Source organism: Perca flavescens, chromosome 21 (genome assembly GCF_004354835.1).
Source record: "Perca flavescens isolate YP-PL-M2 chromosome 21, PFLA_1.0, whole genome shotgun sequence".
NCBI lineage: Eukaryota > Metazoa > Chordata > Actinopteri > Perciformes > Percidae > Perca > Perca flavescens.
Genome location: NC_041351.1, coordinates 17,042,271 through 17,103,218, shown reverse-complemented (window position 1 = coordinate 17,103,218; position 60,948 = coordinate 17,042,271). Strand labels below are relative to the sequence as shown.

The following is a 60,948-nucleotide window of genomic DNA, read 5'->3' as shown; positions in this document are numbered from 1 at the left end:
GTGTTTCTTCATGTCACGCTCACATCGTACCCACATTGGCTTCTAAGACACAAATAACCCTAACTGCCGATAAATGTTGTGTTATTTACTCTAAAACTAGGCATAAGACTACATTGTGAAAGGTGAAAGAAAGAAAACTGCCCAAAATATCCTGATTCATGTCCTTTTCAGCCATGCTGTTAGCTGAGAAATATTTCAATTATTGGATGGATTGCCATGAAATTTACAAAACATTTATGCTTTTGGTGACTCACAGATTTGTTTCCCCTCTAGCACTATCTGAAATGTGACATTTAGTTTTTCAGTGAAATGTTATACAGTTCAGGACTTTTCATGTTATCATCATATCATTATCATTGTCAAAATTGGAATTTGCCCAATACTTTGGTTTATGACCAAATACAATGCAAAACTAAAGACATTCCCATCAGTCTACATTATGTTTACTGATAATTAGCAAATGTTAGCACGTAACGCTAAATTAAGATGGTGAACATGTTACAGTACATGCATGTTAGCATTGTCATTGTGAGTAAGTTAGCACGCTGACGTTATCAATGAAGCAAAGCACCGCTGTGCCTATGTGCTACCTCACAGAGCTGCTAGCATGGATGTAAAGGAACACAATTAACCATCAAAAGTTAATAAGATTCAATAATAAAACGTAAATATAGATATGTGTATAAATCAGAGATTATGTTAAACAGTTATTTGTAAGGCCAAAAATTAGACCTTTGATCCATAAGACACTGAGCTGGGAGATCTAAACCATTCTGCTAATTAAAAAGTGGTTGAATATCAAAATATTTGCCAAGAGAAGAGGGACATTGTTAACAACCAATTGCTTTTTAAATGTAAATTGTTTATTAAAAAATGTACATAAGTACATAAATATAATTGTATAATCTATCCTGTGGATTATCTTTGTGTATTGAGTCGTACGAGTATTTCTGGTATACAGCTGGTACTAGGCAGACATAATTAATCAAATAGCCGACGCTGAAGTTATGAAGCCATTCCAGTCCTCATTAAAGTGCTGATGATATGCTCATTTTCAGGTTCAAAATTATATTTAGAGGTTATAGCAGAATAGGTTTACATGGTTTAATTTAAAAAAAACACCATATTTTTGTCGTACTGCACATTGCTGCAGCTCCTCTTTTCACCCTGTGTGTTGAGCTCTCTGTTTTAGCTACAGAGTGAGGCATCGCACTATTCCATCTTTGTTGGGAGTCGCACACGCGCAGTAGCTAAATAAGGACTACTAGCCAGTCAGAAGCAGAGTAAGAGGGCGTGCCACGCTAGCAGCTATGCGAGCATTATAACGTGTGTTACAAAGTGACGCACGTTCATCATGGAAGTAAAGGCTGGACTAAAATAGAGCTGTTTGGAGCTGTTTGTGAACAAACAGTGTTTTTTGTTGGAGATGGTAGGTGCCTTTGGGGTGGACTTTGGGCTTTTTCAATTTGTAAACCTATAACATGCACAAAGATATATAACACACTTTAAATAATGTGGTCATGAGTATTATGTCAGCAGCAGAATGATAGAGCTGTAGACTTTTTTAACAAATCTATGCCCTTGTAAAAACCAAAAGTGTAATATAACTACTGTGTAATGTCCATTTTATTGCTATACACCAGATTCCTTCATGCAAATAGAGAAAATGAACAGAATGTCATCTTAATTGGCAAATAAGAGAGATGAGGCTCCACTCTATAATTAAAGATACTGAGTGTATTTTACATAAAAATATATCTACACCCTTGTCAATTTCTTTTTTTCATCCCTTCTGCTACCTCAATAATAATGTCATAATAAATATGTGAATATATATATATTACTATACAGTGAACAGCTACAATGATATTCAGCACAAACATACTGTACAGCTTTAACTAAATTGCATACACCTTTTTCTTATAACACATACAGCCTATACTATTATTAATATGTTACATGTGCGACTTTTCTCAGTAGAAGCTGCTCTTTCCTTGTTCAGATGTCCACCACACAGCCCGGAGCGTCAGCTCTTATAGCATCAGATATGACCTTTGCTCCTGATTCTCCAATACCATTTCCCTGCAAACTGCACATAACACATGTCACCTTTTAATGCACAAACACACACATGCACATACAGAAAAGTGTACAGTATATATGTAATATAGGAGACAGGTGTAGAAAAGAAAACTCACTTGATGTATGTCAATTGGTGGTTTCCCTTCAAGGCCGTTGCAATAAATATGGCTCCATCCATACCCAGAGAGTTCTCCTGCAGACTGATGATGCACGAAGAGACAAAAAAGGTTTTTCTTTAATCAAATGTCCAGTGATTTAAGTATAAAGTTTTTATTTTTCAAATCCAAAGTGCTGGATTTGAAAGGATCAAACAGGAAGTCCAGCACATGTGAATCCTATAGGAGCTGCCTTGCAGCAAACTGGACCAACAGTTACTGTTAGTTAACAAACATGAATAATAAAGCTTGATCGTTGGTTGGGTAGATTAGTAAAACACAATGTTAGCTCACTGCTGTCAGCCTTGTAGGAGGCGCTGCCTTATGATCAGTGATAAAGTCCTTTGGCCAGATATACTTTATCTAAGAAGCTGAATCTTAATCAAGAGACAAGGCATTTGAAGTAGGAGACTTCAAATTCACTGTATTAATTGAATTTCAGAAAATTCTGGCTTTTAAAACATGAGTGTGACAATCCTGCTCTGCATTTCTCTTCATGTCAACTGTGTCTTCATTGTATAAACTACATAAAGAAGGTCAAATACTGTAGACTGTATGACACAGGCAATGGCAGTTCTTATGCTGTCTAAACTGGGCAAATACTGACATATAGGTTCACATGGATCACGACAAACTCCAGTCAGGACTTACTTCAACGACTTGAGGCTTCTGTTGCTTTTCAATGCGTTAGCCAGAGCCTTTGCTCCTTCCATCCCCACGGTGTTCCCACGTAGACTGAAACAGTGGAAGAAATGGGATATAATCAAGTACAGAACACAACAATTGTACATACATGGCAGTGTGTTAGCAGCATCAAAACGCACATGTTTTGCATCGTTTGGGCCGACTGTCCAGACGAATCCTGTAAACGCACTGCCTGAAAACGCACTTTTTTGAAACCTGGTCTCAGGGTGAAAAAATTTGTAAACGGCTCTCGTTTGGCTTTGTATGGATGGTGAATACGAATACGACCCCGTATCGATGATGTCATTGCCACACCCCTCGACCTCTTACCGCACTAGTGCTATTGCACGCCGGTCACACACGACTGTAGTAAAGCTAAGCGAGCATATCCCATCTCCATGAGAGAATCTTGACCTGATTGCTAAGGTTTTTCCCACCTGAATGTCATCAGATGATTCTCACCTCTGGCTGGTTAGACCCTTTGTCTTGAGAACAAAGGCATGCTGCAGGCTGATTGAAAGAAGACATCCTGACCAGAGGGGGAGGACCAAGCCAAGGTATAAAGAGAGAGAGCAGCTTTCCATCGCGTGTGCATTAAAAGTGTGACAATACTGTAAGATATTTACCGAGCGCCGGCCGCGGCTAAGGCCCTATTGAAACTGAAGGAATTATTGTTTCTTTCTTTCTTTCTATTATTATTATTTTCCCGTCAAATGAATTGGCTTTTTGAGGGGCTTAACATATACAAAAACTCACCAAATTTGGCGGTCGCATCAAGTCTAGTGAAAATTTACGTATTTTAAGGGTTTCGGGAATAGGCGCACAAAAATGGCTCGCTAGCACCCCCTAGAAAGTTACGAAAATTGAGCCCCTGCAGTGCGTTTAACGTAGACTCACGAAACTTGGTACACATATGTAACATGTCAAGATGTACAAAAGACCTCATGAGAGCCATACCCTAAACCCAACAGGAAGTCCGCCATTTTGATTTCAAAGTTCGAAATTAGTGCGATTTTGGCCATTTCCACATGTCGTACTTTAACAAACTCCTCCTAGAGATTTCATCAACTTTAAACTCGGTCTGTGCCATCTTAAGAAGTTAAAGATGAAAAGTTGTTTAAAAGAAAACCTTTTTGTCATAGGGCGTGGCCATGGCGGGGCAGCAATTTTGTGCGTTTCGCCGCCGAAACAGGAAGTGGGTGTAACTCGAGTGTACGTTATCCGATTACCTCGAAACTTTTCAGGATTCATAAGAGTCCAACCCTGAGGAAAAATAAAGGCCGATATTTACAGCCTACAGGAAGTAGGCCTAAAAGTCAAGGTGCTATACTTTAACGAACTCCTCCTACAGATTTCATCCGATGGACTTCAAACTTGGTCGGTACTATCCCAACACCTTAACGATGAAAAGTTATTAAAAGAAAAACTTTTCGTCAGAAGGTGTGGGTGTGGCGTGGCGGCCATTTTGAGTGCGATGAACAAAGAAGTTGTTGTAACTTGAGTGTAAGTTGTCGTATCTGCCCGAAATTTCTCACGATGGACAAGGGTCCAGGCCTGAGGACACCTACAGGCCAAAATTGACTTTTGGTCATAGCGCCCCCCCATGGCCACAGGAAATGGGCCTTATATGACAAACATCATCCGATTTACATGAAACTTAGAATGTGTGGTCTGCATGTGATACTGAGCCGCCTCCTATTATATGACCACGCCCACTTAATTGGGCCACGCCCCCTTTCATAACATTTGAACCGTTTAAGGTATACCCTTGTGTGGGTATCATTGAACTCAGCAGAGACTTCCTTCTTCATTGGTGATGGTTTGGCCCGCCCCTATGTTTAAGCCACGCCCCCTTTCATACATGCTGACCCATTTAAAGTAGAGTCTTGTGTGAGGTATCATTCATCTCAGCAGAGGCTTCATTTTTAATTGGTGATGGTTGGACACGCCCCCTATGCTTTAGCCACGCCCCCATTCACAGCTAATGAACCATATGACGTAGAGTCTTGTGTGAGGTATCGTTGAACTCGGCGGGGAGTTCCCTTTTCATTGGTGACGGTTTGTGGCGTCTGAGTGCCGCGCAAATGCACGGTCGCAAGGAGCGGCGTCCGCCGGTAACCCCGACGCTCGCAGAGGCGCGAGGGCCCGTCCATCGCTGCTCGCAGCTTTAATTTTGTCTTGTTCCTCATTGTGGGATAACAAAATTGCCATGACACAATCAAACACTGACTGAGAATGAACTGGTTCCAACCAGATCAATGCCATGGCAGAAGTTTTGTAGAGCAACTGAGTGACTTTTTTTTTGCCTCGCATTTGTTCTATTCTACTATCCACCAAACAAATTTGGTGGATAGTTTTCGTGCGAATGTGACAGTGTTTGCAGAATAGGGAAGCCAATGGGATGTCTGCCTTAAGCGAACCCTTGTGGAGCTTCAATCGGGTGCTGGCATTGTCAAATTCACATCTATGACAGAGACAAATCACAAGCTATCACATCTATAATGCAGAGAAATGAGAGGGTAAATGTTTTACAGACAGAAATAGAAGGAAGCAAGAAGAAAGGAGCTTCAAAAGGAGTTGCTTGGTCCCATTCAAGCCAAATGATGGCAGTACCTGAGATACAAAAACTGACAAAGTGGAAATCAGAAATACTACTGAGGAGCAAGATTGAGCTGAGCTGGCTTTAAATTGCTACTTTGTTTTACACTATGTGGCTGAGAATGTAAAAAAGGAACAGTTTAAAAGAAAAGAGAGCTTGGACTCACTCTAATGTTTGCAGGGTTTGGTTGGTCATTAGAGCCTCTGCCATTGCAATGGCACCACTGGTGCCCGATGACACTCCCTGGAGACTAAAGAGAAAGCACACAAAAAATAGTGAACACATGGGGAAATAATAGAAAACAACTTATTGTCCCACACGTAGAAAGATTTTGGTCAATCACAACTTTTAGGTGAATGTATGTGTATTATGTGTATGTGTTTAAAAACTGACTTCTGTCATTCATTTAAACTTAAAGGAACACGCCGACTTATTGGGAATTTAGCGTATTCACCGTAACCCCCAGAGTTAGACAAGTTGATACATATCCTTCTCATCTCCGTGCGTGCTGTAATGCTGTCTGACGGCTCCAGCGGCATCAGGCCATCACAGAACATGCAGGTAATGGTTCCAGTAATCCTACTGCTCCGAATAAGTGACAAAATAATGCCAACATGTTCCTATTTACATGTTGTGATTTATAGAGTCACAACGTGTACAAAAAACAGAGAGAATATAGTTCCCGGTTTGTTTACTGTTAGAAGATGGCTGTGTCTCATGTTACGTTGGTTTTTGTACACGCTGTGACTATACAAATCACAGCATGTAAATAGGAACATGTTGGCGTTATTTTGTCGGAGCAGTAGGCTAGTTGGAACCAGTTACCTGCAGGATCTGTGCTGGGCTAAGCTAATGCTGGAACCGTCAGGCAGCGTTACAGCACGCACAGAGATGAGAAGGGTATGTATCAACTTGTCTTACTCTGGGGGTTACGGTGAATAAGCTAAATTCCCAATAAGTCGGCGTGTTCCTTTAAAGACCAAAATTATGATCAATCATTATACACAATTATAATGCCAACCATAATGTACGCAGAGACACGTTGGTTTTCAAGGCTTCGGCAAGAAAAATGACGCCTTCATTCCCAATAGCATTCTCCTGTAGACTGCAGCAAAAGATGGACACACAAACACAGACACAGTGACAACTGTAATGAATGAAAATCCACATAAGTGTTTAGCAGCTGATAAGATCACGATCAGGAAATTAAATCCTGTCTCTAATGGTAGAACATTTGGCCTTACTCCAAGAGCTGCATTGTGGCATTGGAGAGGAGTGCATGGGCCAGAGCTTTAGTGGCAGAGGACTTGATGAAATTCCACTGGAGACTGTAAAAGAGAAAGGACAGCACATTAGGGCCAACTTTGAGGCATATACTGCATATGTTATTTATTATTTGTCACATATGACAGTAAAACATGAATTATACCACCTTTAACAAAACAAAGGTAAATTCTAATCAATCTAAACAGTTCTTATACATGCAATAAATAGCAATCCCCTAATGTTTTATATTCTGATTTCTTTTAAATGTTTCTGAAACAGTTTAAAATCTCATTATACGTTACGAGTGTATAACTTGTTTGCATTGAAAAGTTTTGGGAATCTTGAAGGAATGTTATCCCAATGCTACAGCAGTGGCTTATTTATTCTATTCTATTTTTGTACCATTATTGTGGAGCGAGCAAAGCTGCCGATGCCTGAACTACTCGCAGGCTCAGGTGTGTCTATTTGTATTTAAAAGCCTCACTTACTGCAGAGAGGTGAGGCCTCGATTAAACTTGATTGCACCTGCTATAGCTTGAACCCCTTCATCGTGCAACAGGTTGGCTGTGAGACTAGATATGAACACACACAAAGAAACACAAATGTATACACAGTAGTTAAAGTTTAAACAGTTAGGTTTGACAGTGATGTGTGAAAATACTTTGTAATTCAAAGTCTGTCAGTGCTTCCGCAACATGTCTGCTTTCAAGCAGATCAAAAATGTGGCTTTGAAGTTTGAAAAATCCACTTAATTTTTACTGTGTAAAGGCAAACAGAATTTAAAAAAACAACTGGGGTCAATTAATGCTAAATTAATTGATGTTCAGTTGTGAATATCGCCATACTTATTCAAATAACCACTGTGTATACAGTAATCTCATGGGATTTGCAATTTGCCATCATACAATAGCCCTAAGTGACATACTACAGTATGGGGGAGTGACATTTTCTGAACAGTCGGATATTTCTATGCCTATGTGGGGATATTAAACTACACACATGGCAATTAATGAGGTGACTCACTCAAGGTCCTGCAGAGAGTTGTTCTCATGGAGGGCATGAGCCATGTTCTTTGCTCCCTCCACCCCTATGGAGTTCTCCCTTAAACTTACAGATGAAAAGATAGATAAAGGGGAAAAAAAAGGATAAGAAATGACAGTTTTCCCAACAATCTCATATGCTTATTCACTTTTATTTGAGCGCTAGATGAAAAAATTGATACCACTCTAACATCGCTGCAGTAAATATGAAGCTACACCTAGCAGCTGCTTAGCTTAGCATTGCATAAAGACAGGAAACCGGGGGAAACAGGGAACCTGGCTATGCCCAACAATAATAAAATCCCCCTACTTGCACCTCTTAAGCGCTAAAGCTAAGCTAACATGCTGCTGTTCCAGAGGTATGAAAACCTGACAATCTGATGTCTCTAATAACACAAATAACTTTAACATAAGAATGGTAATTACATTTTTTTTAAATATTTTTTTCTCATTATTTTTAGCTGTATTTAATGAAGACCATTTCCCATAAGCCTTAGACCATGGCAGGTTAAAGGTCACAAGCTCAACAAAAGAGGGGATAAGCTGTTGGAACAAAGGCTAGCTAGGACGTCACATCAAACCTCTATTTACCGGACAGATATGAGAGTGGTATCAATCCTCAAAACGAATAATGTAGTTCCCAAATTGTCAAACTACTACTTAAAAAGGAGATGGCTGTGAACATCAGGGCTGTAGTCAAGTCCAGTCTTTGTCGAGTCCAAGACCAGGACTAGCCGAGACCGACTTCCAAAAAAGTTGGAGTCCAAGTCAAGACAGAGTCCAAATGAGAGACAGTTAATACCGAGACAGAAAAATAAATCCTCTTCAAGGCCACTCACTTGCCTGTTCATAATTTATGCGATGTGAGAGACTGTATATCTTATACTTTAAGATGATCATTTTGCTTTATTATTTGTAATAATCAAAAAGCAAATGCAGAGTAACACACGATAGGATCAAATTAGGCCATATTATTTACTTAAAATATAAAATGGAAATGTTCCCATTCTTGACCTTATTACTTGTCCTGAAGAATTCATAGTACAAAGTGCTCGCTGACATTGTGTCTGTGGCCAAAATGAAAATGATTGATACTTGATGATTGAGGTATATGATGCAGCCAGTTACCAGTATACCAGGTGACCAATCTCAATGCCTGTTCTAGATTGATTTTGAATTAAACTAATACATGGACTCAGCCTACTAATCAGAATCAGAATCAGAAATACTTTAATAATCCCAGGGGGAAATTATTTTTGTTACCACAAGCCTACTACAGCTCTAGTGAACATAGATCAGTCTAAGAAGGTCTAATAAGGTTGACTCAGGTCAAGAAAACATGACATGGTACTTTTTTTTATGAAAGGATCAGAGTTGCCTTAGCCAAAGTTTAATTCTTACTTCAAGGAGACGAGGCCACGGTTCAGCCTGAGTGCTTTGGTTAAGGCTGTCATCCCCCTGTTGCTGATTGAGTTACTCTGAAGTCTGCCAAAAGAAAGGTTAAACACAAATGTAATGTAAATTACTCGCAAGACAAACATTGTTGCAAACTAAGTGAACCAAGGTGTAACAACCCACGATGTTAAAATGCATTAGCAGTAGACTTTTGAAGATACTGACTGAAGAGAGAGGAGAGTGTGGTTGACTGTCAAAGCCTCTGCCAGAGCGATTGCCCCTTTGTCCCCAAGCTGGTTGCTACAAAGACTGTAGGCAAAAACAAAAATAGACTGAACATTTTAAAAACACATCAAATCATGACTCATGACGATTAGTATGTGACCCAATTACAAGCTCTGTAATACAAGGGTATTATTTATGCTATCTTAACATGAAAACCAATTAAGCAGCAAGTTAGTCAAATACACATAAATATAAATCTACAAAAAAGTGTAAAGAACACAGAAAAAAAAAATAGATTGGAGTCTTTAATCCACTGGGATAAATGTAAAAACACAACGCTGTATCATATTTACAAGATGGGTATGGTGAATGAATATATCAGTGTAAGATTACATCAGCTTTGTGAGAGTCCGGTTCGTCTTCAGCGCCTCTGCAATCCTTTTGGCACCTCCCGCTCCAATCTTATTCTTCCGTATGCTGAATCAGTACATGAAATAAAAAATATACTCCATGAGCATACACACACACACACACACACACACACACACACACACACACACACACACGCTTTGTTTCACTATCTTTGTGGGGAACGTGTTGACATAATGCATTCCCTAGCTCCTTACCCTAAACTTAACCATCACAACTGAATGCCTAACCTTAACCCTTACCCTTACCCTTACCCTTACCCTAACCATAACCATAACCATAACCTAATTCTAACCCTAATCCTAAAACCAAGTCTTAACCCTCAAACAGCCCTTTAACCTTGTGGGGTCCACAAGGCTGTGCAGACCCCACAAGTATACTGTATTCCCCGGTTTTTGGACCCCATGAATATAGTAAAACAAGCCCACACACACACACACACACACACACACACACACACACACACACACACACACACACACACACACACACACACACACACACACACACACACACACACACACACACACACAAACACGAACACACGAAACAAATGAAGGGCACTCACTTCAGAGACACCAGTTTGCGGTTGCAGTGCAGTACTTCTGCAAGGGCCTGTGCACCTTCCTCCTCAATTGCGTTGTTCTGGAAGCTGAAGAGTAGTGGAAATTGAGCAATTACACTAACACCAACGTGTTCCACGTTCACTTTTTAGGATAATTTTGTGTATGAACTAAAATCTATAGCAATTATATACTCACTTGATTGATACCAGGACTTGGTTCATTTTCAGAGCCTCTGCCAGGAACTTTGCACCTTTAGAGCCAATGTTGTTGTTCCGGAGACTAAATAAGAAATAGTTGGTTAGATGATATACAGAAACATAATAGAAACATCAGGTAGTAATGCATATGCCTGTGAAATATGAGGACAAAGACTTGCAGCAACGTGGGGATTTGGAGATAAGCACAAAATTGTGACTTTTATTTTTTTTTAAGCTGCAGTACATGAAACAGAATTGTTATCTAATGGAATGTTCAATGTGCATTAGAAGCACACCAGTTTCCCCTTCAAAAGGTTATGGCCAGTCAAAAGCAACACACAAATCTCACTTGAGAGACGTTAGCGTCCGGTTCACCAAGAGGGCTCGACTCAGGGCTTTGGATCCTTTGTTGCTGATGGCATTCTCTGCCAAACTGAGTGGGTGAATAAAAGTGGTCACAACATGGTACAAAATATTACTGATAATCACAATCATCATCATCACTGCACCAATCCTCTTCTCTCTCTTACACCCTTGAAATCAACAAGACTAACACTAGTAATTAAAAAGTGTCCCCATTTATGTGAGCAATCGGGCAAATTCAAGCTACAGCGGTTCAGAACTATAAGATCACTTCAAAATGTTCTTCATATGATGTTTGCTGAAAAGTAAATGTGATCCCACCTTATCTTCTGGATATGGCAGTCTTTGGCACTCAGGAGGCTTCCCAGCAACTCCATGACATCATCTTTGAAGTGATTATTCTCTAACCTGTGGAGTAGATAAGTTATAAGTCAGATTTCACTCTTCAATCTTTCTCCTGAGTGTTAGTTTATTGGGAGATGGTGCTGTGGTGAGCTAACCTGAGATAGCTGCAGTACAGCAGCTGTGGGAGCAGACATTTCACTGTTGTGTAGTTGAGAGAGCCTGTTAGGTTGGTCTGTTCACTGCACTCTGGAGACACATGAAGGAGGTAGCCCAGCACAACACAGTGAGCCCGTGTTAATTTCCCTGCTAGGCTACCAAGCTGTAAATCTTCCTCAACACTCCGCAATAGCTCCGTGTGTTGCAGCTCCTGTAAACAATAAGCCAGGTTAACTGCACGCAGGGACACCACTGCACCTCCGCTGACCAAGAGGCCTTGTAAAAACCCTGCTGCCCAAGCCTTTTGATTGCCATCATCTTTTCCGAGGGCCAGAAGCCCAGCAAGAGGTTTCTGTGCCATTGGACACAGCAGGCCTGTCAGGAAGCGCACAAACACGTCCAAGTGACCATCTTCAGCTTGTTGTGAGTGCTGAAAGGCGCTTCTAAAGTGGTTCTGGAAACCGATCTTGGGCCAAGACATGGTGCTCTCTGAGAATAAGTCAAAGATGGCCCGCTTTGAGGAGATATGGTAAAAAGTAGCTGCAAGAAACTCTAGCAGAGACAAATGAGTGAACCGATATGTTGTGTATATGGCAGACTCCTCCCGAACAAGAACTCCAGCACCAAGACTGCACTGAGTTAACAGTAGATCTATCCCATAGGCCCTGAGGTCTTGCTCGCTGAAGGTGTACTTGTGTTTAAGGAGCCCATAAAACGCCAGTCGTCCAAGGTTCCCCAGCAGTTTACGATTGCTCCCATGGAGCTGTTCCATTTTCACAGGCTCCCTGCCTCTTGGTTCACCTACTTCTGCCTTCATGGAACAAAAGTGAGCGTATAGCTCAGTACAAGTCCTTGGAAGGCTCTCTTGTGTTTCACTCTGCATGATGTACATCAGAGTATCAGCTACTATCCAGCAAATGCATGGTATGTAGCACATCACCATTAAGATCTTATGGGACTCCAAGTGCGCCCATATTTTACTGGCAAAATCTCTCTCAGAGAAGTGGTGGTTTAGGAAGAGCTGGATGTCCTTCGGGCTGAATCCTGGGATCTCAGTCACCCTGTCAACCAATCCTCCAGGGATGAGTGAGGCCACTCCTGGCCTGGAGGTCACCCACACTGATACGTAAGGGAGCAGATTCCCGCGGATGATGTTAGTAACTAGGTCATCAATGGCCACTTCTTTCTTTGGGTCGCTGCAAGGAGTTGCATCAGAGAAATTTAAATTGCAACGGAATTCATCCAAACCATCAAGTATGAGCAGTGTGCGGCAGGAGCTGCTCAGGACCAGACTGGGGTCTGTTAAATGAGGAAAAGCCATTTTCACCAGCCTCTCAGCTGAGACTTTCTCCAGTGAGTTCAGCTCGCAAAAAGTGAAAGGCAGGACAAAGCTCACATCTGTGCAGATGGCCCCTTGGCTCCACTGTCTGATGAAGTGTCGGACCCAGGTTGTCTTGCCGATACCAGCCACCCCGAGTGTGAGGGAGACCCTGGGAGGTAAACTGACCCGGGTCAAGGGCTCCAAGAGTTTGGTCAGCCCCAGCTGTCTGAGATGATTTCTTTTCCTTCCTCGAGTCGCCCCCACCTGCATTAAGTCATGTTCCTTTTGCTGGATGTCGGAAAGTCCATCGACCAGAAGTAACGTTCTTGAGAAGATGTTTAGTTTGGGGCAGCTGACTGAATCTCTGTCTCTGTACTGCTCATATCGCCGTAACAGCACCTCTTTGTGCTCCTTCCCCATGGAATCTGCAGAAAAGCACAAGGGTTCAATGTATCTAGCGTTTTGAATCCCAAGAGTGGTGCAAAGTGCTTTCCAAATAGTTACATTTACACACACATTCATACACTGAACATCTCATCAGGAGCAGTTTGGGGCTCAATGTCTTGGTCAATGACATGCTGTTAAGGAGATTCAGAAATCAAACAACCACTCCGGCTATTACCGGATGATCTTCAACCTTTAAAAGAATGACCAACACAGAGAGCAGATCCCATTTCAAGCTCCTTACCGTGGTTGATGATGAGCTGGGCCACCGGAGAATCTGAGCTCTCAATGAAGCCCTGGAGAGCATCAGAACCTTGAGTGTCCTTGTTAGTGACAATAGTTGTGAGCATGTTAACCTGGTCCTGCAGACGGCCCGCTTCTTTGATCTTGGTCTCATCAGCTGAACTCAGCACATCCACCTTTCTCAGGTGGGTTAACATCCCCTCCAGGAAGGAGGCCGTAATGAAGCGTTGCAGCTGGTCTTGATGCTTTTGGATCCAGCCAAGGTCTAAACCAAAAACAGAACGCAAATACAACTCTTAAAAAATGATTACTGAGATTATCAAGTGATAATTAACTAAAACAATTTCTTAACGGGGATTTTTCCATTCATATATTTTGTCTTTTTTTAACATGTTCTTTTCTAGTTCTTCTTTTAGTTGCACAATACCTGTGATTCTAAATAATCTGTTCTTTCTCATTTCCTTCCCTAATCTTTCCTATGAATTTCATATGTAAGGTCAGCGCCATCTTGTTTGTTTGCACATGCATACATGCATACATGCTCACATTCACATATCCTCATACACATTCTTACATTATGCATGTCAACGTATGTACGGGCATGCATATGTATGTATATGCTTGAGAGTATGCATGTATGTTCGAGTGCTTAGTACCGGGATGTATGTGCAAGTCAAGTCTTTGATTTTGGCCCAGTGGCTTCTCATAGTGACCACGAGCAGCCCTAATCTTGTCGCTTTTTCATATGTCAATGTCAATAATTTGCCTAATCTTCACGGGTCTTTAGACCACGTTGGAAACACAGATAATAATGGGCTTCCTTAAAAGTTGTTCCAAGAACTAAAATGTTCCTGAAACTTCGAACGTTGAAGAAAGCAGCTATGATTTTATTTTTTTACTTACAGCACAGACATACATATTAAGGTAAAGAGGTATCTGATTGGACCAGAAATTAGAAATAAATAAGTAAATAGATAAAATTAAATAAATAAAGTAAAAACATAGGAGAAAAAAAAATTAATTAAAGAAGGGGGGTGTCAGGTGTGATTGCTCTCCTCTTTTAAAACATTTTTAACAAGACGGGTCAGAAAGTGGCTATGATGAACCTGTTAAGAAAACGCTTACCTTCTGTTCCTGCCTGTGAAGAGACAGAGCAGGATGTAGACTGAAGATCCACATAGCAGTCGTCCTGCCACATGATGCGTTTGCTTCGGTCCATGATAGAATCATAATGTGCCTTCCTCTCCATGAGAAAGTTGGATAATTTCGGCCTTCAGACGTTCCTGTTTGGGTCTACACAATAAAAAACAGTTACTTATGTGCAACTACCATAAACTGGGCATGATGTGCTGTGATGAAGGAAGATGAAGAAATGAGAGGCCTCATTATCTTCCAAAGACTTCTTAGTCTAATTAATGCTGAATTAAAAATGTGAATTTATATTGTGTATTAAGTCATGTAATACTGATTCAGTTTGCCTGTAGCAACAAAACTTGACTATGAAATAGTAGTGTACAGACCAAATTTTGTTCTAAAGCTTCTATTTTGCTCAAAGTTCTATATTGAATTTCAGTGAGACACATTTGATAAACAGATGGCTTTTTTTTTTTTTAGCTTTCTGCATATGCACTGAGGATCTATATTCATTTACAAGATGCAATAGTCTTAACCAAAGCGCTTAGCATTGTGGTTATGGCCATCAAGACAATTGTCATCCCTTTGAAAGCCTTGTTTCTCATTAGCTAAATGTAATGCAGCCATTTCAGAAATGTAACATCAGGTCAGAGAACCATATTGTAATATTATATTATATACAAATAATATTTGTAGCACAACAGATGTTAAGAAAAATATATAAATCTCCCTGAATAAAGCATTATTGATGCCAGTAACATGAATTATGCTGGTAATTACATGATGTCACCAAACTCCATGAACCAATAAGACAAATAAAGGTGTCACACTTTAACAGGTGTAATAGGAGAGCTAAGGGGACGTCAATAAAGCACAATCTGTCCACACACCCACACACACAAACACACACTTCTGAGAAGAGGTCTAATCAGGTCAAGTAAGTGTGGGGGCAACTATGATTATTGATTGCATGCCTTGGTTAATACGACATCTGAAACAGATTGTGCACTAATTTTCTTCTTTAGCTTTGAAGAGAAAAACAAACAAATCCTACTTTTTCTTTTTTTCTTTTTCTTTTGCAAAGCCTACATTGTATTGCATCTTTTTAGGCCTATATTAAATGTGTTACATAAATAAGGTTTGTTATTAGTATGATTTCATATCACAAACTGCAGTGAAAGTTCTGCAAACATACTTTAAATTATGTTTAAGGTTTCACTGAGACAGAACGAGAAAAGGCAAATGCCTTCCTGTGTGGTTTGTTGCTGATCACGTCTGCTCACAAAGGAAACGGATTCAAAAACCCAGATGTACTCAAGATGGTGTTCCAGCTTCCGCTGTTGAGTATAGTCTTAATAGGTAAAACCACTTAATAACATACTGCCGTTATTGTAGAAATATGTTGGGGACAGTGTTGCGGCAGTGTTTAAATTGGCGAGCGCCCAGTAGCTAACACAACTCTGCAAAATTACAATATATAATTATCATCAGTAACAAGCATTAGAAGCAGTATCTAAAAACATTAGAAGCAGTATCATTTGCATGATGCAAGTACACTGTGCAAGAAAAAAAGCCAGACTGATCAGTTTGTAAATTATTAATTAACATGTTAATTATGAAGTTCCAGTATGGCACAGTATGGTAAAGTCAGGAGTCAGTTTAACAAACCTTCTGTAACTATGAAGGGTAAAAGTATAAAGTTAAGTATACAAAAAGCTCAAATATCTCACCTTGGACTTGTTGAAGCGGTCTGTAGGCATCAAGGGATGAAAAACACTGCCCACACAGATGTTTTATGCAGTAAAGCCATAATTCCCACAAAAGCAGGTGGAATCAAAGTTTGAATTTGAAGGATCTCGAAGGAGTAAAACCTAGTCGAGGAGTAGCGAGCAAATTAAACTTGTCACAAATGCACAGCAGTTGAAGTCATCACTGTTGCTTGAGATACCGTTTCCTGCTGCAGCTCCTTCCTGTCTGTCTGTCTGTCTATCGAATCTGCCTTCCTGTGTTGTGGTTAACAGGTTGAACAGTGAAAAGAAAAAGAAAAAGGAATCTGCTTTGTAGGCCTACGAGTGCATGCAAGGCCTGAGAGTTTCAGCATGCTTTAATGTCTTCTATTTAGACAGTTACTCAACCGTGCAGTTAGTGCTGAACCACGAAAGAGAGCTAAAGAGAGATAAAATACATGATTACTGGTGTAAGTTACGGCTCGCCAGCACAAAAAGCTTCAAGTTCCAAATGAATCAGTAAGTGCTGCTGCAGACTGGTGATAAATAATGTTTCTGGTTAGAAAATTATAAGAGGAAAGATCTCTACATGATGTTGACAGAGAGTACACATCTCAAACATAATATGTAGGTAGTGCATAGCACAAAGTCAATCACAATAGTGCTGAGTGAATGGACCTCTTCTAATCAAACATAACCACATTCAAACAAATACAAAAGTAGACTGGAGGTACATTTGAGAGCAGTAGGAGCTGATTGGCTGATCATAATTAGATATCTGAGAACTGGAGGATGAAAATGGAGTATGTCAAACATTGAGAAGTGACAGAGAGGGACATGCAACAGGTAAAAAACACAAAACAACTGTGAGACTGCAAAAATTGCACATCTGCGGAAGTATTTTATTTCAAACCTGCTACATGCGCATTACATTTAAAAAGGAAAATGGGAGAACAAACTGGAAAGCAAACGACGGGAAGAAAGCTTTTGAGTGGAGATGCAGATAATAATACTTCTTTCCGATGTTTTCCATGACATGTTCTTCGGTGTGTAAATTCTCTGCTGCATCATGTACAAAGACTTTTTAGTGCCCAGTAAAAACATTTGTAAGTTTTCTTTTTTCTCTAGAAGTTGTGTTAGATTTGAACATTGCTGAGAATTGTTTGTCACTTCTTGTAATTGTTGTCAGTGCACACGAGAGAGAGAGAGAGAGAGAGAGAGAGAGAGAGAGAGAGAGAGAGAGAGAGAATGTATGTGATTCGCATGTTAAACAAGTGGTCTAAGCAGAAGTGTTACATCACATTGTGTTTCAGCATTGTCTAGCTTTTTCAGAGCGTACATATCTCACATTTTATTCAAGAGTCAGTACATTTGCATATCAATATATTATTTGGAGTGTGATATTAAAATGCAACTGCCTCCTGCTTTTTATTTAAAACTTCTTTCTACATGTACCATTTTATACAAAAGTCAAAACCCCCACAAATTCTTCTTCACTTACATGATTTTTCTAGATTTACATTGTTTTTTTTTTTTTTTTTTTTTACAAAATATTTGAGTTTATATGAAAGTAGCGGTGTTGCTGTAAAATAATTTGAATTCTGATTTCACAGGATTCATTTTGCTTGACAAATGTGTATTAATTTATGTCAACACTCAGAAATCAGAACTGAGGAAAATGGTACTGAGGAGGGAAATCTCACAAAAGGCAATTAAAGCAAACTATCTGAAATGTTGTGCACCACACCAGATGAGTCAGGCAACATTACAAGGTAAGCGACACATCAACAATATAACAAATGGAGCATATCCAGGCTTATACGTTTATTTCATGGCACTTTGTTTTGGCAATTTTTGATTATTTTCAAATTAATCTTTAGATTTTCAACTTAAATCAAACTTAACCAATCAAAATATTTCAATTTTTTTTCTCTGAGCCCAGCTAGTATCTGTATTCTACAATAATTTATCACTTCAGATTGGTGAAAACTGCCCCCCCTGAGAATAACTAACAACATATCCATAGTATTTACACTTAAGCTGCAGCAGAGATGGCTGTTCTTTCCCTCTAATAAATGAGGAATCTCGCTGATCAAATAACATACAAGTAAAAAGGCACAGTAGAGGTTTCTGAGCCACTAAAAACACACAGGTAAAATATAAAATAGTTCTAATTTTCTTAAGCAATCTCTCATTCCTAAAAACAAATACTCTTCATTCAAAAAATTACTCTCTTACTTCCCTTTTTCTTATTTTTGATCGAAGAAAATGTAAACAGTTTGCTTTAAGCATCAAAAGTGGTTACAGACACTCATCCCAAGTTAGCTAAAGACATTCACATTTAAAAGACAATCAAGCCCTTTGAAAGTCTAAAATGGACCTTAACAGCATGTAGCAAGAAAACAAAGCAGGAAGTCGACCGTTTGGATACTAAATGTGAGCTTGATGAATACTATCTTGGTTATAAAGTCTGTTGTTAAAACAACGCACCAGCTGCGAAGTGATGAAGGTCATTACATTGATAAAGCTTCCTGCATAGCATGGCTGTTACATTTTTTAATTTAAAAGGCTCTTTCCACAGTAACATAAACAAGTCAACAAAAATGACCATTTAGGACTCAAGTATTACAAAAAAATTCCTCCCTTTTATCTTCCTTTTGCTTTAAAAGTTGTAACCAGCACAGGGCAAAGGTTGTACACGTTCTTTTAGAAAAATACATTAATATCTTGCATTTTAAAATTCAGGGGTTGCCTGATTTAAGTGTCACCGGTGCCATGAAATATCACATGTCACACACTGGATGCAACCACGCTGCTAACAGACAACTACGAGTCATTTCGTCAGTGATCTTCCAAAGACACACAAAAGGACACTTGTGGTGGCACTCGGTTCAAAACAACCGCACAATCATTTACGTACAAGTCAAATTGATTACCCCCCTGCCTCTCGCTCTTTCTACTGAAGTTGTCCAATGCACATGAGCACCTCCAGGTGCCTGGATTATAGATCTGACAGGCCCTCTGCATGTTCACTCAGTTCCATGGTGTAATAGTCCAGAGGGCGCCTGAGAATAGAGAAAACAGCACACACACACACGCACACGCACACGCGCACGCGCACACACACACACACACACACACACACACACACACACACACACACACACACACACACACACACACACACACACACACACACACACACACACACACACACACACACACACACACACACGCACACACACACACACACACACACACACACATTAATGCTTTGAGAGCTACACATTGCAATTACACTACAGTTTCCAGTCACTCGCAGTACTCCAGGAGTAATTTAGAGTGTTATGGTTGCCTTTGATTGCCCCAATGCTGCCCTTATCTACAACTACTTCAGTCTGTGATTTGCTGCATTTCCCACAATAACTTTCAACAACTTCCTGAGCACAGTCGTGAACTTTCTGTTTTTATTAGAGAGTTACACTCACAGCTGAAGAGGTACAATAGGTCTTAGCATTACGTTTTTCTAGCCAAGAAAAAAAAGGAGAGTGGGAGTAAAATGTTATGGCCGGTGGAGAAATCTGTATCTCAAGCACAGGCTTAATCCTTCTATCACTGTTCTTAGTGTAAAATGTTAAGACAAGAAAGAAGGTCTTGCTCTTTAATTTTGAGCTGCAGCTGGTGTCTGACACCAAAACCTGACATTTCACACTTTTGGAAAATGTTGTGCTATTCACAAGACTGATGGGCCATGAATATGAATTTGTAGGATTTCTTTTGAAATTCATAATAATACAATGTGTTTTCCTTAAATATCAAGCTACAGCACTGAGTAGGTTAGCTTAGCATAAAGCCTGGAAACAGGTAGCCTGGCTCTGGACAAATATACCCCTAATTTACAGGTTATAAAGTGCTATAGGTGTTGTTTTAAAATTTTGGACAGGCCAACTGTTTCCTGCTTTCAGTACTTATGCTAAGCTAATCGCCCTAGCTGTAGTTTCATATTTACTGGACAGACATGAGAGTGGTATCAATCTTCAAGAAACAAAAGAAACACATCTTATGTGCGAGACTCCCAACAATGAAGCTAAATTATTGACTCCCAATTACACACACTTATTATACACAATATCATATTCACAAACACTCAGTCACTGTGTAATCCAAAGAAGAATCACCATTTAAAAAAATAACCAGATGTTAGTAATCTGGCTTTTAGATGATTTCCAGCAAACTAGCAAAGAATACAGAAGTTAAATGCTGTTGGCGTAATGCAAAAGAGGTACTTTGAAATATCTGATCAGTATGCACATTCAGCAGACCAGAGAGAGATGAGTGCTCACCTCTTCCTGTAGAAGTATGTGAACAGAGCAGCTCCTAGTCCCAGCAGCAGGAACCCTGCTACTATCAGCCCTATCTGTAAGCCCAGGGCAGATGCTAGGAGAGAGTTAAATAAAACCTCAGGTACACTTTCTGAACAAGTAAATACATTTAAACACAATATGGCAATTTAAACATCCTGACAAAATGTTAAAGTAAAAAAAAAAAAATGCTTTAAATGCCTGTAATATATTCACCTACTGCCTTTTGTGTTCTTCTTAATTAAATACAGTATGTGTTAACATCTCAGGATAAGTGGTCTATTCCAGATTTCCTATTGAAAACTATGCTTGTTATTTCGAACATTTAAAGTCACAGGAGAACTCCTTAAGCAGCTACTGTTGTTAGCAATACAACATAGGCACAACTGGTGTATCTGTTTACAGTGCAGCCAAACAAACTAGCACTGTTTGAATGACTTAGTTTGTCAGCAATCGGCCTTTTTCCATCATGCATGAGCATGATCTGATTTCCTGCTGAACAAGTGGTTTTCCTCACAAGAGCAGAGCACAGTAAAGTTGGTTGCCTAAAGCGTGATTTATACTTCCGCGTAAAATCCACGCCGTGGCTACCTACGTAGGTACGTGGAGACACAAACCTACGGCAGACCCTACGCTGTAGCCTGACATGTACCTCTCGAAAAATGTAACAACATGTTGGGGCTTGGTAGCGCTGCATTTCCCCCGACTGCATTTCCATCTCCATAAACAACATGAAATCAAGGAGAGGGTTAACTTGTCCTGCTACAGATTTCCCACCGTGGTCAGAAAGCTAAAAATAGACTAGAATACAGGAAATTACACCTGCTTCCTATGCCCATGACATTAATAGCCGGGACACACTTAACTGATTATCGGCCATTAGACAGTCTGGCGAGGTCAGTGACGCGAATCTGTTCGGTGTGTCCCGTGCCGTCGTCAGTCTGGGGGGCTGTCTGCGTTCATTTTGGCCGACTTGACATGTTCAGTCGCCGGCAGGGCAGTTGGGACTCACCCGGAAATGGGGAGCGGAATGAGGTGACAAGAGTCTCTCAGAATCTGACGAAAATCTTTTAAACGGACCTTTGCTGAGCTGAAATGAAGAAAGATTCAGCAACTGCATGGCCTATTTCTCGCTTAAAATGTTTCAGAAACATGTTTCAGTGAACTATTTTAGTACAATATGAGATCGTATTTTGAACGGCCGCCATGACAGTCTGGCTTTGAATTTCCAGAGAAAACAAACCCATGTGACGTGTTCGTCCAATCAGCTGCCGGTTTTCATTTCCTGGGCAACAATACAGATTAGCGCCGCCTGCTGTTATAGAGATGTATTACGTCTCGTCTCGTCTCTTTGGTGTGTTCTTTCACACTTTTACGTCTCATTACATTTGAGATGATTTGTTTCAAATTCCTTACGGCCTTTATAATCCCCAACAAAAAATAGAAACTACTGCCCTTCTAAATGTAACTGCAAAACAAAACAGCATTAAACTTTGCTGTAGATGCTGGTGTGTGAGAATCAGGATAGGCGCGAGTTCAAAGCATCAATGCATTCCTACAAAATAAAGCTTTCTAATAATTTTCTTCATTTCTTTCTATATTGTGCCTTTATTGCTATGTGACCAATGTGTTCTTTGTCTAACTGTAGTTGGCTCATAAATCAATCAAGAAACTGCTGTTTGCTGCCGTCCTCACTATGGCTTCCAATCGTAAATTCCCCCCTTTCATGAAGGCCTCACTTCCTTTTTTAATAGGGGTTCAGTATCCTGTGGGCATCTACCGTATACACATACATATATATATATATATATATATATATATATATATATATATATATATATATATATATATATATATATATATATATATATATATATATATATATATATATATATACACACACACACACACACACTAAATTGGCTTTAACAATCTAATGTAAGATTCTGTACACGCTGTAGTTCTTGTATGAAAAGTTCTATATAAAAATAGTGGTTATTATTATTATTTTAATAATATACCTACTGCAGCTTTCTTTGTTGTACAACATATTGTCCTATATGGTTCCAGAGTAGAGACTGTGACTTTAATGAGCTCCTAATAATCATAATGACAATAATGTACAACTCAGCCTCCATGTCTGATCTAGCAGATCTTATCACAATTCTATCCATTGGGAGAGGACTCTCCATGCTTGGTTTTATTCAGCGAGTTTTAAGACCCCAGAGACCATGCTAAGAATGTTTAACGAGCTGGATTTTTATAGCAGGCTATTAATCAGTTAATTTAGCTGATTAGAATCGGTTTTCTTTTGAAGTGAAAATGACTCGGCGAGCTGTTGTTATGTGGGTGCTAACCTGTGCTTGTGTAACGGCCCGTGGTGGGAGCAGAGCAGACGTCTCCCTGAGCAGAGGAAGGATTCATGTGCGATGTCTGGATGATGAGGGCCTTCTGATGATCCGACAGTGCCTGGATCTTCCCCCACACTCGCAGCCACCCAGACACGCAGGAAAAGTTGGTTCCTTGAGCGTGAACAGACACACAAATGTTTCATTATCTACATGGTGTTCACACAGTGTTCAGGATGTGCGTTAGCTTGGCAAATATAGTCATTCTGTAATCAGGAAACAAGAGATGTGAGTTACATCTGAAGAGCACAACCCATGCCAGTTACTTAGTGTATATGAGGGATGCAGGATGTGTGAATGAAAAGGATATAGTCAACACCTCCCTGTCTCTAAATAATGTTGTCCCTCTGTGAGAATTAACCATAACCGGAAGTGGTTGAGGGAGTTTCTAGAGCAGTGCTATATCGTGCTGCTCATCTCCTGTGAGTTGCCACATTATTACACAGCTGAAGCATTGCTTTACCAGTTGCACCTTTTCATGGCACTACATTCTCAGGACCTAAACCTGGACTTCATGCAAAATAGTACTAATAGTACAACTCCATGGCAACAGCGACATCCACGCTGTGTTGATTGTTGGTCAAGTTTTCCCACAGAGTCAGTGGTCTGCAATCCTTTCTTTTTTCCCTTTTTATGACTTTCAGTATCATTGTATGGAGTTACTTTGTACCTTTCTAATCTCTTTAAATGTTATTTTCTGAATGGTGACGCACATGATTTGATCACTAGTGAAATCAATATCACACACACACACATTTAAGTGTATTAAGTGGACAGTGTGCGGTGTTCTTCTCATTGTTTTTGAAGATTGAACTCCCGACACACACTGTCACACATTCAGGTGTGCAGAGATTTGTTGTCGGAAAAAAAAACGTTTTCACACAACGCACAATTTTTCAAATCTCATGGTTGAGTCATTTCTTGCATAAAAAAAAAATAAAAAAATCAGCCAAATGTGACAGTTTCAATTTATACTAAGTAAACCGGCCTCACCTTGGAGATACAAGGCAGAGATGCCACAGTGACACTTCTGCTCCAGGTAGTCGGCCACCTCAGCGCTCCTCCCCTGGATTAGACCATTACAGTCTGGGACAAACGGGGAAAAGGATGTCAGCTTTTATAAAAGGCATATGTACTGTGTTTTGACCATTAGACAGACAAAGGAAAAAAAAAGTTCAGTTTTACATTAATTCCCCCATGAACGGTTTATCTTCATTGCGGTCATTTTCTTCTTTCCACCTAAAGACAAGGTTTTTGCATTTCCGACCTTTACTAGACAGTTGACAATTAAGCTACAGACAGGAAACATAGGGAGAAAGAGAAAAAATCATGACATAAAAAAATCCCCAGCTGGGATTGAACAAGGGATGCCGCAGCAACATGGTTTGCATCTTAACCACGAGGCACCAGGACACACCTCATTGCTGTAATTTTAAAGTTGTGTAAGCAATGTTTGTATGCACTTCAAGTAAATTTAGAGTCACTGTGTGCTCAAAATACAGCCACAATGAGCTTTACAATCTGTGCAACATGACACCCTCTATCCTTAAACCACATCATATTCACTTTCACATTTTAGTTTTTTTAAGTTATGATGCCTCACCTCCCGACTGCTCCTGCCAGTCACTGGACAGGGGTCCTAGGCAAAGATCAATGTGACTCGAGAAGGCGGCGCTTGGACAGATGTTGGTTCTGTGAGGTGTGGGCGACGAGCTTGTCCAGGAGGAGGGGCTCCTCACCTCGCAGCATGAACACCGGCTGAGCGAAACAGGACCATCTTCCACTGACCTGCACATGCAATGCATGTATGAATACAAACATATATACACACACAGTAGTAAGGATGATAACGTCAACAAAGCAAGTCTGCCTCGAATGGGAAAGCAAAACAGAAAGTAGGTTTACATGAATACCAATTGGTTTAAGGCAACTTATGTATTTTGTTTACAGTAATGCTCTTTTAAAACATGGACTCCTTTAGTACACAAAATATCTTCCACTTAACTGCACTATTCAAGGGTAAACTTTGTATTGACAGATCCTGGCTTGTTAAATAAGTGACATTTGCTGCTGTGTGAATAGCAGTTTAAAAAATATAAAAAGTATTTTTATGAATGTATTTTTATGTTAATAGAGGCAGCCATACCTACTATATACAACCAGTGAAAAACCCCTCGAATACTATGAACATTTCAGCGTGATATGTTTTTTTCACTGAGAACATTTTTACATGTCACAGTAGGAAAAGCACAGGTGAACACTCTCTAATAAAAGTAATGTTGGCTGAATTCCAACATGCTTCTCTGTGCTCCTACCGATGAATGAAGTAGACTTTTTTTAATTGTTTTTATTTCATTATAATGATCAGATATTTTCACATTGGCCGGTCTGTAGGCGGGCTGTTTTGATGTGTTTGTCTTCTGACTTTAACCTGCTCTGGTTAGCAGTGCTGTATTAGTTGCCATGGTAATCTTTCCTAGATAAAAGAGAACCAGCTGTGATAAAAAACAAAATCGGGAGTCTGTCGGTGGCCTGGACCAAATTAATATAATTAGAAGGCCTCTACATGACATTTTTAGGATTCTGATTATAGCCTTAATTGGGTTGGGGCATATGATTAGTGTAAATGTTGTCAGTGATTCAAACTGCTGGGTTTATTCTGCATTTACCTGGCAGCTGGAATCACTTGTCTCCCTCTGGTGGTGGAAAGAGAGGAGAGCAGCTGCTGGTTTTCACTGAACACAAGTACATCTCTGAGACTGGAGTTGGTCAGAGCAGTGCCAGCTCTACAGACACTGAACAGGTCATAGCACAGGACTACGGCTCCTCGTACAGGCACCGCGGAGCCATCCGGGAAAGTCTGATCTATGCAGTACAGAGAGGAGGTGAAGGAGTAGTAAAGTGAGAGATGGTGGGGATGGGTACAGACTATGGGAGAGACTATTAAGAGGTTTTTAAAAATGAGGATGGAAATCTTTTGTTTCAAAAGGCGTCTATCCTTGAACAGCAAGGCCCTCACCTGCTCCCGTGACATTTCCAACGATGTAAAATCCATCCTGGTTAATAGATCCGGTCAAAGGAAAGGCAATGATGGTCCCACTGCGCTCCTGGTCAAACACAGACAGCACCAGGCCCAGCAGGTTTGTCATGGGGGGCCCGTGCAGCTCCACAAAGGACCTCTGCTGGCTGTGATTGGTCCAATGGCCACTAGCCACCTCGCTGATGACCACACCCTCAGGGGCTGGAGGGGGGCGGGGGCAGCTGTTCTCCCTCAGAGGCGTGGGTGGAGCCACCTGTAGTGATTGATGCATTTTCAGACTCATTTTTTTCTTCCTAAAAGCATCTGTGATATATCCAATGAGATTGCATCAGCATCAATTTAATTATCAGTGCAATAAGCAAAAAAAAAACTAGCCAAATATTTAAAAGGAATAGTTCAACATTTTGGGAAATGTGCAGCAACTTCCGGGAGCTATGCTCATGGTGACAGTTGACTTACTGACCAAACGACTGTTTATGAAACCTTCACCCTTTGTACTCACTGAAAAAGCAGAGAGGTCATAGGGATAAAGGCCTCTACAGCGGCTGAGGGCCTCATCACCAGGCAGAACCTCTGGATCCTCCAGCAGAGGCAGCTGTCCTGGGGTCAGAGCTTTACTCAGCTCCTGTGCCTCCTTATCCGATCCTCTCTGCCGGTAGACGACTGCATCCAGCAGGCCTTTGGTGGGGATCCCCCTTTGTGTGGCTGATGGCGGGCCATAAGGGCTGCGATAGAGTGCCACAGCATCTGGTCCATTCTGGATGGTATTGGGGGGCAGGCGGAGTGATGGAGCTGGCACCAACCTGTCACTGCCCAGCAGAAAGTAGCCCTTAGAAGTAGTGAAGTGTCCACTTAGGCTGATCTCCCTGTAGGGTTTGTTGTTGTGTGCACTGAACAGTAGGATCCAGATGCCTTGCAGGGAGACCCGGCGTCCTGATGGATGCCAAAGCTCGATGTACTCGCCGTCCTCAGCTGCGCCAGGTGTATCAGTGTTCAGCTCATTGATCAGGAAGTCACTGTTCCCCCAGGGTGGGAGGTGAGGAGGTGAATCTGTACCTCCTGGAATAACTAAAGCATAAAGAAAGGTATGAATTAGCTGCTGTCAAGGACTATTTTCACTTGATTTCACTTTGTTTTTTTGTAAGGATTTAACATGCAACATTTAACATGTTAACAAAAGAGCTTTCCAGATGCTGGTAGGCAATGGTAGATTTTGCGCTAAGCTAAGTAGCTTTATATTTAACAGACGGACATGAGAGTAGTACCAATTTTCTCATTTGCAAGAAGGTGAATAAGCATATTTAGCATGGAGTTGTTAAAATAAACAAAACCACGAGTCTGTGGCAGGTACTTTGTATCCACAGGGATTTGTTGAGATAATGGCGACGCATGCAAACTCTTTAGCATGTTAAAGAACTTTTGAAATTTCCATTAGGGCTGACTGCACTTTAGAGCACTGTGGCAAGACATATGAGGAGGGATATAGCAGAAGGAGACAACACCACATTAAAGTATGTCCACTTTGCTTTTAATGCATTTGAGTCTTATATAAAAAGGGACATTAGACATTCGTTCACATTTCCATTCATTTCATGTTTATTACATTTACACAATATCTAATAGAAGGCAATTACAGTACTGCATAATGATGTTCCATAGAACTTAACTCCTAACCCCTTCCCATTCCTTTTATATTATCATTTATAATAGAAGAAAGCATAGGCCATTGCTTTTCTACTGATGAAAAAATAATAGTCAACACATTCAGCGGCAACAGAAAGCAAGAACATTGATTCAACTTAAGTGACATAGGTTTGGCTTATATAGCTCAAAGATGAAAGGAGTAGTTCGACATTTTGGCAAATACACTTTATTTGGTTTCTTGCCAAGGAGTTTCATGTCTGATTGCTACATCTGAAGCTACAGCTTCTACATAGTGGCATGACATGAGAGTGGTATCAATCTTCTCATGACTCTCAGCAAGAAGGAGAATAAGTGTGAAATGAATGAAAGCCTTATCAAACTTTAAGATGAAACAATAAAACAGAAAATGGACAAGCTAGACGAGACACGACTATAGTGATTTTTTACTACAGAATACTGAGTCTCACACAAAAACCTGTTTTTATTTTTATGTCAAATACCTTGAAATTATTCTAATGTGCCTTTGTCTGATGTATGTCTCCTTAAAAGTCAAACTGAATGGGGATATTTAAACCTGATTGGATGTTTGAACTAGGATCTATTAGTTATCTTTTTTACTTCACATACTGTATTGTATTATACATCTAACAAATTAAAAATAAAAATCAGAAGATTAGTATAGGGTTGTTTACTGCTATTTATGTGGAGACCCTTTTTTGGCGCTGCCCCCTGACAGAGGTGCTGAAACTCAATGGATAATTCCAGCTGGGTCTTATTCTTCCATTTTCTTGTTAAGATAACATATTACTCACTAATGTAATTGATAGGATCTGGAAAGATGCCAGCAATGCTGCAACTTCAGTAGACCTTTGCGTTAGTTCAGGCACTCACATCAGCTGATTGGTGTCAGGTGTGTAATTCATGCTCAGTATCATTGGCTCATTGATGCACCATCCTTTGTTTGGCTACCAGCTGACCAGTAACACACTGCCACATTCATACAAGTGTACTAGGGGGCCTTTATAAACTGTCAGTTCTCACGAATACTCTGCAGATTCCCTCACACCAGCACTGCTTCCTGCTGCAACTCCCTCCACCTCCCCAACCTTTTACTTATGTGACTGAAGGATTGGTATTGTTAACTTGCTGAGAATTCAATGAGAGCTCCTTCAGAGAGCAAAACCTTTCCCAGAAAATCTGACTTTCTTGATGCGTCTCTGACTGAAGTACTGCTGGTTAAAGTTGAACCAACAGCCTTTTGTTTTCTCTTCCAAAGACGTTTGGTTAACATGGAGGTCTTATCTAGGTGTATCCAAGGGCAGGGCTGACCTCTCATGCTTAATATTGGAATAAACAAAGATCAAAATCTGTCCAGATTATAAGGATTTTGAGATTCAAAAGGTCTTTCTTGATCTTGAAAAAGCAGTTGAGAAAACAATCTCACAACAAGGTCCATTAAGTAGCTGTTCTGGAGCTTTCAATTAAATAACATGATATTTATTAGGACTAAGTTACTTTATCTTGATGTTCTTTTATTAACAATCTTATTTTGCATCTGCAAAATATACAGTTTGTAACCTATTTTATGTGACTTATTTTTCAAAATCTAGCTCCACCCTACAACATTTAATCAAACATTTTACTTATCATCTGTTCAATGGATAGGAAAGGAGTCCACATGGAAAAACCACAGGCTTTCTGAACCTCAACCTTTTGATTTCTTTAACATACTCAGTTTTCACTTCTCTTAATGGGGGTTCCTTCTTGGAGCAATATCCCCCACCAACTCTCAGTTCTTTAATTTGCAATACTTTTTCCAGTGATTAAGCTTTGTTACCTTGTTCCTCAGCTGGTCAATGATGCAATCTATAACTTCCCCAAGGTCAGCATTTGAGAATGTGCACAAGGATATAGCTCTTTCTGAGAATTACTCTGTGGTTTCCCAAGATGAATAAGAAATCTATTTGAAAGTATGTATATATGTGTGTATGTATGTAGTCTCTCCATGCAGATGACTCATCCTAACTTAACTCACAGCCACACATTATCTCATTCACATTATTACGTCATTGCCATGACTTAATAATATTGTTACCATGCATATTCAACATTCATGGCCACGCATTATATCAATTTCACAATGTCTGAATAAGGTTGGACTTTCTACTGCTTGTCAATCACACGTGCAATACCTGTCCTATTCCCTTCCTTACTGCATGTAAACTGCAGAGAGAAAGCAAAAAGTGTGGGATTGAGTTGAGTTGAGTGAATCTCATAAACTGTATCAAACAACATACATATCTTAAAAGGTCCCATGACATGGTGCTCTTTGGATGCTTTTATATAGACCTTAGTGGTCCCCTAATATTGTATCTGAAGTCTCTTTCCCGAAATTCAGCCTTGGTGCAGAATTACAACCACAAGACTCAGTCCCACAATGAGCTTTCCTTACTATGTGCCATTTCTGTGTCTGTATCTATTGAGGAGGAGAGGGGGGGGCAAGGTGGATGGTGGGGGTGTGGCCTTGACCAACTGCCACTTTGCTCATTTGAAAGCCATGATGTCTCTCTCTCATGGGTGGGTCAAATTTCTCTGGGTGGGCAAAGCAGAGAAAGGGGAGGTAACCTTGCCCCTTATGACCTCATAAGGAGCAGATTCCAGATCGGCCCATCTGAGCTTTCATTTTCTCAAAAGGCAGAGCAGGATACCCAGGGCTCGGTTTACACCTATCGCCATTTCTAGCCAATGGGGGACCATAGGCAGGCTGGGGGAACGCATATTAATGTTAAAAAACCTCATAAATCGAAAATGTTCATGCCATGGGACCTTTAATAATGTTGAGCATCTAAAATAAATGTAAGAGTCATGAAGCACATTCAAATACTCACCAATACTGTGCGGGCAGATCTTTGGCCAGGGGCACTGGTTGGGCTGTGCGGGAGTTTGCGAGGCCTCCCAGAAGACACCAGGGTCTCTGGCCCAGGTGGCCACACCACAGCGACTCAGATAGAAGCCTCCCTCTTTCAATAAACTGACAAAGTAATAAAATCATTTAGAAACAAGCCTTACAAATTGACCACTATTTTGAAGGGTATAATATTATAATTGGTTAGTGTTGGATGGCACATTTATATTTTGCAGTGGATAAACAAAGCACATCATAATGCTATCCAATAATATTGCTTTAAAATAAAATACTAATTGTAATGCTACATTTCTTAATAGTTTTTAGCAGGCGTGGCAATGTAAGTCTGTCGGTCAGTTCGTGCAAGACTTTGGTTCAAACTGAAATATTTCAACAAGAATTGGATGAATTGCCATGACATTCATTCATCCATTACATTTGGTAAACTCATTAATGTCCCCCTCTAGCCTGGCATTGCCTAACTAATTTTGCAAATGCGTATTCATCTGGAACCCCTCAGTTCATTTTCAATTTCCAAATGGCGCAGACCAAAATGTGGATTGGATAGACCTACAACCAATCCCAGCAACGAAACATGTGACGTAGCACTGAGCAACACATGAAAATTGGGGTGGTGCTTGGTCCATTTGAAGTAGGAAAAAAAAATGACGCCCTGGCCACAAACTTTCTCAAATTAAGGCTAAACACTAAAAAGTGTAGACGGGAAATATGCAATACAGTAACAGAATCTTGATACATATATGATCAGCATGTGCATTGTGCTGAACGGACCAACAGGTGACGCTTCTCGGTAACTCATCGCCTTAAACCCTATATGAGATAAACGGTTGTGATTGGTCCGCCCAGGGCCAGGTCGGCAGAAAATGGGCCAGATGTGTCTGCCAGAGCAAATAAAACAACCTCGGCAGATTCGTTTGGTTTCCAGGCCCAACATCATCAAAATATGAATTCGTCCAATATTTTGGTTTATTATACCTGCAGCCTCAGCTGTACTTTGTGTTCACTACTTATTAGCATGCTAAGATGGTGAACATGGTGAACATGGTAAACATTAAACCTGATAATCTTCAGCATGTTATCATGCGGACGTAGGCATTTGTTAAAAGCACTATTGTGTTTCAGTACAGTCTCACAGAGCTGATAGCGTGGCTTTAAACTTAAAAACTTTAAAGTCTTGTTGTATTACGCTCCATTTAAAATCAGTGAGGTGTGAATTAAACTCGCTGGTCCAATTTGGGTGTTACTATGAGCAAATGTATTTCAGTGTCAGTGAGAGCATACTTGTGACTTCTGCCCCACAAAGAGAAACAGTGTTCACAAGTCTCTCCCAAGTAAAAGATGTTTGACAGAATGTGTTTCACAACATTCAAAACTATGGCCTCAAAAATAACTACTGAATGTTACTAACACATCCGATAGTCACCATGAGATTCACCACACTAGCATTGATTCTTTCCACCTCTGCAGTCAAATTGGGGTGGTTTTACTTTGGAATTTAAAGGAGTGGTAAACTATCATGGTGCCTTGCCTGTTGCTGAGTTGGTATGGCTCTCTGCCTGGGATGAGAGTCTCTGTAAGGTTGGCACTGGGCTTGTTTCCAGGTCCAGCAAACACAAATGCATCTAGAGGCTGTATCTGGCTCAGTGGACTGCCAACAGGGAAGACTGAGGCTCTGCCACTGTAAATAGCCACTGCCCCAGACTCATCTCCTGAGAAGAAATAACAGAAACAAAGAATTAAGAATAAAACAAAAAGTGAGTGAATGAAAATGCACGAAAATGCACTAAAGCTCTCTACGGAGCTTCCACATGTAAAATCTGATGAACTGTAAAGTCGAAACGATCTAACGATCATACAACGCTATCCAAAGCGGTAGAACAAGATCAATACAAACCACAGCACACTGACCTTTCATGTAGTTCTTCTCTATGTTCACGGAGATCAACCCATTCCTGAAAGCGTCCACATTCACGTCCACGCTCATGCTGACCCTGTCCGTTCTCCCATCCAACACAACCAGCACCAGAGGACCTGCAGCTGGAGCCCCTGTTAGCTCCACAAACCCGTCCACCTGCCCTCCTCCCAGCTTCAGTTCAGTGATGACAGGAATGGATGCTGGGGCGGCAGGCGGGGTGCAGTTATTCCTCTGACTTGGGGAAGGTGAGGACACCTGAAAACCCCAGCGGTCTTCGGACAGCAGGCACCTTTCAATTGACTCGTCCCCCTCAAGGGCTGTTTCATCCTCAACGAAGGCTGGTTCTCCTGGTGTCAGAGTCTCAGCGAGGAACTCTGCGCCCCCAGTACGGCGAGTCATGTACACGACAGCATCCACCAGCCCAAAGGCCGTGACATTCATCTTCTCACTGTAGCGAGCAGCAGATGTGTGGTAGAGGACGACGGCGTCTGGGCCGTTCTGGACTGTGTTGGGAGGCAGGAGGATGGCTGGTTTTGGCAGCATATCCACCGAGCCCACCAGGAAGAATCCTCTGTCATCTGTGCTGTGGCCTTTCAGATCCAGCACCTTGTAGGCTATATTTCCATTTCCATTATAGAACACAAGAGTATAGCCATCCAGTGAAGCCCGTTGTCCACTGGTGTGATACAACTCCACAAACTCGGTGGTGTCCAGTCTGGGGTTGTCGGCGTTGATCTCGCTGATAATGAGGCAGGGGTCACCACTGACTACCACCACCAGGCAGAGACAGGCCACACAGGCCAAACTGACCACCATGACTTAGGCTACAGCTTCTTCGGAATACCGGGACAGGGGAGCTTCTGCAAGAAAAAGTTGCATTCCTCAGTAAAATAAAAGGTAAAGGTACTTTATTTGTCACATACACGTACATGTAGCGAAATTCATTCTCTGCATTTAACCCATCCCTCAAGGGAAAGAACTGAGGGAGTGCTGATACTGGGCTTTATTAAACTCAAGCAATACTGGGTTCTTATTTAAAAGGACAATACAAATGACTGGCACAATCTGAGCCACAAAAAAGGACTGGATACTGTATCAGTAGCGTGCTCACAGTACTGTAATAAAATCTTATGTTTACAACTTTCATACCAGATTCCCTAGAGGAGAAACCTCATAATACCATGAATGAGTCTTCTATGAGTCTATTTTTTGTTCATTGTGACATTGGGAAATGCACGTCTTCTGCATGAGTCATGTAATGTTGCGAAACACACTGGGAAGCAGATGGAAACTTTGCATGAATCGGTAAAATGCTTTTAGCTGTGAACAAATAGGATTAAATGGGCAGATCATTTAAAATAAATTGAAACTGTCATTTTACAGGAGCAAGTTAAACACATGATGCAGTTTACCAACCCCATTTCATCCCTAAATCACTTAAAACCGTCACAGCTTTAAGGTTAGCTATAAAAGATAGTCTTAAAGAAGCTACATTAGTTTGCACGACAGTCACTCTCTAGGAAAACCACGTTGGGACACAAAGACAGAAGTCTCAAAATGAAGAAACGGTCCATGGAGTTTAATTCTGCCCTGAATGTATCGCCTATCCCACGGCAGTTATTCCAGTCACGGTTAGGCTTCTATGCATGCATCTTTCCGTCGAAGAAAAAAAAAAAAAAAAAGCCTGTCAATCTGCTTTCTATCAGTGCCACACACGGTCCTAAAAGGCGTCGTGACTTACTGTATTTTCTTGGTCCTTGTCGGCCAGGTGTCGGTTGTTGCACCGTCAAAACCGCTCTGGTTTAATGTCAACCCCGTCGGAAATAATGTTGGTAAAGTTTGTTTTCTGCTCTCCGCCGCTCCCTTCATTCACAAAGCAGCACTTTCTCCCCCCCGGACTGTGGGCGGTCAGACTGACTGAGGGGGAAGATGCCTGCCAGGGGAAGCTCTCTCTCTTTTTTTCAACGGCTCAGTACACCATTGAGCCATCCACAGCTGAAGTCTCGCTGAAGATACAACACAGTAAACCCTACGAAACGACTCAAGAGGTGGGTAAAGTGTAACCCTCCAGTTGGTATTGCCACTATTCAAAATATACAGTAAAACTAGGGTTATTTCTGTTTTTAGAGCAAAATAACACGGCGGCCTTAAGTTCATCCGAAGAAGCCTTGTAAAAGACCTGAAGAGGGCCCCTGACCCCACTGTGAATTAGGGGAGAGCGGCTTCAGTGGTAACTCTTCAATGATCAGAGTCCCGCTCAACATCAGGTCATATTGTTCCTGTATCTTTTCAACACTCATTTTGGGTTTCAAAGGGTGATTGAAAAAAATCTTTCATCTGACTTTCTCCACAGCTACATGTGTATGCTTAAAACGATTACCTACCTACACATTTCAACTTCATTCCTCCAGGGGTGGAAGAAGTATTTTACTTAAGTAAAAGTACCAATACCACAATAAGTAGGCTACTCCATTACAAGTAAAAGTCATTAATTTAAAATGAATATATATATATATATATATATATATATATATATATATATGTATGTGTGTGTGTGTGTATATATATATATATATATATATATATATATATATATATATATATATATATATATATATATATATATATATATATATATGAAGATGATTTAAATGAAATAAGCTGGTTTGACCATGGAGATGTGAGAAATATGCACTAGTCCGGACACATTACCTACTTCCTGTTGTATTTATTTTAGTTTCTTGCATCTTGCTCCCACCCCAGACAACGAATCTGACCCATATGCATCTGACCAATAAGCGGAGTGAACGCTCTTGTTTGTAGTGATCGTGGAAGTGATGCATTTTGGTGCACTTGGACCCTGACCGGCTGAAACGAAAGGCAATGGAGCCAAACTACACCAGCCACTGGTTTATTTTAAAAAAAGTTGTTTTTCATAAGATTATCATATGTTGTTGTTTTCCAATGTAACATTTTAATTTGAAAGGTAGCCTAACTAGTAACTGCTGTCAAATAAGTGCTGTGGAGTGAAAAGTAGAACATTTACATCTCAAATGTAGTGAAGTAGAAGAATAAAATAGCATAACATGGAAATACTCAAATAAAGAACAATTAACTCAAAATTGTGCAGTGTCTGGGATTTCCTCCTCTGTGTCCCCCCTTTTGGGACAATGTGTCTGACTCCAAATAAAAGACATATATCCCTGTGCATTCGTTAAATTGGAATTACATTGCATTACAAGAGCCAAATAAGACGATAAGATAAAGTCAAATACATTCGTTTAATCAGTCAAGCATCGGAGTTTCAATACACTGATCTGTGGGATCACAAGGCACACAGAGACTAAGTTTCCCTAGCAACAGACAAAAATCCAGATCCGGTCCACGTATCTCTAGACTTTCAGACCTTGTGAGCCTGATCTATTCTTCCCCTCATTTCTTATACTTTCTTTCTTGGGCCCCCTCTTCTTCTTCTGCACCAGGACTGCTATCTTCACACAACATCCACCATGGTGGGGGCCACTGTATTATGTCTCATCCTTTTGTTATCATTACTCAATGTACTTTGCTCAAGGCCACTGTGCGTCAGAGTTTCCTTTATTCGGGGAACCACCGTCTCTGACAGCACACAACTCTGTGCAATAAGCATACACCAAAACACACTTGGTCTCTTATGGAAACCTTTTACATTCTTATTATATTTATCTGCAACTAGTAAGAACATTATTCTACAACAGTATTCAAATTGACCAGCAAAACTGACAATGACAAATTGGGTTTGTTGTACAGTTTTGCTCAATCATTGTAGGCTCAAAGTTTCATTTCTGCTCTGGGACCAGTGTCAAATGTCTGTAGTCAGGGAGTTTACGTTATGTTGAAAATGCAACAAGTCAGCTTTTTCAGTTTCCTAATAAACTTAACTACAGTTAGCTTTATTGATGCTTTTGAGGAACATTCATTTATTCATTTATACATTTACATTTTCTTCATTTACTAGTAATTAACATTAACAGGCAAATTACTAAACAGATTTAGTTTATGAATACACTTTTACATAGGCTACGTCTTATTAATTTTTTTTAATTAATCTGTATTATTCTCAATGTAAATTAATTTGTTTGAATAGTATTCAAACAAATACAGTATGTTTATATTTAGCTGTACTTGTTGTCGGGGTGCAGCTGGGTGATGAATTGATACAACATCAATATTGTAATATTAAACTAAATGGTTTAGATTATCATGCAATTTTTTAATCACTTTGAATGTTTGTTTTTTTATCTTGCTCTCAAAAACTGCTACAGTTTAAAGTAAACCGCAACAGTGAAGGCCATTGTCTGTTTGGTCCACATTACAAATGACTGTTTGTGTTGTCAAAATGTCTTCTGAAAGAGATATCTCCAGAACATGGTCAAATTATTGATAGCTTGGTATTTGGTTAAAAAATACTAAAAGAAATAGTTGATTTTGTCAATGTCAGCACATGTTGTCTCAGGTTAGAAATGTTTAGCCTGAACTCAGGGTTACGTTTGTGGTGATGTGTTAAGTCAGCAATACATTTTACTGGTTATTTAAGTATATTTTCAGTGGCTAATTGTTCATTCAGATATCTAAATTAGAATAAATATTCATATTACAGTGTATATATGTATGTGTGTGTATATATATATATATATATATATATATACAGACTAGAAAGCTTGTTCATTCATATGAAGGTCCAAGTGCAATAGTTTCAGTTCGCCTCTTTTATATAAAAAGGCGAACTGAAACTATTACACTTGGACCTTCATGTGAATGAACAAGCTTTCTAGTCTGTCAGAGGTTATTTAAAGGACATCTAATATTAAAGATCACATTTGTGTTCACTGTGCATGGTATATTTATACTGTTTGTCTGTTGCCTGTAGGTGGATTTCTCAGAAGCATAAAATCAACCTTTATTTTCACACCGAGGCCCCGTACCGATCTTCCCTTGAGATAAGCCACTCTATAGAACATAGTCTTTAGGAATTGACAGGCAGGTAAGAAAAAAATCATGTTTTTAGTGTCTGAAAGAGGAACAACATTAACGTACAGTATTTACTTGCTTAAAGGGGTGATAGAATGCAAAACCGATTTTACCCTGTCATAGTTGAATAACGACAGTTCGGTGGGTAAATAGGACATACATAGAAGCTCAAAGTCCCACTGATACCACTTTACTATGAAAATTTCATATTTTGAAACTGCCGCTGAAAACGGGCGAATCCCAACAAAGCTGGAAGTTGACGTCAACCTCCCGAAAACCGGAACCTTTGTCAGCCCATTGGTGTATTAAGAGAACGGTCACGCCCCAACATTTACATAGGCTACACAACTGACCTGAGATCAGGTAGTCTTCCGAATCTAGTTCGCGCAGATCTCTGCTATTCCTTTACAAAATTCACTTCTGAAACTTTTTTATGCGAGAAATCAACTATGTAAGGCTCAAATATGGGCCATTTTACGAAAATGGATGGCTAATTGCAAATTTTGTCCAACTGTGTGTCGGAATTCAGCTGCCGGTGCTGCCTGTGTTGCTGCCTCGCCGCCCGACCTGCCTTCCTTCACACACCCCGGCCTGCTCTGAGGTACTTGGAGCTCCGTCACGACTGGCAGCCCACAGCACTCCACACCCGTGCAAATTCACCGTTTTTGGGATAATGGACTACTAAACGCTGGTGCTCTGACAGAGCTCCAGGGCCTGCAGCTCCCCTCTTCCTGCTAGCTAAATGCCCGGTGTGTGTTAGTGAGAGCACGGTCAGCGAGCTTGTTACGCCACCAATCTGTTACCATAGGTTCCAGTTAATCTTTTAATGTGTGTAATTATAATGTGTTGAGTTATTAAACAAACGATTGGGGAAATAAACGCCGCTTGTCCGCGAGTCTCATTGATAGAGCCTGCGGCTGGATGTAGCTCTATCAACGAGAGCTAGCTCCTCCTAGAATTCCTCTGAAATTCACAAACATTCATTAACTTGAAATCGGACACCGTTGTTAGCTTTATAAGACATTTAGGGAGATGTTGTATACGTGGCGTGATGAAATTCAAACTGTAAATATACAGAAATTACGCCAAAAATGAAGCTAACTATCCGTGATTTGTAGCTAGCTACACATAGCTAGGATTGAAGGGACAGTCATAGCTAACGAAACCCCCACTGTTCACAAAAATTCATTAATTTGAAATCGGACACCGTTGTTAGCTTTATAAGACATTTAGGGAGATGTTGTATAAGTGGCGTGATGAAACTCAAACTGTAAATATACAGAAATTACGCCAAAAATGAAGCTAACTATCTGTGATTTGCAGCTAGCCACACATAGCTAGGATTGAAGGGACAGTCATAGATAACAAAACCCCTAATCTTCACAAAAATTCATTAACTTGAAATCGGACACTGTTGTTTATGCTTTATAAGACCTTTAGAGATATGTTGTATAAGTGGCGTGACAAAATTCAAACTGTAAATATAGCTAGCTACTCTAGTTATGCTGACAGCCAGCCAAGATTAACTGGAACTGTTGTAAGAGATTACTGGTGTAACAAGCTCGCTGACCGCGCTATCACTGTCACACACGGGCCATTTAGCTAGAAGGAAGAGGGGAGCTGCAGGCCCCGGAGCTCTGTCAGAGCACCAGCGTTTGGTCCATTAACCCCAAAACGGTGACTTTGCGCGGGTATGGAGTGCTGTGGGCTGCAAGCCGTAACGGAGCTCAATCGAGCTCAGAGCAGGCTGGGGTGTGTAAAGGAAGGCAGGCCGTGCAGCGAGGCAGCAACACAGGCAGCACCGGCAGCTGAACTCCGACACACAGTCTTACCAAATTTGCAATAAGCCCTCAATTTTCGTAAAACAGCCCATATTTGAGCTTTATATAGTTGATTTCTTGCTTAAAAAAGTCTCAGAAGTGAATTTAATAACGTAATAGCCCGACAAACAATGTATAACTTTGCAATGAGACCTGCTGTCGAGTCTCCCATGTGTTTCTATGTAGTTTGCTCAAACCAATCAGCGCGTAGCTCATTCTGAATATTCATGAGCATACCATATGTGGAAGAAAAGCTCTTGTTCCAAATAGAGCCATATTCACAGGGTAGTTAAGGGCCTAATAAAATAGCATTCGGGCAATTTTCAGCCCAACCAATGTTACATACCCCATTAGGAGACCTTAAGGAACAGTGTAAAATACCCTATATAATCATTCTATCACCCCTTTAAAAGAAGGGGAAATTGTGGTGTATCACAATTTAGAAATGTGATTGATTTTGTATGCATTCACTTCTTCATGAAATAGATTGCACTTCCTCTTTTGAAATGTGTGCATGACTTTAATGCCTCCTAGCGCCACAAGATGTCCCTATAATCATGGCGGTGTGTTTTGATATCTGCTTGTGGACAAAATGAAACTGTCATCTTGGAGAAAACAAGCAGAAATGCCTCTAATAAGTGAGACTCCCGGAGGTGAAACTGTTTATTGATGATTGTGCCTGTACAGGGAGATCTTTCTCTGATATTCTGGTTTGTGTGGTGTTATCTGACGTAACCGGGTACATTTTGAAGAAGAAAAAAAGGTCGTGAAATATTAATGATGTACACATTTGTTTATGGTGTGTGCATAAAGTTGGCGCTGCAGTGCTAGCAGGTACTTGAACATTTCAATTGCATTTCTGTCAAAACGCTGCTCGCTTTTCAAGAGTCAACAACCTTGTTGACAAGGTACATCTAATTCATCTGGCTGGTTTGTTGCGATGACTCACAACTTAGATGTAATTGCTTCTGATACATCAGATCCGTCCCTGAATGTGACGGAAAAATACTCTTCCCTGCAGATAACATGGAAAGATGTTATGCTCAGTGCATGGATGAGATAAACTTAATTACATTTACAAGATTTAATACAGACTCATCTGTCCACCAGTGCAAAAATACAGCAGAATGTACATTTTATCTCAGACGAATATGCTGTCATGTCACTTGTTTGAGTGTGACAGCGATTGGATGTGAGTGTTGAGTCATTTCGTTGGAAGTGTAAACAGCCAGCATCATCCCTGACTCTATCATCAGATGATTTTCAGGAGCAGCAGTAGCAGGTTTGGGAGGATATTTACACCCACTGAGAGTATGGGACTAACTTCTAGGCAGATCAAATACTGGAGCAGGCATGGTCAAATAAAACTACAGAACATCCTGCCCTGACTCCACATGGAAGACCACCTACAGTCTAAAATCTAGGCTGCAGTATTGCAATATTAGAATGTTTCCAGTTACAGTGTAGCATGAAGTTCTGCTTGGATGCAGATTAATTAACCTGAGGGAAATTTGTATCCACTGCAAACACAGAATAAAAACCATGTTGTTTTTGGTTGCTTTTATAGTATTTGACCAGTAATACATTTTCTTTAGGGGTTCCTCTGGGCCAGTTTTCTTAATATTTGTCCTATCAGATGTCAAGCCAGTTAGTTAATAGTTAACATTAAAGAGAGGAAAAGTTTCTAATTGACAGCAAAATGCTCAAGGCCCACTATAGATGTATTATTCACAGACAGCATACATTCTCTTGAAGGCTTCAAGAATCAAAAGATAAGGTTACACAAATTTCTAATTTTTTGTTTTAACAAATCCCATGAAATATACAAAACCAGCATGTGTCAGTCTGTCTTGTAATATTCTTTGACTTCCCTACACTGTGGCACTTAGCTCCAAGCCCATTGCCACTGATGATCAAGTCTTAATAAAACAAATACAGAGCCATTAAAAAGAAAAGGCTAGTTCCTAAAACAGCTGGGCACTGTAGTTTTAACAAACATAGCTCAAACAGGAAGAAGCAGTGCATCTTCTGGGGACTATTTATAGCAGCGGATTAATACACATTCAGTCTTTTAGTGAGTATTGATAGCAGCAGCAGCACGCTTGTGGGACTGGCTAAAAACAAACTACAGTGCCCATGTTTAATGCAATAAAGGAAGTTGTCACCCAGTGCAACGATGTGGCTCATTGTGGTGTTTTTATCAGTTTTGGACGACAATGGAAGTCTATGGCACAGAGCAATAAGCTATATCCGGCTTGACTACACAGGAAATACTTGTTAGTAGGATCAACTAATTGTTGGTTTTAGTCTTTTAATGGGATTTGTTGACAATAAGAGAAGTATAGAATATCACCAGACTTGGTGCCAACTTGCAGCATCAGATGACCTGGGCCTTGGCAACCTGGTCTGACATAACTGATGTCATCAATGGCGTTTTTCACGATCTTTTGTTCATCCTTTATATAAATACGTAATGCCGTATCTGCAGCTATCTCACACCAAAAACTGCTTTGCATGCTGCTGACCCTAAAAGCTTCCCTGTTGTGCCTCAAGCAAATTTTTCACCTCATTAGCCTGAACAGACATAAAACTGGGACACTGGGAGGACAAAGCAGGTTTGTGTGTACATCCACCGCAGGAACACATGGGACAATGCAGTGGAGAGGGAGGCCATGTTTACTGGAGTGTTTGTACACTACAGTTCTCAAAAGCATAATGACAATGAATTATGTGGTAACTGTGAGTGAGTGTGTAGAGGTATTTCCACCCATGTGTGTCGATATGTGATTGGACGCACGTGCATGCTTTAACCAGGAGGTGAGGGCAGGGTTTGACGTTGATGAATAATGTGGGTAGGTCTGTTGTCCCCCCCCTCCCCTTTCTCTCCTTTCCTTCCTCTCTGTTTTGGAGGCACAGAGGAAGCTTTCTAGCGCTTCTCAAGAAAGCACCCAAAGAACCTCATCAGCATTCACTATGCATCACCAGCTCACTGCATCCAGTCACGTGTGCTCACCATACAGGGTGCGTGTGTGTGTGTGTGTGTGTGTGTGTGTATGTGTGATGGAGGGAGACAGGCAGGGAGAATCCCTTTGTGTTCCCTGTGAATCCCCAAGGTCAAGTACAGGCACTCGCAAACAGATCGGAGACAGGCGCCAAGTGTGAGGTGGAGATGATATTGCAGGTCAAAGTGTGTGATTAGGATCTTGTTCAGTACATTTAGGTTAATGGCAGCAAAGGCAACACCAGATGTGTGTTGGATTATTGATCTAAAGTGGTGCTTCATCTCCCTTGAGAGAAATCCCTTTCAGGCTCAGCCTGAGCTTGATTTAACGGTAATAACTTTCCCCAGTGAATATTCCCACATAATCCGAACGGGTTAACTGCTAACAGGGGATGTGAGGTGCGAGAGCAGGAGCTTGGCCACAACTCGATTTCTCCGTGAGATTGCAGTCATGTTTGATTCCCAGTTCCCATGGCAACCAGCAACCGCGGTGTACCTGACCTACATATGTGCTGTATGTACACAAACATGCGCTAGCCATCTGTTAGTGTTGGTTTGTAAAGCCGTTCGTGCGGGGACTTTGACAGAGATGGCAAGAACAAACAGAGGAGCCAGGAGCTGCTTTCACCGTTTTTGAGAAGCTGTCAATGAGCTGTGTCAACAATGGCTGGAAGTCACATTGAGACAAGCTATGTTTGCAATAGGCTCTGTAGTCTTAACAGGGTATTATTATGTGATATGTTAGAAATATCATTTATAACAAGATGGCAATACTTGCCATTTTTTAAAGTGCCGCAAATAGTTTTAAAAAAAATACATACTTCATTCAAAAAAAAAAGTAACTTAAAGAGCCATTTGGACAGTTCAGTGGTTTGATGGTAAATTGACTTTACTGCTTCACTATTATATTGCAGTGGTGGAAACTAGCTAAATATATTCACTCAAGAACTGTACTTAAGTACAATTGCGAGGTACTTGTACTTGCACTTCTAAACCACTACATGTCAGAGGCAAATATTATATTTTTTACTCCATTACATTTGCAGTATATGACAATATATATATTATATAGCTATAGTTAATCAACAAATAAATTATGATGTTCTATTATTGATTATGGTACCTGTCAGTATATTAAGCAGTTTAAAATTAGCCCCATATTTACCAACTGCAACATTAAGATGATGCTTACACAGAAATGCATCAATAATCATACTCTTTGAGTATAGTTGATGCTAATACTTATGTACTTTTACTTAAGTAAGATTTTGAATTTAGGACATTGACTTGAAGCAGTATTACTATTACTATTGGTACTTTTACTTAAGTAAAATATCTGAGTACTACTTCCACGACTGCTGTATTGTACCATATCAAACTAATAGAAGCACATACTGTACATGTGGGAAAGAAGACATTTGACCACTATATCCTGCTTTACATTACTACTTGGATGTTTAAAAAAATTGTAAAAAGACTTCCTTTAAAACAAATTCCATGTACTACATCATTCAGTCTATTCTGATGCACACGGTGAAGTCTGTTGATAGATTATCAATGACTGATGGATGTGGATTTATGGCCAAATAAGACTGTGTGATATAGCTGACATGATGATTGTTTTGATATAGCGGGTCATCATATATGACACCTCACATCGCATGTAATTTGTCTGTGTTATCAAATAAGATACACATTAGATAAATAATTGTTGTTGAACACACTGAATAACTTTTATAATTTTTGTGTATTCACAGATTATTATTCAAACCTACAATAACATAATTTGGCTACTTGGGGGCAGTGGAAACAATTTGTGAACACAACATTGACTTACCATCACCTTGTACTGTGTTCCTGGTTACCTGATGAATGTAAGTTCAATATGATTAATTTAAGTTCAATATTTACTCTCCCCTTTTCGATGTTTTTTCTCTCCACCAACTCCTGAGTGAAATATCTGGCTATTTGGCACATTGGACTTTTATTCATTTAAATATGTTCTCAGGGCAGCATTGCATCTTATTGGTTCTCTCAGCCATCCAATCAGTGCCTGCAGGAGGCGGGACATGGGTTATTTGAATTTTTTTTAGGAGCTTGGATTATTTGAAGGAGATCGTTGCTTGAGATCCTTGCAAACAAAAGGAGATCGTTGCAGTCAAGGTAATTGTATGTTTTATCGGGGTTCGTACGGGTGCTTTAAATCCTTGAAAATGCTTGAATTTTGATGTTGTGTTTTCAAGGTTTGAAAGTGCTTGAATTTTGGATAAAATGCTTGAAAATGCTTGAAATTGTTTCTTTCACAACAAATACCTAATTTACTGAATAGTTTGTTTATTAAATGGAGAAATAAAATGTTGGAGAGCCTAAAGTTAAACCTGCTCGCTGTGTGACGGCGATCTGCCACCACGCCAAGACCCGCCCTAGGAAGTAGCTCGATTGGTTGGGGTAAGGCATTTCACCTCGAGTGGTTAAAGTTAGGGTAGCCAATTGGTCACGGTTACGCTACCTTGCATAAGCATCATGGAATTATGAATTGGCTTCTCTTAGGGCAACTTCCCTATCTATTCTGATACTGGCTGCTCTCAGGGCACCTTGTATCTGCATGCAACATGAATTGGCTGCTATTAGGGCAACTTCCCTGCATATATTCTAATACTGCTCTCAGGGCACCTTGTTGTCTCTGCATGCATGAATTGGCTGCTCTTAGGGCAACTTCCCTGTCTATTCTGATACTGGCTGCTCTCAGGGCACCTTGTAGTCTCTGCATGCAACATGAATTGGCTGCTCTTAGGGCAACTTGCCTGTATATTATTATAATTGCTGCTCTCAGGGCACCTTGTAGTCTCTGCATGCAACATGAATTGGCTGCTCTTAGGGCAACTTCCCTGTCTATTCTGATACTGGCTGCTCTCAGGGCACCTTGTAGTCTCTGCATGCAACATGAATTGGCTGCTCTTAGGGCAACTTCCCTGTATATTCTTATACTGGCTGCTCTCAGGGCACCTTGTATCTGCATGCAACATTCATTGGCTGCTCTTAGGGTAACTTCCCTGTATATTATTATAATTGCTGCTCTCAGGGCACCTTGTAGTCTCTGCATGCAACATGAATTGGCTGCTCTTGGGGCAACTTCCTTGCATATATTCTAATACTGCTCTCAGGGCACCTTGTAATATGTAAATGGACATATTCCACTTTTTTGTGGAACTGAAATTTGCGAACATACAACTAGTTTTGTTCTAATCCGGTAACATTCAGTTATGCTGTGTCTAGTTCTGAAATGTGTCGTAAAATGATTCGGTTTTCTTAAAGCTGTATTGTTTATATCAACTGCAGATTATGGAGCAGCTATGGATCGAGGGCATCCGAACTGCCCAATACCCATGCAAGCACAAAAAAGTTGTAATACTGAGAGATAATTGATTACCTTTTTTGTAACTTAAACCATGTTCAATTTACTACATTTGCCTATAGCTGAAATTGTGATACTCCGGTATTCTGCAATATTATTATCTGGAGTCTGGTCTTATTTTTCCTAGGTCAGTTATGATCGACAGAGACTTGAAAGAGCTCAATGCCATAGGACAAGTTTTCCCCCAAAAAAATTCTCCTCTGTTGGTTTCATGTTCTCTAGGTACTAATTGCAATTAAGAAATGCACAAGTATCTACTTTTAACATTCTGTTTGGTTGTAAATAAATTGATTTACAATTTTGATATTGTATGCCTGCTGTAGCTTCTGAAAAGACAATGTAGCCTCATTTACAGTGCCATATATTGTGTATTAAAGGCTGTACATCGCTGGGATACATCAAGAGATGGTGGGAACCTGTCACTTGACAAAAGATACGTCGTCATTCATGCCATGACCTCAATGAAAGTTTGCATAACGGTAACTACGTTTGATATTTAAAATTGTATGTCTCAATATCTACTATTGCCTTTGTTTTGTCTGTGTTGCATACCCTAAACTGGCAACCATTATATATGGTATGATTTCAGGAGGAAGATTTTGTGACAGTGTCCACTAGCGTGTGCAATGACCTTGATGCCCAGCTTGGCAGCAATCGAGTGACAACATACCTGAAGGTACACTGGCTTCCACATGTAGCACTATGGGCCAATTTTGGACGGCTGTTCGAGCACAACAGCAGTGACACCAACAACAAGGCAGAGAGGTAGTGAAAGAATAATCATGTTTTCAAACATTCCAATGCAGTGATATGAAACAAAAAAGTAACTCAACAACATTTGTTTCCCTAGATGGCACATTTCTCTTTTAATCTGCCAATGAACCCAATTTTTGTGGTCACATTTGGAACTGTTTTTTTCTGTATTCCCAGTTATCATTTCCAAAGTTTCCGAGATCACAATCCTATCTCCCTAACACTGAGTGAGTATTGTTTTCTCAATCTATGATTTACTCCTAACAGTACATTATTCTTTTCCCCTTTTAAGTTTTTTCTTGCACTGAAATACCAGTTCCTAAGGGGACCGGCAAACAGTTGATCAACTTCTTCACTTGCTATGTGGTGATATTCAAAACTATTATCGGTAAGGCCAGTATAACCTTATTGTGATGTTTATCACATTAATTTTGGTCACACCGACTATTATGATATTAATTCTGTAATGCCATTTGAGTAAGTGTTAAGTAAATTAATACAGAAATAAAAATGGCTATGAAATTCATTCCAAAATTAATTTGGTAATAACTTTATCTTTCAGAAAACTACTTGTATGCTCACAATACTGTCCTCTGTTACATGTTCTGCATGATTGGAATGAAATGAGAATATAATTAATTAAAACTGATCAATTTCTGTGATGGTCGATATTATATATTTTATTTTATACACAATGATGCTTGTTATCCTCAGACTAAATGCTCTTTTGTTAATGTAGCTACCTGGACGAGTTGGCAGATGCAGGAAAATTGAGGGTCTCCTCGTCAGCATCAACATCTACAGCAGCCAAGAACACAGTGGGACAGCAGATCCTGATAAATGAGCAAGGAAAGGGCTCTGTGCAAACAGGGGCAGACCCCAACTCCTATTCAACCATGAACACTGTGGATCTAGTCAGGTTGCAGTGTGACTGTGGATTGTATGATAAGGGAAATGTATGCACACATATTGCATCAGCATACACTGAAATGTGTTGATATTGCACAGCTACGTGCTCACATGGCTAGAGATATTGTTGCCAAAAAACAATACCACGTTGATGGTGATTTCATCACTGTTCACCCCACTGATGTAAGTGCCACATTTGTATTTACTGCCTTTTGTACCTGTGCTGTCAACAGTTACGGTCAAAAGTGTGTGTGCTTACATGTTGTTGACTGCCTGCAAACCACCAACAATACACATTCTACATGTCCCACTGCTGGAAGCAAAAATTAGTTTGGGCCAACAAATGTCAATGCACAAGTTCAACTTCAGTCCATGTTGACAGATTTATTGGAGTGGAGCAAATCAGAAAGTTACATGTATAGTAATGACTTGTACACAACAGTGAAGAGGGCACACACAGTGGCCTTCAATCGTTTTGGCATTGTGTCAAGAAAACGAAAAATACATGCACTTCATGCTTATTGCCAGCGGATTGAGCAAGCCAAACGAGAGCTTTACAAAAAGCGCAAAACAAGAAGATTCAAGTGATAAATAATCCAATAAATAGATGTAACCAAAAAATATTGTTTAATAGCATTTTTTAGCTGTGGCTTCACTGTGATTTAACAGTGTACAGTGAACAGTTTGCTGCACATAGCATAACTTTATTTCCGTTACAGTGCCATAATTCAATTTTCAAGAGCCCTTGTTTTTGCAACAAGGCACTCTCTAATGATCTGAAATACAACCTGGCATACTTGGGGTCCAAGTGTGTGTGTGTGATCTTGGAATAGCTGCCCATGTTTTTGGTCAACACTTTTTCGACTCTGTCAAGTTCAGCACTGTAAACAAACAAATAATCCGAGACAAGAGATACATTACATTATATACAATACAATTAGGAATTGAGTAAAAGCACTGGCATAACAATATTATAATGTCAATTCAGAAGGAGAGACTTAAAAAGTGGAATGAAAAATAAATCTGCATGCATAGATTACCTCAAGTCATCCTCTCTTCTGCAGCCTCGCTCGGCCAGCTTTTGGCCTATGATTTGGAAGGGTATTTCCTTGGTCAAATAACCTAGGTCTTTAGCAAGACTTTGGCACTCCTCTGTGATGCAAAATGAGCCAATGAGTAAATAAGACATTACCATGTTACTAATGTAGCATTCATTTTATAAATAATGGATTAATAAAAACTGATGAACTGTATAGTATTTTGACCCTAACAACTTGTCCATTGAGTTACCTTCCAAAACATCTAATAAAGGCAACACCAGGAATTACCTTTTGAACTAAGAACTATAACAGAAAGGTGGGTGGCCCCTGTCCTCCTTAACCCAGAAGATGAAGAGTTCATTATTTCCAAAAATAATTTTTGAATTGTCACCTTTAAGAAATCAACCAGTTCTGACTAGTTGGATGTTACCTTCAACTAGTTTGGTGCACATTGTTGTTTTTGAGCCTTACGGACTCAGCTGCACCGCTGCCTCCTTTCAATTCCCTCACAAGCTCCTTTTTTTCCACTTTGCCTTCCTCAAATAAGTCACCGTGAGGTTAGCAGAGAATGTTTCTGGTGCGGAGCATCGCCTGTGCAGCTCCTCTACTGAAACAAAGTGCCTGTGCAATCATAACACGTAATTGTTTTGAGAACATCAAAAAACATCTGTACACAAAGCTCACCTATAAAACCATGAGGCTTAAGTGAACATAATTGGTATTTCCTTGTAGCCCTGATCCTAAAGTTTAAGAAAATGTAATGAGTATGATTCTTGTTAGCTTAACTAACTGGTTCAGGGTTACAAGAAAATAACCAATTTAAAGAATTCTGGCCATTTTTAACCCATAGCCCTATTGTTCAAAGGGGTGATATAATGCAAAACTGATTTTACCTTGTCATAGTTGAATAATGACAGTTTAGTGGGTAACTAGGACATACATAGAACCTCTAAATTCCATTGACACCTCTTTCCTGTGCAAATCTCACAATTTGAAACTGCCTCTGAAAACGGGCAAACCTCAACAAGCCGCCTAGTTGACGTCAACTCGGCGGAAATAAAATGAGTTTAAGGCATATATAACTGGCTTGGATTACCATGCTCAGAAGATAGAAGAGGGCATCCATTTTCTGAGGAGCGATTGCATAGAAAGATATAGATACAAATTAAAAACATGATACAGTGTGATACAGTAACATACTTTAGGCTAAAATCATAGCTTAGATTAGCCATTGTAATAGAGCTCAACAGTCCCGCCCACCGTGGGTTCCGGAAGTAAAAATACAATGCAATTTCTCCATTGACAAATTGGAGTATAAGCCATAAAATGGTAACTGTCGATGGTAGACTTAAAACCAGCATGCCGACGTGACTAAGCAATTCTATAGACGCCAAAAATCATGGGGCACCAACCTTGTTTTGAGATAAACGTCTTTTATTCGCAATGTCTTGGATAAGTACTTCGTTACCCACAATCCCAGAGTGATGCCTCTGATTGGTGGAACTCATGCTGGTGAGGAGGGGGAGGAGGGGGAGCTGCCTGCACGATCCGTCACGAAGATTTACGACACTGCACGAATCACGATCTGTTCCACGCCGTTAGGCTAACGGCAGAAGCGTGGAACGGATCACCAGCATGAGTTCCACCAATCAGAGGCGTCACTGTGGGATTGTGGGATTGTTCAGGATTGTGGGTAATGAAGTACTTATCCAAGACATCGCGAATAAAAGACTTTTATCTCAAAACCAGGTTGGTGCCCCATGATTTTTGGCATCTATGATTATATAGAATCGCTTAGTCATGTCAGCATGCTAGTTTTAAGTCTACCATTGACGGTTACCATTTTAGCTGTATTTAGTCATTACAGATGAGCTAGTGATTTAAATAAAGGGTAATGCAAGCTCCAACATAGTTTTAGGCAATTTCAACCAAACAAGTAAAAGAAACGCTTGTATATCAAAACCAGCTCCAACATAGGTCATTTTAACCATAACGAGTATAAGAAACACATTTCAAAAGCTCTCGGACAAAATTAATATAAATTAATGTTAGCTATAATCCTGTCATTGCAGATGAGTTAGCCAACATTTTGAGTTAGCTAGTAAAGTAAAATAAACGCTGTCTAAGGCAAAACTGTTTAATTTAAAACAGTTTTGTATATAAATAAATATAAATAGGATTACCTGCGACAGGGACGTCGCAGGTCAAAAACGTCCCCGCCCTGACTGCAGCAGACGTGGAGGACCCCACAGTGCTCCCCCCCTATATATCCATATGCCTAGTATATCCAACAGCCTAGTGTCAAAGGTGGACTCATTCAAGTTTCTGGGCTCCATCATGTCCCAGGACCTGAAGTGGGAGTCCAACATCCTTAAAAAGGCTCAGCAGAGGATGTACAGTACTTCCTACGGCAACTGCGGAAGCATGGCCTACCACAAGAACTATTGGCCATCCTCTTCACTGCTGCCATCCTCCTGCCTCCTCCCCTCTGGCAGGCGCTACAGATCCCTGCATACAAAAACAACCAGACACAAGAACAGCCACTGCCATCACTCTCCTGAACTGCTGATAAGTGGGGTCATCCCCACTTTGGCCATTCACCTACACATTACATACTTTATCATTCCAATATGCATCTTGCACACTACATTTGCACTATTACTTTGCACTCTAAATTTATACATATGTATACATATATATATATATAGAAAGACTTGACCAGGGACTGGGGTTGCAAATTAGCTAGAAACTATTATGCAACACATCTACACATATTGTTATGGCTTTGACTATGATAATTATGTAGTAATAATGTGCGCTGCATTGTCCCTGACAAATAAACTAAAAAAAACAAAACAATATATTGTGTTAATGTGCCTATATGCATGTTGTCTCTATTGTACAGTATGTGTCTATATGGCCATATTCTGATTCTTATATAAATTATTTTTTTGTACCATGATTGTTGAAAGTTTTTTACAGGTTAGGGAAATGTAAAAAATAACGTTACGGGAACGTTCTCTAAAGGTTGCAACGTTAGGGGACCGTTCTCTAAAGGTTACAACGGTAGGGGAATGTTCTCTAAAGGTTGTAATGTTAGGTGAATGTTCTGAAACGGTCGATGTAACCAAAAACTAACGTTCCCTAAACAGCAGGAAAACTTTCCATGGGAACACAAAAACTAACCTTCAGGGAACATTGCCGCAACCAAAAACGAACGTTCCCAGAACGTGGCCGACCAATCAGCATTGGTTTTGAGGTGGGTTTAGGTGTGACGCAACGAGAAGCGACTGTTCAGTCTAAACAACATGGCAGCTTCCACGGATGAGATGAGCATAGTTTTATCCGAATTAGGAACTATTCCTTCATTGAAAGAAGAGCAAAAAACGGCACTGGAGGCTTTTCTCGGAGGAAAAGATGTTTTTGCTCTTCTCCCTACTGGTTTAGGCAATAGTTTGATCTGATTGGTTGATTTGGCCCGTCTATCACCAACATCTTCACAAAAGTTCTCCAACGGAAAGTTCCCAGATGGATATGCAGAGCAAATGCAAAGCAATCCATCTGGCGGAGTCAGGTTAGAGCTGCAGAGTCAGGCTATAAAAATTCTCTTGTTGGTTTCATCACAACAAGCGTGGTCATATGTTGTTGATATAAAAAATATTGTCTATAGCAGCTTTAAATAACTGTCTATCTTTAGTTGAACAGTTCTGCACTGTTAACTTGTGATTTGTGGAGTGAGTATGAGTCACTTCCTGTTCAGGGCTAAAAAAAAAAGGCTGATGTGACACCTCCTGCATCAATGTAGAGCTTATCTGTACTTCAGGTATACATCTAAAATAACTTGTAGGACCTTATGCCTTCTCGCTTGCCCCCTTTCTCTGCATCTTCTTTTCTTTAGGAGATGTTCTCTCTCTCTCTCTCTGGGGTGCGCTGTAGATCCAATATAGCTATTACCTTACCTCTCCTTTCTGTCTTGCTCTTTTCCACTCCCCTCATCGATTCTGCCTAGACAGGGCAGGGGAGAGTGTTCCCTTGTGGAGCATTCTGGGTAATAAATCTAATTCCTGTCTACATGACAAGCTCATGGGAAGGTTCTGGCCCACTTTTCACCTTGACAAATATATCCACAAAATGGAGGAAAGTGGGCCAAAAAAGTAGCATAGAGGTGCACCGGAATATGTATGTTTAAAAGCAAACCAGTTCTTTTATTCCAATTGAAGCAGCGCCACCAAGTGAACTTTTTGACAGCAATGACAATAATGTTTAATACATTGTTTCTTGTTGTAAGACTGAAGACTTGTTTCTTAATTCACCAACAAACAAAAAAACATTTTTTGCTGCTGCACACAATGTCAGATGTAAAACCACAGATACTGTAGAACTTTGGTTTCCAACCTGTTTTTCAGCTTAGATACCCCCTGAAGTACCACTTCATCAACACCACCTGTTAATTTAAACTGGATGTTATTTCACACTATAATATTTTACAAGACACAAGTATTTTTTCCATTCAAAGCTGTCAATGTTAATGTTATAATTAATGGTAATTTTAGTCATGTTTGCATTTGTACTTATAGTGACAAAGACTAGACATTTCAACCATTTGCCCATAACTTAAGCTAAATATTTCAACAATATAACCATAGCTACCTTTCTTTAGTCATTTAACCATTACTTTGAGCCATTTCAACCATGTATCCTTAACTTTCAGCGATCTATTTAACTGTTTTTCCAACACCTTTAGCCAACATTTTCACTGTTTATCTATTTCAACCATTTATTATTACTTTTAGCTAACTGTCAAGACTTCTCTGCTCGCTAATTAGTTTCCACACAACTTAATCGCAAACAGTACTGTTCAGGTGTTACAGCTGATTTAATGTATGGAATTCTTTTTTCTTTTATTTTTTAAATAAAATCATAATTTCGTATTTTTCGTCTTTCTTCTAATTAGTTGAACCAAAGATTCTCTATAACTAAACTGTCTCTGGTTTAACTAGCACATCAACTGTCCATGTGCCCAGAATATGCAATGAATGACTCACTTCCTTGACAATATTCTGTTCTCTACACTCTATTGGTCTCTTTTTCACACCAATCTTCAATGTTTTCGTAGACCTCTTTTTCCTATCATTTCTATTCATCATTAAGAACAGGGAAAGAGCAAGCCCAATGCACATCTCCTGGGAAAAAGTACATGAAGATACAGGACTGAAATCAACATCTATTTGCAGCTTTTATGCTGAGAATTAGGCCAGGAGAATAAAGGCAGGAAATGATCGCCTCTTTTCACAGATATGTGAGAAAACCAGGACTATTGGTGTAGGCTCTGTACAAGCTGTGTTGCTCTGATTGGGAGGCCAGAGCAGAGATGAAAGGGCACTTCGAGACAGTAAAGTGAAATGGCCTAGGCCCAGGTTCAGTCATGTTAAAGTGGAGTAATAATAATAATAATAATACATTTATTTATAAAGCGCTTTCAAGTCAAAGTGCTGTACAGAACATAGAAAATGCAGTTTAAAAACAGTTCCAATGACTAAAATATAACACACACTCTCAGAAAAACATTAGATTAAAAATTAGGTCTCATACACAACAGTAAACAGATGGGTCTTTAGCTTTGCTTTAAAAACCTCAACAGAACAAGCCTGCCTGATGTTCAGAGGTAAGCTGTTCCACAATGTTGGTGCGCGGAAGGAAAAGGCCCGTTCCCCAATTGTCTTCTTTTTAACCCTTGGGACACTCAGAAGACCCGTCCCCTGAGAACGCAGGGCTCGAGCAGGCACATAGGGTTTCACTAGGTCATTGAGATACAATGGTGCGCTGCCATTTAATATTTTATAAGTTAGCAGCAACACCTTAAAGTCTGCTCTGGCATGAACAGGGAGCCAATGGAGAGAAACTAACACTGGTGTAATATGTTCATATCTGGAGGCTCCAGTCAGAACACGAGCTGCAGCATTCTGAACCAACTGCAGACTCCGCAGACTTTTCTTTGGCAGACCCGACAGAAGCACATTACAATAATCTAGCCTGGATGACACAAAGGCATGAATGAGGACCTCAGCGTCCTTAAACGACAGTATTGATCTTATCTTTGAGATGTTTCTGAGATGGAAAAAAGCAACTCTGGTCACCTCCTTAATATGTAAACCAAAAAGAAAGTGTCTGATCAAAGAGCACACCAAGATTCTTAACTTGGTGTCTACGATTGATTACACAATCATCGAGAGACAAAGTAAAGTGATCATAAAGATGACCTAGTTTTGCTGGTCCAATAACCATCATTTCGGTCTTGGCAGAATTAAGCAACAAAAAATTTGTTGATAACCACCTCTTAACAGCTGCAAGACAGGCCTCAAGTTTAGCTGTGTTAGACTCGCTTCCTACATCTAGTGGCATATACAGCTGCATGTCGTCAGCATAACAATGAAAAGCAATCCCAAAAGAACGGAAAATCTGACCCAATGGGGATAGGTAAAGTGAAAAAAGCAATGGACCCAGTACAGAGCCTTGGGGAACCCGTGGTTAACGGCACAGGACTCCGAAAATATGTTGTCATATAAAACACATTGAAATCTTTCTGACAGGTAGGATCTTAACCACTCTAGAACTTGTCCTGAGATACCAAAGAATTTCTCAAGTCTATCCAGTAATATACAGTGGTCAACCGTGTCGAAAAGCAGCGCTAAGATCTAACAGCAAGAAAAAAGCTTGTTGACCCCGAATCTATAGACAGTAGCAAGTCATTCACCACTTTTGTAAGTGCTGTTTCTGTGGAATGATTTACCCGGAAAGCCGATTGAAATGGCTCAAATAGCTTATTTAGTGACAAATAATTTAAGAGCTGATTTGAGACCACTTTCTCAAACACTTTTGACAGAAAAGCCAAATTTGAGACAGGTCTATAGTTGGTCATGGAGTATGCTACATACTACCAACTGTCCACAACAGGAGAAGCATGCATCGTTTTTCCTCAGCTGGTTGCTCACAATAGGCTCTTCTCACAGCAGCCATTTTATTGTAGGGCAAACACAGGTGAAATTGATCAATTTGATATTGGTCCCATTCTATTTACTGTGTCATAGCCATTTTAGTGTGCTAGCGCTTGCATGCTAGCTCATACCAGGGTCCTAGCCCACCTAAAAGGAACAGGGCCATAACTCATGTTATTAATTACACCTGTGTTTGCCTTGCAATGACATGTCAAAATGGTTGCTGTGAAAAGGGCCTATTACCTGCAAAGCACAGCAGCAGCAGCTGCAAGTAACACAGTCTGCATTGTGTTTAAAGAGGGCTAACTCACCTAATCAAGGCTAGACAAGACAAACTCAAAGGAATGGGATCCAAGTGCATGATAATAGAGCAATTTCTCTGTGTGGGGAATGTGCCATTAATCATGTGAGCTGAGTCCACGAATTAAATAACATTTGAAAATACATTGGACAATGGATTTGCATAAAATTGCGATTTCTAAAACTCCTAAAAATTATACTTTACACGCATGGTGAGACACATTTTTTCCCTATATGGCTTTGGGTTATAATTGCACATCTTCACCTTTGCTATCTCTTCTTCCAGGAACTGGTTTCATATCTTGTGCAGTTCAGCTGCATGAGGTCTTGGGAATCTTTCTGCCTTAATGCGTCATAATAATTAAAAATGGAATTTATAGTCTGGAGAGCAACCATTTCTGAGGGTTCATTAATGTTTAATGGTTTTCCAGAATGGGAATAGGGGAAATTATGTAAGATAATACATCACACTTTGGAAGTCACACAGCACAAACAAAATGAGGCGTCACTTTGTCAGTGAGTCCACTTTGAGAGCTTGCTCCAAATGGACATATATGGGCTGCTTAAAGCTGTGTGTTAACTTTCTTTCAATACAGTGTTATATCTGTGCACTCTGGCCTTTACCTGACAGATACGCCTTATAACAGAAGTGCATTCAAAAGTACTGAGAGTTCTGTGACATTTCAGAAGTAATGCTGGGTACAAATTCTCCCATGTTTTCATTTTCGACACAGTTCATTTCCTCAAAGCTGCCCACAGGAGATTTCAGGTTTCTGCTGGAACAAAGTTGACAGACACAGCACCATGCGTGCTGATACACTATGTATGAGAAGCTACCGCAATTAGCCTGGAAAGCCTTCTCTCTCTCCCCCCAAAGTGCCTTTTTTGCACTCTTTCATCTCTCCATTTGCAACATGAGCAAGCTATTTTTGACTTCCTCAGTCACTGGTGATGAATACCTCAGAAAAACAAAACAAGAAGACAACCTTCTCTGTTGGGAGCCCTTTGTGTTTTTACCCTGAGCTGAAGGCGAACTGGTTGACTTGGCACCTGGATTAATCATGTTGGAATGTCTCCTTTCATTTAGTAGATTTTCCTCCCTGCCTAGTCACATTGTTTCCCCCACAGTTGTTACTGTTTTCATCCAGAGACATTTTGACAGTCGAGGAGATGTGCCACCTCACTTGAAAGTACAATGTGATTAATAGATATCAGAGGCTTGGAGTACATTTCTGCATGCATAAATAGAGTTTTTTCTTTATTTCGAAAAATAGTAGTCGCAATCCATATATGCTGCTACAGAGAGAATGTGTTGTTTTTTTTTTTTTTTTTTTGCGGCACCGTTTGTGATGGAAAAATCCTGTTGGACCCTTCTCGCCCCCTGTCATAATTACTTTTTAAACACTGAGAGGAAGCTTTTGTTTCACAGCAATGTGCTCATCAACAACATATGCAATCATCTCACAGAGCTCATCCTTTTAAATCCTTTGCAAGGACATACAACTCTGGATGTACAGCATCTAGTTATCTAATATAATATATAATATATCTAGGTTATTGCAAGCATGAATCCCAGACTTCAGTGCTGAGGAGAATACTAAGTGTTTTAAGTAATTATTCATTGATTTACTGTTACCAAAGAGTACAACACTGTATTAATATTCTCAGAAAAGCTGCATATGATAAAAGTATGAATCAGAGCAAATATAGACTGCACAGGTGCAATTCTATTTCAGCATCTTCAATCAGCCACAGCCACCAAGTATTTATTTTACATTGAAAGCTGAAGGCTAGACCGCTATTACTTCAGCGAGACTCTAGCCCCAGGGTTCAGGCTGCCAGCAGAAATGAATCGATTAAGTCTGACTCTAGTGCTCTGATGACAGGAGTACTGATTGGTCATCACCCTGGAAATATTGTTCACAGCAAGCAGCTAGCATCGACTGCCGCCGGCCGTGCTGAGAGATGATCACAGGAGATTTAGGAATGTTAAAGGGTGTTTTCCATGCACGTGTTCCCAGTCTGCAAGGTCACAGACACATGAGCCTCACAGTTTACACGTATGCATATTCAATCACTGCTGCCTAATGAAATGTACAAATTTAATCATGTAGAGGGTTGTTTAGTTTGCCACCAGGTCTTCATTAGAGTGCGAGCAGGACAGGTTCTCATTTCTCCAGTCAGCCACACAAGGCTTATCCATTAGTTGCACTGATATTTTAACCATATTTGTTGTTCACTTTATTCTGTGAACCCCTGTTAGGGCTGTGACAATCATTTTCTTAAAATATATATTATTTTAAAATATACTCAGCAAAGTGGTTTACATTAGTTTGCTGACTTGCTGTCATGCTGTTCATGTTTTATTAAACAAATCCATCATCTTCCAGCCTATTCTAACAAGTCTTGCTGCATGGCGGTGCTGTTAATCTATTAAACGTTTTGCTAAAAAGGCAAAGTTCCTCAGTGAACACAGGCTGCTTGCTGTATGCATGTTTGTATAACTGCTTACGTGCATGATTGGTGGTGTCCTGAGAATGGACAAATATGTACTTTTGAATACCAGTGCCAACACTCATGTGGATATTTTCCCATTGATTAAATCAAAATTCAATATTTTGTGAGACTTTGCCATTTCTATGCATTGGATTACATGTATTTAGCTTTCAGCCCAAATGTTATTCCAGTCAGGGCAGTGAAACGTCCATCCATCCATCCATCCATTTATTTATTTCTTGGATGCATTTCTCGCTTATCCGCTACAGGGTTGCCGTGGCAACAGGGTGATCACAGCCACCCAGGCGTCCTTTCCCCCAGCAACATGGTTCAGCTCCTCCTGGGAGATCCCAAATGTTCCAAGGCCGCATGGAACATATACTGTAGTCACACAGCATGTTCAAGGTGTCCTCCCAGCTGTTTGCTCAACTGCTTTCAAAGGAAGACTCGTCCATCCTTACCAGCTGCACTATCAGGAGGACCCATGGAGTTGTACCCATGGAGGGAATTCAGAATGACGACTGATTTAAAAATGAAGAGCTTTGCTTTGCGGCTCAGTTCTGTCTTCACCACCATTGTCCCATAGAATGACATCATCATCGGCAAACAAAAGAGATACCACCCTGATGTCACAGAACATAGCACCTACGCTGCATCTTGATTGCAGAAGATAATCAACAGGTCAAACAGACATGAGCTCCTGTCTAGAGACGAGTTTGTAACGAAAATGTTATACTCCATTAATGTTTTGAAAGGAACAGCTTAGCAAAAATCTCCAAACTACTTATGTGCAAGTTTACCTTTGTCCAGCCCAGAGAAGCGTGACTTGCTTGAAAAGCTGAATGAATCGGCTGTACACCCGCTCTTTACCAGACAAGCATTTGCTAAATTGACCAGTAAGTCCTCGTCCTTTGAATACTTTCCCTAAAACTAAAATGTTCGAAATCACTTTCGAACATTACAACTTTTTTTCACGCTTGTCCAAGCAAGTTTTCAGGTGCAGCGTCTTCTTCGCTTTATTCTGGTGCTTCAAATCGTAATGGGCTCATTACTGCCTCTTGAGGCCAGAAAGCAGAACACGCGCAATCAACATTTCTTTCCACAGTGTCCACAAGGGGGGACAATGAGTTCATTCCACACAGATTTGAGCTTTTTCAGCTTTTTTTTCAAACAGTAGTGTTTTTCTTAAGACTTCACAGACAAAATGGCTGCCTTGGCAAATGTATGTCTGGTTAACTTCCCCACCTCGGAATAACAGCAGCGCACAGCCGCTTCTCTATGGGAAACATCATCCAATGCAGTGGACGAGGCAGTCATATACGGGGCTTTAGTCCCAGCCCTAAGCCTAAAATTAAAGCTGTACTGAATATCTGCGTAACTACTACATAAAAAAAGTGTTTATGTGTACAACAACCGTCCCCCTTACATTCTCACCCCGAATCATCACTCTGCTCTATCCTTCACGTGTGGTCTTGCTGCTGTCCTCAGTGCTAATGAAAATGGGTCAGACAGTGACAGCAAAGAGGGACAGAGACCTGGAAACACACAGCTGGCCTCAGTTTGCTGCTCCAACATGCTGATACACAGACACACACACACACGCACACACTCCTGCGCTAAGGGTGGAGGCTGCTCAGTGCATCAGGGAAATCAATCGTCCAGAAGAATAACACTGAGCTGCAGATGAAGATCTGATGATCCTGAGGGAAGAGCGCTACGTCGGGGACTGTGTGTGCTGGGAGGGGGGCTTAGTGTTTTTATTTTTTTTATATATTTTATTTTTTTATTTATCCTTTATTTTACCAGGTGATGTCCCATTGAGATAGTCAAATCTCTTTTACAAGGGAGCCCTGGAGCAACAGCACACAGTGTTTAATACGTACACGGCTCTATTTTGCAGAGAGGAAGTGTCTGTTATTGCTTGCTCACCTTCTGGATTATCTCTTAATCATCATCCTCTTTTTTTCACCTAAACTGACAAAATTAATTAAATTAATTCATTAGCTTTAAAAAAAATAAAAATGCGGCATAAGCCGCATTTGCTATACTGACCCTAAAAGTGTGCAGTCAATATTGACATTTGGAAATGATACGTATTACAATGCTGTCATCCTATTTTTTCTCTACAGACGTATGTGTTTCCATCACATATGTCCTGATTATATTTATAGTAGCTCCTCAGAATCAGCGCCAGGATCAAGTCTGCCAAGGACAGATGGCGCTTACCCTGTAAGCCACAGCTTTTTAATAAAGAGCATGGGCCAAAGAGCACAGACTGAGGGAGAAATGAACAAGGCTGAGAAAAAGCACAAGATAAAGAGAATATATTCAGTGTATGCAACCAAACAACTGTAAAGACTAAAACAATTTTCCGTAGAGGTAATATTGTACTGGCAAATTCACCTCACTTAGACCTTTTTCATCCACGGTTAAGTGAATTTCCAATTCCCTGTTTAGATTTCCTGGCAAGTGTGGAGGCTGGATTATTTTTGGTTGTCTTTTAATAACTGCCAGTTTAGACATGATTCATTTTTAGCAATCCAG

At 40.2% G+C, this 60,948-nt stretch overlaps 2 protein-coding genes and 1 long non-coding RNA gene across 4 annotated transcripts; 1 reads left to right on the top strand and 2 right to left on the bottom strand.

The window, feature by feature from the left end:
- Positions 1–1,608: 1,608 nt before the first annotated feature.
- Positions 1,609–16,569, bottom strand: nlrc3 (NLR family, CARD domain containing 3). Its single transcript, XM_028567573.1, has 19 exons — positions 16,375–16,569; positions 14,636–14,803; positions 13,512–13,775; positions 11,502–13,248; positions 11,323–11,409; positions 10,988–11,071; positions 10,637–10,720; positions 10,444–10,527; positions 9,840–9,923; positions 9,447–9,530; positions 9,228–9,311; positions 7,810–7,893; positions 7,275–7,358; positions 6,765–6,848; positions 6,542–6,625; positions 5,687–5,770; positions 2,889–2,972; positions 2,199–2,282; positions 1,609–2,089 (listed from the first exon to the last, which is right to left on the bottom strand). Exons 2-19 carry the CDS (start codon positions 14,757–14,759, stop codon positions 1,999–2,001), a joined length of 3,405 nt encoding a protein of 1,134 aa, XP_028423374.1. The 5' UTR covers positions 14,760–14,803; positions 16,375–16,569; the 3' UTR covers positions 1,609–1,998.
- A 672-nt stretch (positions 16,570–17,241) lies between these two features.
- si:ch211-183d21.1 (uncharacterized) lies at positions 17,242–34,908 on the bottom strand. The gene is made up of 12 exons (XM_028567346.1): positions 34,407–34,908; positions 32,659–33,525; positions 32,279–32,459; positions 30,713–30,855; positions 26,683–27,248; positions 26,160–26,433; positions 25,810–26,005; positions 24,744–24,928; positions 24,134–24,226; positions 23,090–23,254; positions 20,715–20,808; positions 17,242–19,436 (listed from the first exon to the last, which is right to left on the bottom strand). The coding sequence occupies exons 2-12, from the start codon at positions 33,479–33,481 to the stop codon at positions 19,373–19,375; spliced, it is 2,784 nt and encodes a 927-aa protein (XP_028423147.1). The 5' UTR covers positions 33,482–33,525; positions 34,407–34,908; the 3' UTR covers positions 17,242–19,372.
- LOC114547857 (uncharacterized) lies at positions 34,093–48,475 on the top strand. Of its 2 annotated transcripts, none has more exons than XR_003691280.1 (7): positions 34,093–34,713; positions 37,575–37,688; positions 44,254–44,370; positions 46,289–46,390; positions 46,501–46,676; positions 46,842–46,891; positions 47,404–48,475. It is a non-coding gene; the product is annotated as an uncharacterized LOC114547857 (long non-coding RNA). The 2 variants fall into 2 exon arrangements; XR_003691279.1 differs by lacking the exon at positions 37,575–37,688 and adding an exon at positions 34,793–34,932.
- Positions 48,476–60,948: the final 12,473 nt, after the last annotated feature.

Excerpts from the sequence above, each read along its gene's own strand:
- nlrc3 (XM_028567573.1), bottom strand. The coding sequence starts at position 14,759 with ATGGAGAGGAAGGCACATTATGATTCTATCATGGACCGAAGCAAACGC. Across the intron at positions 10,721-10,987 it reads CGGACGCTAACGTCTCTCAA|TCTCCGGAACAACAACATTG; the intron begins GTGAGATTTGTG and ends TTTCTTATTTAG. Across the intron at positions 9,312-9,446 it reads CACACTCTCCTCTCTCTTCA|ACTTCAGAGTAACTCAATCA; the intron begins GTCAGTATCTTC and ends TTCTTTTGGCAG.
- si:ch211-183d21.1 (XM_028567346.1), bottom strand. The coding sequence starts at position 33,481 with ATGGTGGTCAGTTTGGCCTGTGTGGCCTGTCTCTGCCTGGTGGTGGTA. Across the intron at positions 23,255-24,133 it reads CTCTGCCTTGTATCTCCAAG|GAACCAACTTTTCCTGCGTG; the intron begins GTGAGGCCGGTT and ends TTCACGCTCAAG. Across the intron at positions 20,809-23,089 it reads GGGCCGTTACACAAGCACAG|CATCTGCCCTGGGCTTACAG; the intron begins GTTAGCACCCAC and ends ACTCTCTCCTAG.